The following is a 72089-nucleotide window of genomic DNA, read 5'->3' on the forward strand; positions in this document are numbered from 1 at the left end:
GCAGTGGGGTCACGGTGACGTCTGCGGGAAGACGTCAGCAAAGGAGGGACTTGCGCGGGAGGGAGAGGGAGTCGAGCGGGAGGGTTCTCAGGGCTGCTGCTCCCTCTTTTCTCTCTGTTAAGGTTTCAGTTTTTAGGTTTCGGTGGGGTTGGGCTCTAGCCTGCTCGGCTTGGGCTGGATTTGAGAGAGAGGAGAGGGTCCAGGGTGAGGTCTTGGAGCTAGGGTTGGGCCGGGAGGAGGTGCAATGGTTGGGGCTCAGTTTGCCCCATGGCTCGGCCATGAAACGGAAAAGGCATGTCCTTCATGCAAGGTTCTTGGAGGGAGAGGGAGAGAAAAGAGAGAGGTGAGGGTACTGAAGTTATGTAGGTTGGTCAGAGGGAGGGAGTGTTGCAGGTCCAGGATGCCCACTTTTGAAGCAAGATGAAGAGAGGGGGAGAGAACATGTCACATGCACATATCAAGGCATGACATGGCCGGCTCACATTCTTGCCAAGTTTTCACATGGAATAGGGAGCCAAAAGAGTGGTGAGGATACTAAGCATGGCAAGTTTTGCAAAAAGTTGAAAATTTGGAATTTTTTTTAAGCAAGGTGAGAGGGAGATGGTGATGGCATCCAAAATTTTTTAAAAAAAGAGAAGGAGCAGAGTTGAAGCCAAGGAAGAGTTTAGAAACAGATCAAGCTACTTTTGCTAGGTGAGGTCTAGGGCAATATGATATAGAGGAGGTTATCAAAATGGTTAGGCCAAGTTGAAATTTTCTTGAATAGATATGTATACCAATGGAGATTGATTTGTTAGAAAAAAAGTAATTTTTCCAAAGTCAAGACTATAAGGAGGTGTGATCTTGATTGGTGGATATGTGAGATGTATTAATGGCAAAGGCAATGCCATGGGTATTTGATCACAGATTCAAATACCATTTAATTTGGTGTCTATGGATTTGATTTGATAGGATTACTTGGAAACTTTTCAAATGGTAAAGGGTTTTTAGAAGACTAGAATGATCCATAGTTGAAAAAGGATAAAACATGGGTCATTCTATTTTATTTTAGGAAACCAGAATAGTATTTATAACATTTTAAAAGTTACACATAGAAGTGTAAGCCATTTGGTAAATACTTTGTGCCAAACTAAAACTATGCCTTTTTAGAAATTCTTTTGTGATACCATGATCAGAGGTGATCATAGTCAAATTTTAAAAGAAGGGTTTTTTGACAAAATCCTTTGAATTAAGATTTTGAGTTATAAAACAAAAAGTGGTTTTTGGGGGCTTAGGTCAAAAAGGTTCAATTATTTGAAAAAGAGGAGGTTAAGGTAATGCAAGAGTTACCATAGCTTCACTATTTTTCTGGAGACTAGAAATTGTGTGTTGAGGTACTTATGGGGAAAACACCAAGCATAGGGTTTATGTATTGGTAAAGAAAGGAAAAGAATTTTCCAGGGCCACACATGTGTTTTATTTTGTGAGCTGTTAAGTTGTTTTAACACTTGAGGTGTTGTTCTAAGAGGTAACTCAAGACAAAACTCCACAAGCAAATCAAGACAATTCATATTAACAAGCAGATCAAGACAATTCATCTTAATTAGCATTTTAGAAAAAGTTTTTGTTCCCCCTGATTTTTTTGTACTATGGACAACTAAACATGGTTCCAAAAGTTGGGGTGTGACACCCAGGGTCTTATTTTTCCACGAAGCTTCCAGAAGACCGAGGGAGATATGAAGTGGGGCCACGAGGTGGCGCCACACTAAGGCGGCGCGGCCAAGGAGGGGCCCGCGCCGCCCTGGCGTGTGGGCCCCTCGCGTCGCCCCCTAACCTACCCTTCCGCCTACTTAAAGCCTTCGTCGAGAATACCCCAGTACCGAGAGCCACGATACGGAAAACCTTCCAGAGACGCCACCGCCGCCAATCCCATCTCGGGGGATTCAGGAGATCGCCTCCGGCACCCTGCCAGAGAGGGGAATCATCTCCCGGAGGACTCTTCATCGCCATGATCGCCTCCGGAGTGATGTGTGAGTAGTTCACCCCTGGACTATGGGTCCATAGCAGTAGCTAGATGGTTGTCTTCTCCTCATGTGCTATCATTGTTCGATCTTGTGAGCTGCCTAACATGATCAAGATCATCTATTTGTAATGCTACATGTTGCGTTTGTTGGGATCCGATGAATATGGAATACTATGTTATGTTGATTATCAATCTATCTATGTGTTGTTTATGATCTTGCATGCTCTCCGTTGCTAGTAGAGGCTCTGGCCAAGTTGATACTTGTAACTCCAAGAGGGAGTATTTATGCTCGATAGTGGGTTCATGTCTCCATTAAATCTGGGGGAGTGACAGCAACCCCTAAGGTTGTGGATGTGCTGTTGCCACTAGGGATAAAACATCAATGCTATGTCTAAGGATATTTGTGTTGATTACATTACGCACCATACTGACATAGGCATCCCCAATGGGCTTGCCAAAGATGGTACCCGGGGTTTACTGAAGGCCCACAACCCAAAGGATAAGAAGAATTCGGAAGCCCAACTTGCTTGTTAAGGAAAGCTAGAGTTGTATTAGGAGAGAACACTTGTAATATTACGGGAGGAGTTAGAAACCTTCCCGGACTTTGTAACTTGTACATCACGAATCCCTCGGCTCCACCTCCTATATAAGGGGGAGTCGAGGGACAAATAAAGCATCGATTCATTGTCTCACAAACCCTAGTTTTCATATCGTCGAGTACTTTTCGGCTGAAACCTTCGAGATCTACTTGCCCTCTACTTCTAACTAAAACCCTAGTCTACAACCCGTAGGCATTGACAAGTTAATCCCTTGTCACATACTTAATGCAATTGTCTGTTGTTTGCAACTTAATACTGGAAGGGGTGCGGACGCTAACCTGAAGGTGGACTTTTTAGGCATAGATGCATGCTGGATAGCGGTCTATGTACTTTGTCGTAATGCCCAATTGAATTTCACACTACTCATCATAATATGTATGTGCATTGTTATGCCCTCTTTATTTGTCAATTGCCCAACTGTAATTTGTTCACCCAACATGCTATTTCTTATTGGAGAGACACCACTAGTGAACTGTGGACCCCGGTCCATTCTTTACATCGAATACAATCTACTACAATACTCGTTCTTACTGTTCTTCGCAAACATCATCATCCACACTATACATCTAATCCTTTGTTACAGCAAGCCGGTGAGATTGACAACCTCACTGTTACGTTGGGGCAAAGTACTTTGGTTGTGTTGTGCAGGTTCCACGTTGGCGCCGGAATCCATGGTGTTGCGCCGCAATACACTCCGCCACCATCAACCTTCAACGTGCTTCTTGGCTCCTACTGGTTCGATAAACCTTGGTTTCTTACTGAGGGAAACTTACTGCTGTACGCATCACACCTTCCACTTGGGGTTCCCAACGGACGCGTGCTGTACACGTATCAAGCTAAATTTCTAGCGCCGTTGCCGGGGACGTGAAGTCACATTGGGTGGATGCCCTTGGCTCACCCGGAAGCTGCTGAATGAGCGGTCAGCGTAATGACCTAGCTATGTACATGCCGGAGATTAATGGTGCCACCGCCCTCCTACCTCTGGATAAGCAATAATTAATTGTGCACCACCGCCCCACGCTGCCTCCGGTATGAAACAGGGTGCTCGAGCACCGGCCCCTCCACACACAAACCCTAGCGCCGCCGTCAACCTTATCCCACAAGCGATACATGGAAGATTCTAAGGGCAGTGGTCATGGTCGCGTACGCCGTCGCCGAGGCTGCCGCGGCAGGGCTGGGGTGCAGGATCCCCACCCCCTTAACGCTCGTTGTCATCGGAATGCTTCCACCTCGAGTTTGTCGTCCTCATTAAGGAGGACCCCTTCTTTTCAAAATGACTCCCGGACAATTTCGCAAATATCTCGCTGGCCAGGAGCCGGCTGGTGTGCACTTGCGGGAAGCCAGCCGCGGCGAGTGTCAGTGGCCTGTCGAGGTGTTGTTCGATGGGGAACGCCACACGTTCCTCCACACTATCTCGGAGAAGTTCTCCCGCGCCCATAGCCTGGAGGACGGTTGCTTGGTGAACTTGAAGTGGGAAGGTGATGACGAGCTCAGGGTGAAGGTGTTCGACGACACATCCTACCATAGGCACTACCAAGACGACATCAGCGAAGGCGATGAGCAGAAGCATCGTAGTTTAGGTTTCTGGATGGTCTTTTCTTTGCAGCGAAGATGATGAGAGCCAGCAGAAGCCTCTAGTGTAGGTTTCTGGATGTTCGTCCTTTGCAGCTATCATGTTCTGCTAGAACAAGGGTGGTTTTTTTTCTCGCACTAATACTACTCCCTCCGTTACTTTCTATAGTGCCTATAGATTTTTGGCATTTGTTTCAGAATATAAGGTTCTAGCTTGGTTTTTTTTCAATTGCCCCCTCCCCGCAGCTCCCACACAACATGCGTGAGAAAAAATCCATACAAAATTGTAATTGAGATTCCTAATGCATGGCACAATCATTCCTTAAAATTAGGCAACAATGTTTTACTTAATTGAACTTGGCTGCACATACATGGATAATCAACAAGAGAGATTTGTGGGATTTGTTATGGTAAGCTAGGAAGATATGGATTTCTCAAATTTTACGTTGACCTCAAATTGTTTAGCTACTGGGTCTTGTGTGTAACTCTTGCGCTAATTTTCGTGCCAAAAAACTATAGTCATTATACAATGGAACAGAGGGAGTATTATTTATGCAAAACGGTTTGGGGGGGGGGGGGGGGGGGGGGGTGTGTGTATTTCTGTCTTGATAGATACTCCTACAAATGGGCAGATTCCATTTTTGGGCTTTTTTGATAGCATACCACATGTGGCATTTGGTGATACAAGTACAAATGAAATATTCATGCACAGTTGGCAAAATAAAAAGGACATCTTTTCTAGTTTATGGTTGTAGACTTGTAGAGTCTTGTCAGAGCACAGGAATCCCAACACATTATTATCGAAAAAAAGAGGAATCCCAACAAACGAAATATTCATGTACGGTGAGAAGAGGGATTTCGAACAGATCACAATAATTATCATAATCATCTGCAACCTGATGGATCATTGGTTCACTCATACGACGAACATTCTTCAGTACAGATAATTGCTGCATAGTTGCAGCGGCTTACTCTGCCACGAGCTCCCGCTCCACGTCGTCGTCGCCGTCCTCTTCGTCGCCGGCGCGGGACGGCATCGCGAAGCGGCACATCGGGCAGCGGCGGTTGACGAGGAGCCAGACAAAGATGCAGCGCTGGTGGAAGGAGTGGGAGCAGGGCATGGTCCTGAGCTTCCGGCCGCCGGCCGCGAAGTCCTCGAGGCACACCGCGCAGTCCTGCTCCGGCACCTCCCCCGCCGCCGGCACGCGCAGCGCCACCATGGCCTTCTTGGAAGCCGGCTCCTCTGCCTCGGCGGCAGCGGCGGCGGCGAGTCTGATCCGCTCCCGGTGCCTCCGAATGAAGTCCTGGTTATTGCGCCACCACCCGCCGACCGGCTCGGCGCGGGGGGGATCCCGGTCGCCGCGTCGTGGGACGGCGACGGCGGGATAGCTGTGGTCTGCCCTGGCGGCGGCTCGCCCCCTGGTCCGCTCCTGGTGCCTCAGTATGAAATCTTGGTTATTGCGCCACCACCCGCGGACCGGCTCGGCGCCAGGGGAATCCCGGTCGCCGCGTCGCGCGACGGCGACGGTGGGACCGTCGTGGTCTCCTCCCCTTGCTGGCTCCATTGCTGGATCGATCGGCTGCTCCTGCTTCCTGCAGGGGAAATTTGAAAGCCTAGCGGATCGAGAGACAACTAGGGCAGCTAGATCGATGAGGAGTAGACGGCCCTTCCTCGATTTCTTGTCGGCTCCTGTTCTAATACATTGTGGTTCCGGATTCCGATCCGGCGGCGGGAGAGGCGAGTGCTCTGCAGAAGTACAGAGGAAGGGGATGAGACGGATTGGGGGGAATCGTTTTTTTTTTTCCCTCTCTTCTTTGTTTTCTCTTAAATAACCCACGAACCCGCTCTGGAGCGGGTACCCGTTCCTACGGCTAATCGATGGAAAGTTCGGTTGCAGTTTTGCTCTGGTAGTTTCCATCCTATTTCATGGGAATGCACTTTGGGCTCATAGAAGCATTTCCTTCTATTGTGTGAATCCACATTTTGAAGTGTCAAAAAATTATAAACTAAATTTTTACATTGATATCTAGATATTTTATGTTGATACACAAATTTTCAAAAAAAGAAAAAGATTTATGCGACTCATGTAAAAAAGACAAATTTTGATGCTGTAACGACTACGTACAACGCATTTTTTTTTGTCTTTTTTGTACACACCACATAAAATGTTATTTTTCCACGAAAACTTGTGTACGAACATAGAATGTCCCGATGTACACCAAAAAATTTATGTCAATTTTTTTGATATTTTAAAAATTAATTTTTATTTATTTTGTATAATAGGAGCATTTGCTCCTACGAGCCAAAACGCCACCTCCCTATTTCATCTGCTACCTTTTAGGGAGAGTCATGTTTAACATGAAAAATTTAGAAAATTGCAGACATAGATTTTGAAGTTTGAACCACCTTGACAATGTATACCATCAAATTTGTAAAATACACCTTTTACAGCAACTATAGTAACCCGAGCAGATTGAGGATATCAAAAGCAACAAGTGCAAAGTAAGAATTTAACATTGACGTCAAAAAATAACACCATCGCCCTACCATGCCAGAGTTGTGCTAAACATTCATCAATACTCTTGATCAAACCAGCCAAACCTTGTTATCTAACTGTGACCCTTATCTATGTACTTCATTCTACCTATACGAAAAGCCCCAAATAAGGGATAGTTGCCTTGTTAAAAAAAAGGGATAGTTGCAACACGGGAACTAGAAGATCAAGGACAAATAAAAGGTCCATCCCAATTCGGCTTCACTCTAGCTAGTAACTCGTTTTAATATGCATGACAGTTATGTAGTACCGTCAAGGAGAAGATTAGGAGGACTCTGGCTTTTGTGGACTGACGAGTTGGATATCTCTATTCAGATGGACTCCTTTCATCTCATCCTCGCTTTAGCTAAAGATAAAGCCACTAATATTCCCTTCGGCTTAGTTTGTATTTATGGGGACCCTTATCATATCGATACCAGTACTATTTGGACCCAGGTTGCAGATTTTGCAAATGTTCATAGCAACCTCCCTTTAGTTTGCTTAGGTGATATGAATGACATTATGTATGAAACTGAGAAGAGTAATGATAATGTCAACTTCATGCGTATGGCTCGGTATAGAAATCTTATTAAGCAGGCTGGTTTGTTCGATCTTCGTTTTAATGGCCCTGCTTACACTTGGACTAACAGACGTTTTGCTTCCAATCCTTTATTTCAACGCCTGGATAGATGCTTGGCAAACAATCAATGGTGTGTGAATTATCCTGTAACCAAGGTTTATAACATGCCTTTAATTGTTTCAGTGACCATGCTCCTATCCTGCTTTCTACTAATGGAAAATCCAATAAAACGAAAAACCATTTCAAATTTGAAAATTGGTGGCTAAAAGAGGAAGATTTACAGGCCCATGCTGAAAGCTCTTGGCAACAATCTGTAGGGAAACCATATCACCTTAGATCTAATCAATTAGCTGCCTCTCTAAAAATTTGGTGCAAAAAGAAAAAGCCCCTGCAGGAGGAGCTCAAAGATCTAGAAAGAGAAATTCTTGATTTACAAACTTCTCCTATAAGCTAGCCAGATTTCTCTAAGGAACAACATCTGGTCACAAAACATGAGCAAACAACTACTAAGCTAAATGATTTTTATGTTCAGAGGGCTAAGAAAAGCTGGGCCAAAGATGGGGATAGAAACACAGCTTTTTTCCACAGAGCAGTGGCAAGAAGGAGAAGAAGAAACTCCATTGTTTCTGTTAAAGATGAACAAAATATAACACACTTTATGCCTGATCAAATTGCAAACACTTTTGTTCTGTATTTCAGATCCATCTTTGCCTCTCAATCAACTCATATTGCAGCTTGTAGAATCCCCACTTCTCCTCCACAAACTAGTGACTTCACTGATTCAATTCCAACAAAGGAAGAAATTTGGGAAACCCTCAAAGGTATGAAAAGAAATGCTTCCCCTAGGCCAGATGGTTTCAATGTGGAATTTTATCTTGCCACCTGGGATTGGATAGGAGATGATGTGTTTGCTATTATTGCTAATTTCGTTAATACTGGAATCTTGCCTCCCCAATCAAATAAAACTCACATTGCCCTAATTCCAAAAAAGCTCATTTCTCAGGTTCCAGCAGACTATCGTCCTATTAGCCTCTACAATGTTATTTACAAGATTATTACTAAATGTCTGGCAAATAGGCTTAAACCTCATCTCCCTGATCATATCCACCCATCTCAGCAAGCTTTTATTGAAGGTAGAAGAATCAGTGATAGTATTATTATTGCCTAGGAAATTACTCACTCTTTCCAACTTTCTTCCTGGAAACAAAAAGCTTTTATGTTGAAAATTGATCTAGCTAAGGCTTTTGATAGGCTGGAGTGGAATTTCATTCTCTCTGCTCTTACTCGTAAAGGGCTGCATGGTCATTTCATCAACCTCATTCATGCTTGCATTTCGACCCCTTCTTTCTCTGTTATTATCAATGGTCAAGCTTATGCAAATTTCACCAGCTCTAGAGGAGTAAGGCAAGGTTGTCCCATTTCCCCTTACCTTTTTGTGCTTGCAATAAATGAATTATCTATCCAGCTTCAGCAAGGCCTTTCTCAAGCAACTTTAAATGGCATTACTCTCGGACCAAACTGCCCTCCCATCCACTCTCTTCTGTTTGCTGATGATTTACTTATTTGTGGAAATGCAACTCGACAAGAGGGTGAGGCTATCAGACATATTCTTCAGAACTTTTGCAGGCACTCAGGCCAAATTCCAAACTGGAACAAATCAGGTATTATTTTCAGTAAATCTGTAGACAGCACTACCCAAGCTCAGCTTAAAAATATTTTCCCTATCCCTGATATTGATGATAACTTCATCCACCTGGGTCACCCTTTGATCTTGCCTGCTAAAAATAGATCTGAAGCTTACAATTTTATTCTAGCAAAATTCAAATATAAACTTTCAACTTATAAAGCTAAGTCTTTATCTCATGCTGCCAGGCTAGAGCTTATTAAATCCGTGTTCTCTTCCATACCTGTCTACTACATGTCTAACATCATTTTCTCCAAGAAATTTCTTGCAAAAATCACTGCCCATTATAAGGAATTTCTGGTGGACAGGAATTAATAATGACCCTGATCATAAAACTTTGTGTCTTGCTGCTTGGAAAAACATTTGTACTCCAACAAAAGAAGGAGGCCTAGGAATCAGGAATCTATCTGCAGTCAACCATGCTCTCATTCTCTCAGCTACTTGGAGAATTGCTGAAAACCCTCAGAGCCAAATTCATCTTATTCTCAAATCAAAATATTTTAATGACACTGCTATTTGGAGAGCTAAATCAAACTTACCAAAATCTGCTTTTTGGAGGTCAGTTATGAAAACTCTTCCTCTGCTGCAACAGAACTCCTTCTATCAAATTTCTCAAGGGAATGTTTCCATTTGGAGTACTCCTTGGTGCACCTCCTGGGAATCTATTTATGATGATCTTATCATCCAACATCCCCATTTTGTCTATCCTGCAGTTGTCAAAGATTTATGGATGCCTCACACTAAGCAGTGGAATGTTGAGCTCATAGACAATCTTTTCCAAAGAAACACAGCTGACTCTATAAAAGCTGTTAACATCATTCCTTATGATGATCCTGATATTCTTTGTTGGAAGTTAACCCCTAATGGAAAATGCAGCACCAAAGCTGCATACAAAACTTGTCTGCAGGCTCTTTTTGATGCAGGTACCCCAAAGCCAACTCCTCCTGATAATGCAGCGCTTGGCTTGCTACACAAGGTATGGAACAACAAGGAGTTGCTACCAAGAGTCAAAACTTTTGCATGGAGAATTATAAGAAGAGCTATCCCAACAGCAGAAAGAGCTTCAAGGTATTCTAGGCATATTTCTAATATTTGTTGCAGGTGCGGATTACAGGAAAATGATTCTCATCTTTTCTTTACCTGCACTTTTGCAAGAGCTGCTTGGTTTCATGCTCCTTGGTATCTTAGAATGGATTTAATTGCTCAAAATGCTCAGAACATACATACCACTGTGCTTCAACTTCTTGCTCTGGATCATCCACATGTTAACATTCCAAACATTTTTACTTTCCTCTGATGTCTTTGGAAAATGAGATGTGAAAAGCTTTTCAACAATATTGAGGGGCAGCCCAATCAAGTAATCATAAGAGCAAATGCCTTACTCAACAGCTTGCAAATTCCGAAAAAACCCTACTCCTCCTACCAAGTCTGTTTTAACCCCTGTTGAGCTGTCATACTCTGGTCCACAAAAATTTGTGGATGCAGCTTGGAAAAAAAACGAGCAAATGGACAAGCAGTAAAAGCAGGGGTTGGCATATACCTCACCTGGAAGAATGGCCAACATACCACTGACGTTTTTATTTCAGCGAAGACAATTCCTGTCTCCACTCCAATTTAGGCAGAAGTGGAAGGACTCTTAATTGCAGCAAATGTCGCCTCTTCTCTTATGTTGCAGGAACCCTTCTTCTTTAGAGATAACCTCTGCTTAGCGAAGGTGGTCCAAGCAAATGGAGGAACAAATCCGACTTTTCTATGGGAGATTAGGAGACAAGCTGTGCAGTTTCATGATAATCTTCATCACCTTTGCCCAAGAATTATGCACATCAACAGGACCCTCAATGTCGTCTCTCATACCTATGCTCATCAGGCTAAGACTCTACCCAAAGTCTCACCTTTATGTTCTTGCAATAATCCTACTCATGGCTCCTTTTCTTGTCCTGTATCTGTGGAAATCAACAGATTACCACCTTCTGGAACAATATTTGTATCTGTACAATGCCTATGAGTAATGAAATTAGGGTGCTCTGCACCCTACCCTTGTTCAAAAAAAAACTGGATCAGCAAACATCAGACATACCAACCGCTCCACAAGTGATTGCACATTTCCATACCAAGAAAAAACATTTTTGACCATATGGTTGCCGCTCTTGCAAAAATCCTCCACTCGTCCTCTATGAAAGGAAGCCATGAGGGGGATTAAATCCACCAGTGAGCAAGGAACTTGACACCTGCTAGACAACTTTGAAAAAGGCAAAGACTGTGTCGAGTGGAGACAACAAAAAAATTGAGTGAGCGGGAATAAAGGACCATGTGGTGACAAGGTGAGGATTCGACTCCAAGGAAGAGGCCCTGTCGAGGATGTTAATGGTGGGTCCAGTGTGGGAGAAGGGGACAACCCGATGCATACGGCTAAGATTTTGCAAACGACTATAGTAGATGACCGAAGCCACCTTCAAGCATCTAGGGTTGACAATGATCGGTTGAATGGATAATGGGACAAAGCTTCGTGGGCAAACAAAGAGAAGGGGATGGATGAAAATTGATTTGTCATTTTTCTGATTCTGGTATCAAACAAAAAACATGCTTAATCTGAGAGAAGTAACGAACAAGAATTTAGGAAATCGTCGAATGGTAGCTCTTAGCTTCTGAATAATGATAAGTAATGAATGTAAGTCCGTAAGATCTCCAGTAAGTGTAAGAGACTTTGCTTTACAAGTTAGGGGAGCGGAGTCCACATTTCCCACCTCCGGCACATGCTAAGCGTGTCCATTTCGGCACCAAGTGATGCTTGAATGGCCGTGGCTAACCGATGTTGCCGGCTTACAGCTGTGGGTGTTAGCGGGCACTAGAAGATTGTGTGATTTAATGCCGAGAGAGTGATTGTTGTAATAATATTTTCGGTACATTGCATGATATTGATGTAAAACATCTCCTTAACTAATAGAATAGGGTAAAGCATCTGCCCTCGTTTCAAAATATAAGGGCATCTCCAGCGGCTCGCCGCGCGTCCGCGCGGACCGGAAATGCGTCTGGCACCACCTTCAGCGGGGCGACGCAAAGTGACCGGGCCGTCCGCGGAGACGCAAACCTGGCCCAAATATGCGCCAGGTTTGCGTCTCCGTGGACGCTCGGCGGTCGCGCGGAGCGTCCGCTCGCGTCCCCACGGGCCCTCATGGCAGCGACCTAGGTTCGATTGGCCTCGAATTCACAACGCGCGCCGGTGTGGCAACCGCGGCGACCAACCGCCGCAATGGAGCGCCGAACCGCCGCGGAAGAGCAACCGCCAGCCTCTTCGCTATACGCGCTGCCGTTAATCCACGCACATTATAACCCCTCGCGTCTACGGTGATTCAAGTTCAACCGCCTCCTTCTTCTTCCTCTTCTTCTTCTTCTCCAACACCGGCACGCCATGAGCGACTACACGCTGCCGTCCGACTCGGAGAGCGAGGGCAAGTCGCCCGGATTTCTGCATTGGTGGGAATCCCCTGTGACGCCAAGCGATCATGGCTCCACGCCCAGCGACCCTGCCTCCACGCAGAGTGAGGACGAGGAGGACGGAGGCGGCAATGGCAGCGAAGGCCTGGAGGAGGACGGAGGCGGCGCTGCCAGCGACGCCGAGGAGGAGGAGGAGGACTCCGACAGCAAGTTCGCCCGGTTGGAGGCGCAGGAGGCGGCAGACGACAAGGCGGCGGCAAGGAAGAAGTCCAGGGCGCTGGTGCGGGCGGCGCGTCGTCGTCCGTTCACCGACGACGACGACGAAGACGATGTTTCTTCCAGTTTCAACTCCTCGACGGGCGCGTCGTCCTCCAGTTCCGACGAGGAGGTGACAAGCAAGAGGCGCAGGAGTTTCGACGACGAGACAGGGCCTTCTAACAAGAAGGCCAAAAAATATTTTTAGTTTATATGTTTTTAAATTTCTTCATGTTAAATATGTTTGAATCTAGTCGATTGAAATCCGGTTAATTGTTTAGGCTATAATCTATTCGATTTTACCAACATGATATCATTGAGTACAACTTTTTCTCGTTTAAAACTTGATCATTCAACAAAATTGAAAGAAGTAGCACAAAAAAAAAAAACACTTGCATGTCCAAAATGCGTCGGACCGCTGGAGGTAGCCCCGACGCAAACGGACATTTCGCCCCTCGCGGTCATTTTGGCGTTCGCCAGGCGACGCAAACGGAAGCGAGCGGACAATTTGAACGTCCGAAATGCGTCGCGCCGCTGGAGATGCCCTGATGCTACAACTAACTTGATCAGAGATAGTAAAGTAGAGCTAAGGGTTGTGATACATGCATGTTCCGTTGCTTACTTTTATCGAAAAAAAATGTTCCGTTGCTTACAAGTCTTGAAAACATTGGTAACCCGTTGGATCACTGAAGTAGGCAGTCGATGCATCGGTAAACATTGGTCAGCTGCTAACTTGTTCATCTGAAGCGTGCTACTCACCGACGAGCTCCCGCACGTCATCGCTGTCGTCTTGGGTCCGGGGTGGCATCTCGAAGCGACACATCGGGCAGCGACGGTTGACGAGGAGCCAGTCGAAGATGCATCGCCTGTGGAAGGAGTGGGAGCAGGGCATCGTCCTGAGCTCCCCGCCGCCGCCGGTCACAAAGTCCTCGAGGCACACCGCGCAGCCTTGCTCCCTCGTCTCGCCCGCCGCCGGCACGCGCAGGGCCGCCATGGCCTTCCTCGAGGCCGGGTCGGCGCGGGCACGACCACCACCGTCGTGGTCTCTGCCGGCGCCGTCCCAGTCCTCCCATTCCATGGCGGCCTCGGCCTCGTGGTCAGCCCTCCGCGCCTCCTGGCGCCTCGACACGAACGACTCCCGCTGATTAAGCTCCGCCCACCAATCGCCGAGCCGTTCATGGAGGTGGAGGGAGGAACCTCGGCCGCCGCGACGCGCGGCGTCGAGGAGGGACCCGTACCGATCTCCCCTCGCTGCTGCCTCCATGCTTGATCGATGTGCAGCGACTAAACGATGGAGCGAAAGTGTTCGACGGCGAGCACGTCTTGCCAGATGATAGCCCGTTCGTGACCGTGTCCGTTACCGTGTCGGAAGAGCACGATTGCACCGGCAAATTAATTTACGAAAAATTGAGTAAGTAGGGCCCAGTCGTCGTCTCGGCCCAAGTCCAGCGCGGCCCGTACGTCAGCCGTTGACTTCATGGGCGATATGATGATGTGTCCGTTGACCACCCCGGCTTGGAGCTGGAGCACGACGACGCCTCGCATCACGCTCCTCCGCTACGTCATCCTCGGCCTCGCCTCCGCCACCCCCATGACGACGGAGCCGCAACCGGAGCAGGAGTGGGCGGCGGTGGAGCGGCGAGGCGCGCACCTGGTGACGGCGGGCCGCCCCTTCATCATCCACGGCTTCAACACCTACTGGCTCATGTCCTTCGCCGCCGACGAGGCCACGCGCCCGCGGGTGACCGCGGTTCTTGCTGAGGCGGCCGACGCGGGGCTCAACGTGTGCCGCACCTGGGCGTTCAACGACGGTGGGTACCGCGCGCTGCAGACGGCGCCATTCCGCTACGACGAAGAGGTGTTCCAGGTGAGCTTGCATGAAACACGTACGGCACCTGCTTGAGGAAATGCGTAGCCGGGTAGCGCTTCTCATCAAGAAGTCTGCTGGATCTTGGCATTCTTATGCCGTGGGTTTTATTAAACTGATGTGTCATTCACATGCCCCACTGACCCACTCCCAGCCATGTCCACTCCTTGCCAGAAAAACAAAGAATCAAACTGGACGTCTGGACACACATTGTTCATTTGTTGAAAGAAATTTTATTCTCAGCAAAAAATTCCGATCTCTCCACAGAAGTGCCGTTTCTTCTGGTTTCTGTGTCTGATTTTTTCATCTCATGTTCTCCAGGCACTAGATTTCGTGGTCAGTGAGGCAAGAAGGCATAAGATGCGGTTGATATTTGCACTGTGCAATAACTGGGGGGATTATGGAGGGAAGGCACAGTATGTAAGCTGGGGCAAGGAGGCTGGCGTAGATCTTAATTCTGACGATGACTTCTTCTCTGATCCGACACTTAAGAGTTACTACAAAGCTTTTGTTGAGGTAAGTTTTGGCTTTGCCACGTCAAGTAACCACCAGAACTCGACTGCTGATATTTTATCCTGCTGTTTGAGAGCAGTGGAATTTGTCATATGCCTAGATATATATTAAACGATACCAGCAAAAATTTTCTGCTAATTTTAGCTTCACAGCACTGAGTTCTGTAGTCCTAAAGATTGTGCATATGTTTCCTCTTCGCAGGCTGTTCTGACAAGAATAAACACAATCACAAATGTGTCCTACAAAGACGATCCCACTATTCTTGCCTGGGAGCTGATTAATGAACCGCGCTGCCCTTCAGATCCATCGGGCGATACGCTGCAGGTCTTTATTTTTATTTTTTTGCGGGTAAAAGAAAATGCATTAATTCGGAAACATTACAGAAAGGTCCCCAACGAAAACAAAAATACAACATAGCCCTTCTGCAAGTTGATACGCTGCAGGTCTTTATTGTGGTCTTATTTTTGTAAACTTGTATGTTCCATGTATGTCTAGTTGTCTACCCACTGCTCATTTTCAAGCCACTGGTTTCCTGTAGGCGTGGATAGGAGAGATGGCATCTCACGTGAAGTCTATAGATCCTCTGCACCTCGTGGAGATTGGTGTTGAAGGGTACTACGGTCCATCTACTCCACAACTTTTGCCTGTCAATCCAGATGATTATTCAGGGCGTGTTGGAACAGACTTCATTAGGAACCATCAAGCAATGGGAATTGATTTGGCCTCTGTTCATATTTATTCTGACACTTGGTGAGTTCTCTCGTGTGTAGTTCCAGCTGACACAGAGCTGATTGGTTATAGGAACTGACTAAGTCACCTCACTGAAATATGAAATTTACTATCATGACTGAGCTTATGATCCTTTTGTTAGGTTGCCTGAATCAATAGAGGAGAATCACCTTCAGTTTGTGAACACTTGGATGCAACAGCATATTGATGATGCAGCCAACTTGCTAGGGATGCCCATTGTGATCGGGGAATTTGGACTATCACTTAAGGATGGGAAGTTTGATAGTGAGTTCCGTGAAACTTTTATCAAGACAGTATACAACAATTTCTTGGGCTCTTGGGAGAGAGGAATGATTGGAGGAGGCTGCCTTCTATGGCAGCTCTTCCCTGAAGGGGCAAAGCACATGGATGACGGTTATGCAGTTAGTTTTGCAAAATCACCATCCACATTCAACCTCCTTGCAAATCACTCTAGGAAGCTAGAATGTTAAGAGTATGCTGCTTCCCCTGCCTCGTTGTATGTTGCAGTCCATACTACGAGTTTATTCAAGCCAAGAACTTTACTGTAAAGTTGAATGTTTTATGTTGTATCGTGAAACACAGTAATAGCTGGTCTCTAATCTTACAAAACAGCGTCATATCATGTAAAGTAATGTAGAGATTGAGTTGTTAAGTAAAACTTCATCCCTCCATCCTGCACTTGCTGCATTTCAACAACATGCTTCTGCAAGCATTTTGTATTCATTTTACTGATTTGTTAGTCATAGGCAACTGAGTCTGTCGTCGATTGTACTATTCAACTCCAGAACAATGAGAAAGTGTAATGTTTAATAGTCTGAGTAGTAAAACCGATCCATGGTAGCTATGTTTTTTTTGTTTTACGGGAGATCTATGGTAGCTATGTATCAGTGTTCAAATGTAGTTTGTCCATAAATATCTCAGTCTTACAAATTATTTTTTGTTTTGCAAAAGGTCAGTCTTACAATTTTGACATAACCTATCCAGAATGATATTGGTGTTGCAGTTATGGTGAGTTCAGGACAGGGTGTTTCCATAGATACATTTCTGCAGTTAATTTTTTCCCCTGAGAAGTTACAATGATATTCTGCCAATTTTGTAAGGAAGAAGGAAAGAACAAACTGTTCTGTTGTGCAAATTTTATATGGAAGAAGAAAAGAATTAGCTACCTGCTGTTTTTGTCAGTACTACGAGCCTGCTCTCATGCAATACACCGCAAAGGACATATGGGGCTACAAGTTCTCTTTATATGAGGTACCTCCTGTAGAAATTTCAGTATTGGCATCACACAGTGTAATATTTCTGTAACAATGTCCCTACGATTAGTTTACGGCCTTCTTTGAGTCAAGAACCAGCTAAAATCTATCTTCTATATTCCTTTTTCATAACTGAACACTAGTCCAACGAGTACCATTGTAAGAGTTTAAACTACAATGTGCCTGCACTTGGCGATGATCCAAGTGTAAGTTAACAATTACTTTTCTGAATTAGCAGCAAAGGTCCAAGTGATCAAAATATATGATCTTTTATAGCCCGTGTTCATTACTGTAACTTAACATTACTTCTCATGTGGGAATAGATAAAGAAAACATCTAAAAGGATAAACCTCTTTATTTTGAGGAAAAATTGAAAATCTAAGGATAACTTGAACATAGAAAAATAAAAAATGTTGCTTGCAACACATGACTTCTACAGAATTATCTTACGGATATATTTTGACAGACGCATTCTACAGAATTATTTTGTTGCCATGACTGCATCCAAGCAGTATCCTTAGATATTAGGAAGATAAGTACCATGATCAGCCCACGCAAATCCTGCATCCATATTACCGAGCTGCATCAGGCCATCCCCGGCGCTGGCACTGCCATAGCTCCCGCTCCCACTGCCACTGCCACTGCTCGCCACGGCGTTGAGGTCCCATCCCTGCTGCTGGTGCGGAGCCTCGAGGTTGGTGAGGGTCGCGGCGTAGTGCAGCGGATCAGCCTGCATGCGGGGCTGCTGCTGTCCACTCCGGTACGCGATGCAGTCGTTGATATTCTTGATAAGATTCTCCGTCTTGCAGCCTATGGTGACGAGCTGCTCGACGGGTAGGCCGTCGAGGTTGCGGTTTCCGAACATGGCGCCGTGGAGGAGGAGCGTGGCCTCGCGCTGGCGGTTGTCGCGCTCCGCCTTGCGCAGCTGGTCCTGCATCTTGCCGATGCGCTCCCGGACGTAGTCCTCGCCGTCCAGCTTCTTCTTGCACTGGTCGAGCTCGGGCATGGACCTTAACCGGTCGATCACGCGCATCCCCTCAGCGGGCGACGGCCACACCTGCACCTGCGACGACTCGCCCTCGGGCAGGATGAAGACGCACACGTCGACGCCGCACAGGACGGACAGCTCGCCGGCCTTCTTGATCAGGCCCATGGCGCGTTTCTTGCAGGTCATTTTGCGGGTTGGGTCGTTGGCGATGTACTTCACGACCACCTTCTTGCGAGCCATTGACGCGTGCAGGTCGTTCTACAAGGAAGAAGGTAGCTAGAAAATGTAAGTGAAAGGGGTGGTTTGTTACCAGAGATGAAAAGAAGGGGAATATACGGTGTTCTTATACTAAAGTATCGGATGAACAGATTACCTCCATCGACGTGATTGGAAAGGAATTATTCTGACAGATATGAGGATCGCCTGGATTAGTGATGGTTAATGAATGCTTAGCTAGCATATCTTCTAGACTTTAAATTCGTAATTGTGTCTATTGAAGATCATATCATATAAATCTGAACAGGATGCTTAACATGCAGCCTATGCTTAACATGCAGCCTGTCCTCATGACTCCACGGTTTGGTTTAAGATCAGGGAGTGCCAACTGGTGGTTTTGGCTAACGTGATGTACCTATTTTTCCGTAGCATCATATATTCATATATATCCATATGGAACAATGTCGTTTAGTCGGTTCTTTGGATTCTTTTTACCAATTTTTAGTCATATACCTGTATATGGAAATTAGTTTGTCATAAATGATACTGGTCATTTCCAGACCGATGAGAAACTGTAATGTTTAAAGTGTGAATAGTGTCCTCATAGTTGTGAATTCATAACTTTACTTTTTAAAATATAAAATCCTCAACTTACGTGGATGTATTTTAAAGATTCCCCGATGATAATGTTCCAAAAATATCTGTTTTTGAGTTGTGTCTGCAGATCATGGGACCTAGGTAGGCCCACCAGGCAGGAAGGGGATCACTAGGCAAGACTCGGGAGGTTAGTCAATCCCGCGTTATTGACAATCGACTTATTGATGATTTTTCCATCACCTCCACCTTTTCCGACAATACTACCTTCTCTATTAGCAATGTCTATGGCCCTTGCACCCACGCTCTCAAACCGGGCTTTCTCGCTTCCATTGAGCACATCTATGCCTCTTTGAATGGGTCGGTTGCTATTTTGGGTAATTTCAACTTGATTCGATCCCCCAGGGATAAATCCAATGACAACTTCAATGCCCATGAAGCTTCTCTTTTCGGTGGGTTCATCAACAACCTTGGCCTCCTGGAGATTCCCCTTCTACACAGACAATTCACTTGGTCTAACCAACAGGACCCCCCATTCTCGCCTGCCTAGACCGTGTCCTAGTTAACCCAGATTGGAGCTTCGCTTTACCGGATACCACCCTCACCTCTTCCTCGCGACCCATGTCTGACCATGTCCCTCTTCACCTTGCGGCCTCTTCTAAGGCGCCGCGAGTACCATTTTTTCGTCTGGAAAATACGTGGCTCTCCCACTCCTCCTTCCCCCTATCGTTGATAACAATTGGAATAGTGTCGACACTGACCATTCGCATCTTTCCTCAGTTAGCCGTCTTTGCCTTAGGCTGAAACGCATCCGCTCTGCTGCTCGATCCTGGGCCCGGTCGTCTCCCCTCCATTTACTTGGTGAATTGTAGAGCGGTCATCTCATTCATTGACATACTTGAGGAATTTCACCCCCGTTCCCCTATAGAAAATCGCCTTCGCCAACTCGCAAAATCTCATCTTAGTCAAAAGAACAATGATCGTGCGACTTACTGGCGCCAATGAGCTAAGATAAAAAAACTGCACCCTGGGAGACGAGAACTCCCGCTATTTCCACCTCTGCGCTTCTGGCCGGCTGCGGAAAAACCAAATTAAAAACCTTGAGACTGAGGACAACAATACTGTCTTTGCCCACCAGGCCAAAGCTGACATTCTTCTCCACTTCTTCAAGGATCTGCTAGGCAACCCCCTTACCGCCTCGGACACCCTAGATCTTGCTTCTCTTGTCGCTTCCACTAGGCTTGACCCCTTTCAAGCTGACACGCTCATCAAACCCTTCTCTCTCTCTGAAATTCGGGAGACCCTCTTCTCCATGAATGACAACTCCAGCCCAGGCCCTGATGGGTTAGGCCCTGCTTTCTTCAAGAAAATTTGGGACCTTGTAAAAAATAACCTCTTACGCTGCCTTAATAACTTCCATTCTCTTGCTACTGACCTACACCCCATCAATAAATCCTACATTGTCCTCCTCCCAAAGAAAGAGGGCGCCAATCGCACGGACTCTTTTCGCCCTATCTCCCTCTAGAACTATTGTCTCAAAATCCATTCCAAGTGTCTCACCCTTCGACTTATGGTTTTGATACCTTTCCTTGTCCACATGGACCAAACTGGTTTCATATCCGGGCGCTCTATCGCCGAAAACTTTGTCTATGCTGCTGACATTGTTCAGTGCTGTCATCGCAAAGCCGCTCCTGCTGCTGTTTTCAAATTGGACTTTCGCAAGGCTTTTGATTCCATCAGCTGGGAGGCTCGTGATAGGATCCTCCTGGCCAAAGGATTCCCAGACCTTTGGCGATCCTGGATTAAGATCCTAAATTCAATAAGCCAAACTGGTTCTTCTCAATGGGATTCCTGGTCGTTGGATTCAATGCTGTCGTGGTCTCCGCCAGGGGGACCCACTCTCCCCCTTTCTCTTTAACATTGTCGCTGATGTGTTGCAACAAATGCTCATCCATGCTTCTCGCCAGGGGTTGCTCCTCCACCCCCTAGTTGATGACCTCCCTTGCCCTGTCCTGCAGTACACCGACGATACTCTTATCATCATTCACGCGGTGCCGCAACATGCCGCTAACCTCAAGAAAGTCCTTGACGACTTCTCTGCTGCCACTGGTCTGTGTATTAACTTCCACAAAAGTACTTTCGTTCCAATCAAGACGGATCCCCCTTTGGCCGGCCAAATGGCCGCTTCCTTTGGCTGCGCTATCTCCTCCTTCCCCCAAACCTATCTTGGCCTACCCCTCTCTACTCACAAGCTGCGCATTGCCGATTTCAACCCTATCATGACTAAGAGTGATTTGCGGCTTTCTGGCTAGCGTGGGCGCTCCCTTCCCATTGGCGGTCGCCTGCTTCTTGTCAACTCTGTCCTCACTGCCATGCTTGCTCATGCCATGGCTGCCGGAATCCTTCCAGCAGGCGTGATTGAAGCCATTAACAAACGTAGGCGCGCTTTTCTTTGGACTGGCGAGGAAACTTGCAATGGCGGTCAATGCAAGGTCACTTGGGAGGCTGTCTGCACCCCTAAGCACTACGGGGGAATGGGAGTCCTTTCCATTCGCTACCAGAACTCCGCTCTCCTTTCCAAATTCCTCACCAAACGCCACTCTAACTCTTCCGCCCACTGGGTCTGCTGGTTCCGCCGTATGTACGGATGGTCTACCTCTCGTGACCTGGGTGACCCTCATCATCTTGACTCCCCTGTTTGGAAAGACACCGTTGCTGGTTTGAATTCGCTTCGGGAGGTGTCCAAAGTCTCCGTAGGGAATGGCCTAACCACCGCCTTTTGGCTGGACCTTTGGTTGGGGCCCCTCCCTTTGCATGATCGCTTCTCCTTCCTCTTTTCCCATACCATTAGACCTAATGCTCAAGTTGCTATGGTTCTCTCCCAATGCTTCCAGGGTTTTCTTCAACCTCGTCTCTCCCATGTTGCTCAGGAGGAGCTTGTTGAGCTTACCACTGAGCTTAGTTCCGTTGTCCTTCGCCGTGACACTACGGACAATCGTGTTTGCTGCCTCACTAACAAAATGCTTTCGAACAAGGATTTCTATTCCAATTCTTTCAGGCATCTACATACTCAGGATCTAGCGGCTAAGGTTTGGAGGAGAGCTGCCCCTCTGAAGTAAAAGATTTTCAGCTGGCTTGCTTGGAAGCGCTGTCTCCTAACCAACGAGAGGAGGTTCGGGCATCGGCTTGCGGATTCGGGCCTATTCCCTTCATGCCCGTTTGAGGAGGATGTCGACCACCTGCTCCTGACTTGTCCTCGAGCGGGTAAAATTTGGCACTTCTTCAACTTCGACCTCGATGCACGTGGCATCGCCGGCTTCCCCGGCCTCTTCCTCAACTGCTGATACGTCTCCAACGTATCTATAATTTCTGATGTTCCATGCTTGTTTTATGACAATACCTACATGTTTTGTTCACACTTTATATCGTTTTTATGCGTTTTCCGGAACTAACCTATTGACGAGATGCCGAAGTGCCAGTTCCTGTTTTCTGCTGTTTTTGGTTTCAGAAATCCTAGTAAGGAAATATTCTCGGAATTGGACGAAATCAACGCCCAGAGTCTTAAAATCCCACGAAGCTTCCAGAACACCCGAGAGCCACCAGAGGGGAGCCCTGGGGGCCCCACACCACACACTGGCACGGCCAGAGGGGGGGCGCCCCCCTATGGTGTCACCACCTCGTCAGCCCTCCGACTCCGCCTCTTCGCCTATTTAAAGGTCCCTGACCTAAATCTTCGATACGAAAAAGCCACGGTACGAGAAACCTTCCAGAGCCGCCGCCATCGCGAAGCCAAGATCAGGGGGACATGAGTCTCTGTTCCGGCACGCCGCCGGGACGGGGAAGTGCCCCCGGAAGGCATCTCCATCGACACCACCGCCATCTTCATCACCGCTGCTGTCTCCCATGAGGAGGGAGTAGTTCTCCATCGAGGCTAAGGGGCTGTACCGGCAGCTATGTGGTTAATCTCTCTCCCATGTACTTCAATACAATGATCTCATGAGCTGCCTTACATGATTGAGATCCATATGATGAGTTTGCAATCTAGATGTCGTTATGCTATTCAAGTGGATTTTACTTATGTGATCTCCGGAGACTCCTTGTCCCACGTGTGTAAAGGTGACAGTGTGTGCACCGTGTGGTTCTCTTAGGCGATATTTCACAGAATACTTATTCACTGAGTTATGATTTGAGTTGGATGTTATCTTGCCAGAGAGTAATTCAGAATAGCATAGTGAAGTGCTGATTTATATTCCTTTATGATTGCAATGAGCTTTGTATCACTATTAATCTATGTGCTACTCTAGTGATGTTATTAAAGTACTCTATTCCTCCTTCATGATGTAATGGTGACAGTGTGTGCATCATGTAGTACTTGGCGTAGTTTATGATTGTGATCTCTTGTAGATTATGAAGTTAACTATTACTATGATGGTATTGATGTGATCTATTCCTCCTTTCATAGTGTGATGGTGACAGTGTGCATGCTATGTTAGTACTTGGTATAATTGTGTAGATCTATCATGCACTCTAAGGTTAATTAAAGATGAATATCGAATGTTGTGGAGCTTGTTAACTCCGTCATTGAGGTGCTCTTGTAGCCCTACACAATTAGTGGTGTTCATCATCCAACAAGAGAGTGTAGAGTGGTTTTATTATGTGATCAATGTTGAGAGTGTCCACTAGTGTAAGTATGATCCCTAGGCCTTGTTTCCAAATACTGCCATCATCGCTTATTTACTGTTCTACTGCATCCGTACTGCCTGCAATATTCCAGCCATCAACCACACGCCAGTTGTAGCATCAAGTATTTTCTGGCGCCGTTACTATTGCTCATATTCATTCATACCACCTATATTTCACTATCTCTTCGCCGAACTAGTGCACCTATACATCTGACAAGTGTATTAGGTGTGTTGGGGACACAAGAGACTTCTTGCTTTGTGGTTGCAGGGTTGCATGAGAGGGATATCTTTGACCTCTTCCTCCCTGAGTTCGATAAACCTTGGGTGATCCACTTAAGGGAAAACTTGCTGCTGTTCTACAAACCTCTGCTCTTGGAGGCCCAACACTGTCTACAGGAAAAGAAGCGTGAGTAGACATCAAGCTATTTTCTGGCGCCGTTGCCGGGGAGGAAAGGTAAAAGGAACTCACACTCCGGATCTCGGCTACTAAGCTATTTTCCGGCGCCGTTGTAAGTACTCGAAGCTATTTCCTTTAGATCCTGCAATTGCATCTTTTTGTTTCTTGTTTTACACTAGTTTGGCATAATGGAAAGCAACAGTGAGCTTTTAAAATTATTTCCTGAGTTAAGACACGGATGGTTTGATGCGAAAATTAAAAAACCCATGGAACATATTAGTATGAACACTTTGAACACCATTGTTGCTAATGATATGGAAAATTCTAAGCTTGATGAGCATGATATTTTTAGTCCCCCAAGCATTGAGGAGAAAATTTACTTTGATGATACTTTGCCTCCTATTTATGATGATTATAATGATAGTGGTCTTTTGGTACCGCCTACTATGGAGAGTAAATTTTGTCATGATTATACTATGCCTCCTACACTTGATGAGAATAATAATGATAGCTACTTTGTTGAATTTGCTCCCACTACAATTAATAAGAATGACTATGCTTATGTTGGGAGTAGTAATTATTTTATGCATGAGACTCATGATAAGAATGCTTTATGTGATAGTTATATTGTTGAGTTTGCTCATGATGCTACTGAAAATCTTTATGAGAGAGGAAAATATGGTTGTAGAAATTTTCATGTTACTAAAACACATCTCTATGTGCTGAAATTTTTGAAGCTGCACTTGTTTTATCTTTCTATGCTTGTCACTTTGCTCTTCATGAACTTGCTTATTTACAAGATTCCTATGCATAGGAAGCATGTTAGGCTTAAATTTGTTTTGAATTTGCCTCTTGATGCTCTTTTTTGCTTCAAATACTATTTTTTGCAAGTGCATCATTAAAACTGCTGAGCCCATCTTAATGGCTATAAAAAAAGAACTTCTTGGGAGATAACCCATGTGTTTATTTTGCTACAGTACTTTTGTTTTATATTTATGTCTTGGAAGTTGTTACTACTGTATCAACCTCTCCTTATCTTAGTTTTGTTGCATTGTTGTGCCAAGTAAAGTCTTTGATAGTAAGGTTCATACTAGATTTGGATTACTGCGCAGAAACAGATTTCTTGCTATCACGAATCTGGGCCTAATTCTCTGTAGGTAACTCAGAAAATTATGTCAATTTACGTGAGTGATCCACAGATATGTACGCAAATTTCATTCAATTTGAGCATTTTCATTTGAGCAAGTCTGATGCCTCGTAAAAATTCGTCTTTACGGACTGTTCTGTTTTGACAGATTCTGCCTTTATTTCGCATTGCCTCTTTTGCTATGTTGGATGGATTTCTTTGTTCCATTAACTTTCATAAGCTTTGTGCAATGTCCAGAAGTGTTAAGAATGATTGTGTCACCTCTGAACATGTGAATTTTTATTATGCACTAACCCTCTAATGAGTTTGTTTTGAGTTTGGTGTGGAGGAAGTTTTCAAGGGTCAAGAGAGGAGGATGATACAATATGATCAAGAAGAGTGAAAGCTCTAAGCTTGGGGATGCCCCCGTGGTTCACCCCTGCATATTTCAAGAAGACTCAAGCATCTAAGCTTGGGGATGCCCAAGGCATCCCCTTCTTCATCGACAAATTATCAGGTCACCTCTAGTGAAACTATATTTTTATTCCATCACATCTTATGCACTTTACTTGGAGCGTCTGTTTGTTTTTGTTTTTGTTTTTGTTTGAATAAATTCATGATTGTGTGGGAGAGAGACACGCTCCGCTGGTTCATATGAACACATGTGTTCTTAGCTTTATTCTTAATGTTCATGGCGAAGGTTGAAACTGCTTCGTTAATTGTTATATGGTTGGAAACAGAAAATGCTACATGTGGTAATTGGTATGATGTCTTGAATAATTTGATACTTGACAATTGTTGTGCTCATGTTTAAACTCTTGCATCATATGCTTTGCACTTATTAATGAAGAACTACATAGAGCTGGTTAAAATTTGGTTTGCATGATTGGTCTCTCTAAGGTCTAGATATTTTCTGGTAAAGGTGTTTGAACAACAAGGAAGACAATGTAGAGTCTTATAATGCTTGCAATATGTTCTTATGTAAGTTTTGCTGTACCGGTTCATACTTGTGTTTGTTTCAAACAACCTTGCTAGCCTAAGCCTTGTATTGAGAGGGATTACTTCTCGTGCATCCAAATCCTTGAGCCAATAACTATGCCATTTGTATCCACCATACCTACCTACTACATGGTATTTCTCCGCCATTCCAAAGTAAATTGCTTGAGTGCTACCTTTAAAATTTCTATCCTTTATCTTTGCAATATATAGCTCATGGGACAAATAGCCTAAAAACTATTGTGGTATTGAATATGTACTTATGCATTTTATCTCTTATAAGTTGCTTGTTGAGCGATAACCATGTTCCTGGGGACGCCATCAACACTTTGTTGAATATCATGTGAGTTGCTATGCATGTTCGTCTTGTCTGAAGTAAGGGCGATTTACCATGATTTGAATGGTTTGAGCATGCATATTGTTAGAGAAGAGCATTGGGCCGCTAACTTAAGCCATGATCCATGGTGGAAGTTTCAGTTTTGGACAACTATCCTCAATCTCTTATGAGAATATTATTTGTTGCTGAATGCTTATGCATTAAAGAGGAGTCCATTATCTGTTGTCTATGTTGTCCCGATATGGATGTCTAAGTTGAGAATAATCAAAAGCGAGAAATCCAATGCGAGCTTTCTCCTTAGACCTTTGTACAGGCGGCATAGAGGTACCCCTTTGCGACACTTGGTTAAAACATATGTATTGCGATGATAATCCATGTTAATCCGAGCTAATTAGGACAAGGTGCGGGCACTATTGGTAATCTATGCATGAGGCTTGCAACTTGTAGGATATAATTTACATAATACATATGCTTTATTACTACCGTTGACAAAATTGTTTCTTGTTTTTAAAATAAAAGCTCTAGCACAAATATAGCAATCAATGCTTCCCTCTGCGAAGGGTCTTTCTTCTACTTTTATGTTGAGTCAGTTTACCCATTTCTCTCTATCTTAGAAGCAAACACTTGTGTTAACTGTGCATTGATTCTTACATGCTTGCTTATTGCACTTGTTATATTGATTTGCATTGACAACTATCCATGAGATATACATGTTACAAGTTGAAAGCAACCGCTAAAACTTAATCTTCCTTTGTGTTGCTTCAATGCCTTTACTTTGAATTTATTGCTTTATGAGTTAACTCTTATGCAAGACTTATCGATGCTTGTCTCGAAAGTACTATTCATGAAAAGTCTTTGCTATATGATTCAATTGTTTAACCATTGTATTTACCATTGCTTTGAATCGCTGCATTCATCTTATATGCTTTACAATAGTATGATCAAGATTATGTAAGTAGCATGTCACTTCAGAAATTATCTTTTATCGTTTACCTACTCGAGGACAAGTAGGAACTAAGCTTGGCGATGCTGATACGTCTCCAACGTATCTATAATTTCTGATGGTCCATGCTTGTTTTATGACAATACCTACATGTTTTGTTCACACTTTATATCGTTTTTATGCGTTTTCCGGAACTAACCTATTGACGAGATGCCGAAGTGCCAGTTCCTGTTTTCTGCTGTTTTTGGTTTCAGAAATCCTAGTAAGGAAATATTCTCGGAATTGGACGAAATCAACGCCCAGAGTCTTAAAATCACACGAAGCTTCCAGAACACCCGAGAGCCACCAGAGGGGAGCCCTGGGGGCCCCACACCACACACTGGCGTGGCTAGAGGAGGGGGCGCCCCCCTATGGTGTCACCGCCTCGTCAGCCCTCCGACTCCGCCTCTTCGCCTATTTAAAGGTCCCTGACCTAAATCTTCGATACGAAAAAGCCACGGTACGAGAAACCTTCCAGAGCCGCCGCCATCGCGAAGCCAAGATCTGGGGGACAGGAGTCTCTGTTCCGGCACGCCGTCGGGACGGGGAAGTACCCCCGGATGGCATCTCCATCGACACCACCGCCATCTTCATCACCGCTGCTGTCTCCCATGAGGAGGGAGTAGTTCTCCATCGAGGCTAAGGGGCTGTACCGGTAGCTATGTGGTTAATCTCTCTCCCATGTACTTCAATACAATGATCTCATGAGCTGCCTTACATAATTGAGATCCATATGATGAGTTTGCAATCTAGATATCGTTATGCTATTCAAGTGGATTTTACTTATGTGATCTCCGGAGACTCCTTGTCCCACGTGTGTAAAGGTGACAGTGTGTGCACCGTGTGGGTCTCTTAGGCTATATTTCACAGAATACTTATTCACTGAGTTATGATTTGAGTTGGATGTTATCTTGCCAGAGAGTAATTAAGAATAGCATAGTGAAGTGCTTATTTATATTCCTTTATGATTGCAATGAGCTTTGTATCACTATTAATCTATGTGCTACTCTAGTGATGTTATTAAAGTACTCTATTCCTCCTTCATGATGTAATGGTGACAGTGTGTGCAACATGTAGTACTTGGCGTAGTTTATGATTGTGATCTCTTGTAGATTATGAAGTTAACTATTACTATGATGGTATTGATGTGATCTATTCCTCCTTTCATAGTGTGATGGTGACAGTGTGCATGCTATGTTAGTACTTGGTATAATTGTGTTGATCTATCATGCACTCTAAGGTTAATTAAATATGAATATCGAATGTTGTGGAGCTTGTTAACTCCGGCATTGAGGTGCTCTTGTAGCCCTACACAATTAGTGGTGTTCATCATCCAACAAGAGAGTGTAGAGTGGTTTTATTATGTGATCAATGTTGAGAGTGTCCACTAGTTAAAGTATGATCCCTAGGTCTTGTTTCCAAATACTGCAATCATCGCTTGTTTACTGTTCTACTGCATCCGTACTGCCTGCAATATTCCCACCATCAACCACACGCCAGTTGTAGCATCAAGTATTTTCTGGCGCCATTACTACTGCTCATATTCATTCATACCACCTGTATTTCACTATCTCTTCGCTGAACTAGTGCACCTATACATCTGACAAGTGTATTAGGTGTGTTGGGGACACAAGAGACTTCTTGCTTTGTGGTTGCAGGGTTGCATGAGAGGGATATCTTTGACCTCTTCCTCCCTGAGTTCGATAAACCTTGGGTGATCCACTTAAGGGAAAACTTGCTGCTGTTCTACAAACCTCTGCTCTTGGAGGCCCAACACTGTCTACAGGAAAAGAAGCGTGAGTAGACATCAACTGCTGCCACAACATTGAAGAAACTACAGTTGTCACCGCCATTCTCTGGAACATTTGGAAGCCGAGGAACTCTCTTGTTTTCAGTAATCAATATGAGCCCCTCGTTCTGGTCACCCGACGTTGCCTCACTGATCTTCGGCTGTGGGCTCACCGATGCCCTTCTCCTACTTCTTCCTTTATGATCACTAATTGGTGTTTTAGCTTTGAGTCTCCTTGAGCTCGACGATATGTTCCCCTTCCGCTGTCCTCTATAACCTTGTAATGATTTGGATCCAGATGTAATCCTCGGTGTTTGGTAATAAAGTTGTTCAGGCTGGCGTAAGCCCACCGTAGCCCAGGTAAAAAAAATCGACCTATTCCCTCTGGGCCAAGGTCGGTGGATACAAACCACACCATGATCAAGATAGGATCAAGCTGAGAATACCGGATAATTTAGGATCTCATTTGTAACCGACACATGATTGATATGTAATATTAGGATAGTATTCACTCACCCACATAGCAAGCGACTCAGCACCTGTAGCCCCATGTACTCCCCTATAAAGGACCTGGGGAGCCGCCGAGCATCACAGACACATTACTCTCAAAACTCACTTGAGATCCACCATAGACGAGTTGTAGTCTTCCTTCTTCGAGTCTACAACCAGCTGAAATCTCTCTTCTAGATTCCTTTTCCACCCATGATGTCGCCATAACATAACACTTGTGCAATGAATACCATTGTAAGGAATCGCTCACTTTCCCCTCCCCTCCCACCGCTCTTCCTCTCCCCTTGGTAGCAACACTTTTCTTGTCGGGCCGCCCCCGACTCCAATCCGGCGGCGCTGCCGGCCGGAGATGGAGAAGGGGGGCGCCGGAGTAGTTAGGGTAGCCAGTAGTTTAGGCCATGTGCCAGTAGTGGGCTTTTTGCCCGGTAGTTGGAGACGAGCTGCGGATCTTGGCGCCCAGATCTTGTCGGCTTTAGGAGCTCGCTCGCTTCTCTGGTTGCTCCGATGGATGGAGCTGGGGATGACGAGGGAAATCACCGTCTCTTTAAATAAAGAAGTGGCTGCTGGCCATCTGCTGGCGTTGGAGTGTGGTGTTTCTATGTTCTTCCTGGCCGGCCGAGGTGGCGAGGAGGAGGAGCAGTGGGGCGTCACTGTTTCAGGAGCTTCGGCACCTCTGGCCGGCCGTGGTGGCGAGGAGAGGCGAAGAAGTCCCTGGGTGACTCTGGCGTTCGCCGATGGCCTCTGGTCTCCAGGCGAGATCTTAAGCAATAAATGGATTCTTCTTCAAGCCAATCTTTTCCGCCTGCCTCCTCCCTTCTGTGGCAGGAATGGTGAGTCCGATGGCGGGCTGCTTTGTATCGACGGCGTTGGTGAAGGATTTACTGTTGCTAGGTGCTTCTCCCATTCCAGTCCTATTCCTCTGTTTTGCGCCGTGGTGGTGATGGGTGGAGGAATCGACTGGGTGAGAGAAAGCACCTGCCAGCAATGGAGTTGGGAAGCAATTTTTTTGAGCAGCATCTCGGCGGCGGATGGTAGCCGTCCAACATCCAAGGCCAAACCATGGCCTATTCAAAAGCCGGCGAAGGACTCCGGCGTTTCAACCTCCTTTGCGAGGCCCCTCCCGAGATCTGCAGCCGCATACTACGGCTGCGTCGAGGCAAGTGGTCCCGTCCCCGCCTCCTCGCATGACGGCGGCGTAGCAGACCTCTGGCTCGGCGGTGGAGAAAGAGAAGGACCCGATTGCGTTTCTTCATCTCTCAGTGAGGTCTTTTCTGTAAATGCTGGGGATCTATATGTTCTTTTTAATCTTATGGGGTCCTCTGTAATAATTTGTACCTCTACCGTTTGGATTTAATGAAAGCTTACTGGCCCTTCGGGGCACTCCTTGTTCAAAAAAAAAAAACATTGTAAGAGTTTGAACCACAACGTGCCTCCACTTGTTGATGATCCAAGTGTAAGTTAATATTTACTTTTGTGAATAAGCAGCAAAAGCCCAAGTGACCAAAATATATGATTCTTTTGCATGTAGGTTCCTCTCTTAGGAAAACATAACACCTCCATCTTTACTATTATATGTGAGTTGGTACGTCGTCAAATATGTTTGATGTCAAAGATTGGAGACATCCAGACCATCCGATCTTATCTCGACGTCTCCATGTTTAAGGAAAGCAACCAGATTTTTCAATCAATATAAATTGTCCAATTAAGGAAGTTCTCATAAGTAAACGAAGTTAATATGCTAGCAATTTCTTCCTTCTTTTTCTCAACAATTATCACGTCAATCAATTCTGGAAATCTTAAACAATAATAATCACGTCAATCAATATTGAGCGACGGTTCAGGCCCAACGGATGATTGTCAGCTACCTCTTGCCTTGCTGAATGCCATCGGCTTGCTCGTCCGATTAATTATTCAGAGAAAACAATGGTGCATACCTCGTGGGTAGTTCTCAAAATTCATTCCGGTATGTTAGCTCTAACTTTTACCCAGATCCAATCTATTCATTCCTGTATGTTAATTCTACTACCTCCATACCGGATTAATGGGTAATTACGCATTTCGAGAAACAAGTTTGACTACTAATTTGGTCAATAAAATATAAGATATATGTCACAAAAATTATATTATTGAAATTTTTTTTTGAATACGAATCCAACGGTATAATTTTTGTGGCATATATCTCATTTTTTGTTGACCAAATTTATAGTTAAACTTGTTTCTCGAAATGCGTAATTGCCCATTAATCCGGTATGGAGGTAGTACTACCTATACTAGCTATTCCTACGGCCAATATATTTTAATCTACATGCGGATGGTAAATTGTTGTCTTTAATTTGCACAAACAAATTAAGAAGTGGTGCTGGTGAACAACAAGCACATATCTTTGGTTTCCATCTTTTTTGGGTCTTCTCTTGCAAAGACCAAGTTTTCGTTGCGACATAAATAACAATTACAATGATATATCTATACTATTAAATTGGAGTTGGTCGTTTGACATTCAATGCATTTGATGATCGTCGTTGAAAACACTGAATCCGTCCAATCTAATATCAAAGTCTCCGCCTACAATCCATCTGTCCGATCCACTTTCTTTTAGTCACAATTTACTTTTATGGTAAGTCATGGTAAGTCGCCCCTCATTTCCTTTGTTAGCCCTAATTATGGTATTAAGAGCATCTCCAGCCGCGTCCCCCAAAGCGGCCCCCGAAGAGATTTGGGCGCCGGATAAAAAATCGTTCACAGCCACGCGCCCCAAAGGCCCTTTCCGTTCGGCGCGGCCCAATACGGTGTCCGGCGCCCCGAACCTGTTCCCGACACACAGGGGACGCTCCGGGCACGCCGAACACAACGAAAAGCGAGGCGAGGAGATGCGGGCCCGACGCGTCAGCGACTCGGAAGTCTAAAACCCCGTCGCCTACCTCTGGTCAAACGAGCCGGAGTTCGCGACGCCGCCCGTCAATCCGATGCACGGCAGCAACAACGTTAGCCGGCAGCAGCAAAGGCGCACCGGCGATGCCCTCCTCATCCCGAAGCCGGAGGTGAAGGAGGAGCAGGACGACGAGACAGTCAGGAAGTCGGCGCTGCTGGCGGAGTACGAGCGGCAGCAGCGTCTCATCGCGAGAAGCGATGACCCCGAGGACTACCTAGGGTTGCACACGGTGTTCATTGCTGAACGACACGGATGCCTGGAGGGGCGACCTCGACAGCGCGATCGCCATGTCCATCCGCGACACCAGGAAGCCACTCGTCGACCTCACCGACGACGGCGAGGCTGGACCAAGCGGCGCCGTGAAGGACGAGCCCGATGAGCGTGGCAAGTAGGACGTCGTCGTTGACGACATGTACAACTTCCACCGGTACTACGCCTCTGGCCGCTACAAGTACTACTAGATTAGGGTTTAGTTTAAATTTCATCGAATTTCGTTTGAACCTATGTAATATATAGCAAGTTTGAATGAATTCGCTTAAGTTTTAAATATATGAAATTTCGTTTGGGGACGCGGCTGGGGAGCGACGTCCCCAAACGCGACACGAATGAAACACATCCCACAAACGATATATCTGTTGCCGTTTGTGGGACGATTTGGGAACGCGGCTGGAGATGCTCTAACTGGTAAAAAAAAGAAATCAAGCAATCAGGTGGAACCACGGTCTAGATAATATCAATCACAATTTTATGCCATGATAAATAGGCAAAGTTCTGTATCATCAATCACAATTTTATTCACGAGATATCTTTCCTTGCCCCAAAGAAACAAATGGCCGTGCGACTTCTCCCTTCCTCAAACTTCCTTTGTACGACTCCATTCCACAAGAAGGAAATCCCACGCGTGCCTCTTCTTCTTCTGAAGAAAAGTATCAGGAGCTGTCTAAAAAAAGTATGAGGACACAATCTTCCCTGACAAAAAACCGTGGTGCAATTCCTTATCCCGTCAGTTTCTCGATTCTATGTCGCCTAGATATAGCGGAAGTTCTCACAAGGCGTACCTACTGCTGTCCTACCTTGCGACGCGGCAGGTATGCCATCGGGAATACGCGAGGGCAGGGGGGCGCTCTCCTCGTTTTCGCTCGCAGTCGCAGCAACGGCAAGGAGTGCCGTTGGTGTCGACGAGGTCATGGTCGCCGACCGCTCTACTCGTCATGTCGTAGTGGATACGTCAACACACTGTCTGTGTTCATCGGCGAGGCTACCTGTGTCAATTGCCTCAAGTGCAGCTCCACGCCGACCCACAGCCACACTCGCGTTGTCGCCCACGGGCGTACATCCGAGGACCGCATCGTCCACACCATCTGGTAAAATCTCATTTAGATGCACCTCCGCTACTTTGTACTATCTCCGGTGATCAATTTAGATGGAGTACAACAAGTGTGCTCTGATTTCTTCATACCCACCGTGATCAATTTGGTTTCATCTATACATGTAGGTGTGTCCATCTAGGATGGTGGAAATGTCGGACATGATAGCGCTGGATTTGCCGGACATCTTTGCCAAAGTCAACAAGTTCAAGGCAGTATTCTACGAGGATGAGTATGAATCCGCGATGTAACCCAGTCAAATCCACAGGCCTGATCGCATTTCAAGTGACACTCAACTAAGAGGCTAAGCTGAGCAGGCTGCATGTATCATAGCCGCTGATAATTTTGATTGATCTCTCCCGAGTGGGCCCAACGGCCCACCGGGCCCCTTTGACCTGCGCCCTGATCGGGGGCGCCCAACCCGTTATGGTTGGTGGGCCCCTGTCGCCAGCGCTATAAAGAGAGGTGGGGGCCGGCGGCTCGCAGTACGAGGTTCACCGCGTTTGCCGTACGCCCCACCGACATACCAATCCGATCTAGGGTTAGCGCTGAGCCGACGGGAAGCTCCACCGCCGCCACCGCTCATCCACTCCATCCGTCGCCACCACCATGTCGGCGTCCGACGGTTCGACCTCGAAGGGAGAAGGTTTGTCTCCCATACCCCTCTCGATCTCTCTCCGATCTTGCAGTATACATATAGATATAGTGTCTACCCGCACGGATGCTACTCTAGTTGATCTAGTAAAGTCAACATTGGTATCAGAGCCACTCTAGATGTAGATCTCGTGTTTATTTTTCGGGTAGAAAAGAAAGAAGAGAAATCCTAGATCCTCCCTGATGCAAAGAAAAGTACACCGGCAGAGGCCCTCGGGCTCGCCGGCACAGTTAGCGCCGCCGCAAGGCCGCGCCGCCCCTCTCGATCCCGATGCGCATCGGCATGCCGAGGCATCGGGAAGAAGGGCCACCTCTACTCGCTCTGCGAGCCGGGGGCAAAGAAAAGAAAACCTACCGGCTTACCGTGCTGCGGCTCGTCGCCGGCAAAGAAAGAGCCACCACTGCACCACTTGACGGCGGTGCGCCCACCTCTTGGATGGACGCACTCACCGGCAAGAGGCACAGGGGGGCGCCACAGTTTGCCTCCGTTCCTTGGCCGCCGCGCCGGGATCTGGTGGAGGAAAGAAAGAAAAGGGCGGGCGGCGCCGTCGGCCAGCCGCCAGCAACCACGCGACGAGCGCGCGGGAGGCTGCTGCGGGGCGCGACTGCATGCCGCCGTCGCCGGCAGGAGCGCCGGGCGGGGCGAGCCAACGGCTCTCCGCCGCCGCCGCCGGACCCAACAGAGAAAGAGAGCCCCCGAGGGGCGGGCAGGCCGTAGCGGCGGCCGTCGGGCCGCGTGCTTGGGCGGGAGGTGCAGCCTCCGTCCGCCGCCACGTAGGGTTACGAGACAGCCGGGGGAAAAATGAGGTTAGGGTTAGGTTTTTCGCCGTTTCGGCGTATATAAACCAGCCGAAATGGATGGCCGACCGTCGGATTCGATCCGACGGCCGAGAGGGCCGCCGCGTGGGCACCGTGGGCGGGCCGCGTGGGCTCCGCCGGCCAGGCCGCGGGCAGGCCTCTGGCAGGCCGTGTTGGCAGCCCGCGTGGGCGCCGCGTCCCTGTGCGCCGCTCGGCAGCGTGGGCGCCGCGTCGGCTGCGTGCCGCTCAGTGCGTAGCAGGCCGCGTGGGCCGCGGGCCGCGTGCGCAGTAACAGTAACAGTCTGTTTTTACAGTTTTGCACAGTTTTATTAATTACAGAGGCTTTTTTAGGCAGTTTTGGGTCATTTTTGGCCAAAATTTTGTCTAGTTTTTTCTGAATAAATAGGACCAACGAAATATTTGTTCAGAAATTAAAAAAAGTAAAGGAAATGCCTCTGAAAAGTTCAAAGTTTAAAGTTTAAAGTTCACAGTTTCCGCTGCAAATAGCAATGATATGTGCATTTATCTCTATTTCTGCCCAACGGTGATATAGTTTTATTTGCATTAACAGTTGCATGTTTTAATTCGGACCAACGTTGGATTATAATTTGCAATTGTACTGTTCTCACTTCTTTGTGGTTTTCAGGAGGGTTCTACTTGATGAGCTGCATCAAGGATGTTCCCACCCTTAGAGGGGATAACTACACGGAATGGAGGAAGAAGGTGGATTTCGCCTTCGTCTGTGCTGAGGTGGACTGGGTGGTTGACACACCGCAGCCCATCAAGCCTGCTGACCCCGTCAGAGCTGACGGGGATACTGATGATGCATGGGCTAAAAAGAAAAGAGACCATGCTCCTGTGGAGATGTCCTACACCCTAGAGAACAGAAAGTGGCAGACTGCCAACAAAAAGTGCATGGCTTTCATAAAGAATACAATTGAGAACGCTATAGTGGGCTCAATTACAGAGTGTACTTCCGCTGGGGAGTACCTAGAAAAGATAAAGAGCCAGTTCACTGGTTCTTCAAAGACATATGCAACCCAGCTGTTGAAGCAGCTGGTGACAGAAAAGTATACTGGAGGTGCACATGGCATCAGGGAGCACATCCTCAGGATGAGCAACATGGCTGCAAAGCTGAAGCCCATGGATGCTGACCTGGAGCTGAAGCCTGCACTTCTGGTTCACTTGGTGATGGCTTCATTGCCACAACAGTTTGAAAACTTTGTCATCAATTATAACATGAGCCCTGAGAAATGGGACATTGAAAAGACCATTGCCATGTGTGTGCAAGAGGAGGATAGACTCAAGGCACAGAATGGAGGTACCATCAATTATGTGAAGGACAATAAGAAAAGGCCCTTCACACCAAGCAACAATGGTTCTCCTTCAAAGCAATATGGTAAAGCCCCAATGCAGTATCAGCAGAAGTTCCAGCCCAGGCCATTGCCAGTGAACAAAGATCAGTGTCTTCACTGTCAGAAGACTGGGCACTACAAGAAAGATCGCCTGCTTTTCTGAAAGAACTAATGGCAAAGAAAGGTAACAATTTAGTTTCCTTTGTAAATGAATCCCTGTATACACAGTTTTCGAAATCTACTTGGTGGATTGATTCAGGTGCAACTGTTCATGTTGCAAATTCTTTACAGGGATTCCATTCGACGAGGACTACGAAAAGAGGCGAAGGATGCGTTGAAGTCGCGAATGGAATTCAAGCAGAAGTTGAAGCTGTTGGCGACGTCCTGTTGGAGCTAGCTGATGGCTTGACTATTCTGCTTAGAGATGTCTTATTTGTTCCTTCCATACATAGAAATTTAATAAGTGTATCGCGCTTAGATAAAGACAGTTATCAATGTTATTTTGGACATGGCAAATGTGCCATATGGTGTAATAATTCTTATGTTGGGGTTGCTATACTCCATGATGAGCTTTATTTATTGTCCTTGCGTGAAAAAGTAATGTCTGTGTGTAAAGTGAATGAACAAATATCCTCGTCGGAAACAGAAGGAAAGAAAAGAAAAAGAACTGATGAATCATCGAAATTATGGCACTGTCGCCTAGGCCATATTTCGAGGGGGAGAATAGAAAGACTCGTTAAAAATGATATTCTTCCTCCATTAGAATTCTCAGACATAGAACAGTGCATCGATTGCATTAAAGGAAAATTTGTAAAGCAAATTAAAAAGGGTGCAAATCGAAGCACAGCAACACTAGAAATAATTCACACCGATATATGTGGACCATTTCCGGTGAAAAGTGTGGATGGCTATGATTCGTTCATAACATTCACGGATGATTACTCCCGATATGGTTATATTTATCCAATAAAAGAAAGAACAGAAGCGTTGGATAAATTCAAAATATTCAAAGCTGAAGTTGAAAATCAGCATGATAAAAGAATAAAGATAGTCAGGTCTGATCGTGGAGGGGAGTACTACGGTCGACATACTCCATATGGCCAAGTCCCTGGACCTTTTGCAAGGTTCCTACAGGAGACTGGAATAGTCGCCCAGTACTCGATGCCGGGCGAACCTCAGCAGAATGGAGTAGCTGAAAGGCGCAACCGTACCCTTATGGATATGGTGCGCAGTATGATGAGCTATTCCACCCTACCATTGGGATTGTGGATTGAGGCGTTAAAAACCGCTATTCACATTCTAAACAGAGTACCAAGCAAATCGGTGCCCAAAACGCCGTATGAGCTATGGACAGGGAGAGTGTCTTCTCTAAACCACCTGAAAGTGTGGGGGAGTCCTGCTGAGGCCAAAGTATTCAATCCAAATATCGCAAAGTTAGATACCAAAACAGTCAGTTGCCATTTTATTGGCTATCCTGAAAAGTCAAAAGGTTATCGTTTCTACTGTCCAGACAAATATACAAAGTTTGTGGAAACGAGACATGCTGTCTTCTTAGAGGACGAAATGATGAGGGGGAGCATGGTAGCTCGGAAAATTGATCTTGAGGAGAAGAGGGTGCATGCACCCAATCCGATGACTCAGGAGCCATTTTTTGCGCTACCATGTGCACCTGTACCGACGATCCCTGCGATTGTGGTGCAAGCGCCTGTTGTGACTCCACCCATGACAACGATGAGTGAAAATTCGGAACCTGTCCGTCAGGAGACGAATGAACCATTTGTTGAGCATGAAAGGGAGCAACAACAGCCACCTCCAGAAGCTGAGCCACAAGTTGAGGAACAGAATGCTCAAGAGAATGTGGCCCCTAGAAGGTCTACAAGAGCTAGAAAATCAGCCATTTCGACTGATTACAAAGTTTACAACACAGAAAGAGTTCATATTGAAGGTGTTCATATGAAGAAGCCATGAGAAGCCCAGATTCATCAAAGTGGGTGGAGGCCATGGAAGACGAAATGAGATCGATGAGTACCAACAATGTTTGGGACTTAGAGAATATTCCTAAAGGAGCCAAAACAGTGGGCTGCAAATGGGTCTACAAAATAAAATATGACTCCAATGGGAATGTCGAAAAGTACAAAGCACGACTTGTGGCAAAAGGATTTACACAAAGAGAAGGGATAGATTACAATGAGACATTTTCTCCGGTCTCATGTAAGGATTCCTTCAGGATCATCATGGCACTAGTTGCACATTTTGATTTAGAGTTGCATCAAATGGATGTAAAGACGGCATTTCTAAACGGGGATTTAGAAGAAAATGTCTACATGAAACAACCCAAGGGTTTTATCATGGAAGGCAAGGAAGAAATGGGATGCCGCCTAAAGAAATCCATTTATGGATTAAAGCAAGCCTCCAGACAGTGGTATCTAAAGTTCAATGAGACAATTAAGAGATTTGGATTTAAAGAAAATATTGAGGACAATTGCGTTTATGCAAAGTTTAAAAGTGGGAAATATATTTTCCTAATCTTGTATGTGGATGATATTCTGCTTGCCAGCAGTGATGTTAGTCTACTGCAAGAGACAAAGAAGTTCTTGTCCTCAAATTTTGATATGAAAGATCTTGGTGAAGCGTCATATGTTTTGGGCATAGAAATTCACCGAGATAGAAACAATGGAGTATTAGGACTATCGCAAAAGGCTTATTTAGAAAAGATTCTAAGTAAGTATAATATGCATAAGTGCAGTGCCACACCTGCCCCTATAGTCAAGGGCGACAGTTTTGGGAAACATCAAAGTCCCCAAAATCAATACGAGCTCGATCAAATGAAAGCGGTTCCATATGCTTCGGCTATTGGAAGCCTACAGTATGCACAAGTGTGCACTCGCCCTGACTTAGCATTTATCACCGGAGTACTCGGTAGATATCAAGAAAATCCAGGTTTTGAACACTGGAAAATGGTAAAGAAGGCATTGCGTTATGTGAAAGGCACAAAGAGTTACATGCTAACATACAGAAGATCTGATTCCCTAGAAATAAGAGGGTATTCAGATGCAGATTTTGCGGGGGATAAAGATGATAGAAAATCCACATCTGGATATGTATTCACCCTCGCAGGGGGAGCTATTTCGTGGAGAAGCTCCAAACAGACGATAGTTGCATCATCCATGATGTATGCAGAATTTATAGCATGTTATGAAGCCACGGGGCAGGCATTATGGTTAAAGAAATTTATACCCGACTTGAAAGTGGTAGATTGTATTGACAAACCACTAAAGATGTACTGCGACAATGAGCCTGCAGTATTTTATGCTCACAACAACAAGTCGAGTAATGCTACTAAACCGATTGAGGTTAAGTATTATGTTGTGAAACACAAGGTCCAGGATCAAACTATAAGTCTCGAGCATATAAGGACAAAAGATATGCTTGCGGATCCGCTAACGAAAGGCTTACCACCCAGCGTGTTCAAGGAGCACGTAGCCGGCATGGGTTTAAGGGAAAGTCTTACCTATCCTGGATCATAAGAGGCCCAAAGTAAAAGAATTTGTTTCAAAACAGAGAAGTGTATTGTGGCTGTCTGATTCTATCGGCAATAGAGCTGTGACGATGAAACATGCCCTATGGACTGATCTAAAATGAAACGAATAAAGCGAAAGTATAAAGTTAAAAGTAAAGTTGAGATCAAGGGGGAGAATGTTAGATTGATCTCTCCCGAGTGGGCCCAACGGCCCACCGGGCCCCTTTGACCTGCGCCCTGATCGGGGGCGCCCAACCCGTTATGGTTGGTGGGCCCCTGTCGCCAGCGCTATAAAGAGAGGTGGGGGCCGGCGGCTCGCAGTACGAGGTTCACCGCGTTTGCCGTACGCCCCACCGACATACCAATCCGATCTAGGGTTAGCGCTGAGCCGACGGGAAGCTCCACCGCCGCCACCGCTCATCCACTCCATCCGTCGCCGCCACCATGTCGGCGTCCGACGGTTCGACCTCGAAGGGAGAAGGTTTGTCTCCCATACCCCTCTCGATCTCTCTCCGATCTTGCAGTATACATATAGATATAGTGTCTACCCGCACGGATGCTACTCTAGTTGATCTAGTAAAGTCAACAAATTTTCCTCTTTCACCATCTTCTATGCCAAATTTCATATTGTTTTTGTTTGCTAGACTTCTTAGGTAATTTGTAGCCGGCAGTCAGTCACTTACCGATCGGTATTTTTTCAAGTCTCTGTTGATTTAGTTCACAAAGCATTAGCATAACTAAACTCTATATTCTTCTAAATAGATAGGAACATTGGTCAACAGGTTCAGCAGTGCAAGCCGCTACTTGTGAACAACAAAGTAATTCAAAAAGATTATCGGTTGAATTGTTTTATTCTGGTTTTGGCAACAAAAAATGTGCACAGATTGATATAGTAATGTTTTTAGTTGGACTGAATTGTTGTAGTTCTATCAAAGTTACTATGAATTGTTAGCTCCATCTTTTTCTGTAGATTAAGATGTGAACATATATTATATGCACTATCGACTTACCTAAACATTCTTGAAAACAAAATTACATGAAAACCGTAGTTGTGCCGCGTTCGACTTCTGTGAACTATACTTTGTGACTCTTTGATCAATATTTGTCGACCGTCTATTTGTATCTGCAATGCAAACAGCTGAATAACTTCCGATCTTTTGCAGGTTGGAGATGGACTAATGTGGGTTCATTATTAGACAACTAACCAGTAAGTTGTATATGATTCTGAATCTTGTACTACAAACTGACCTAGCTCGCCTCACTGACTTCGGCTTAGGGAGACCGTTCCATAGCAGATGAGGTCGAGTGCGAGATCGGGATGGACTGGAGCAGCAGGTCGACTAGGCAGTGTCGCATTGCTAGAGAAGAAGACAACCACAACACCGCCTGACCCACTATGCTTCGCCGAGTGCATTTTTTTACCTATTCCCGCCGACGCTAAGTTTCCTGCATGAAGAGAAGCCCCAAGATCCCATCATGTCACCAATCAGACACTGCATCGCTGCCGATCAAAGTCATCTCTTCTCGGGCCCGCTTTAGTTATCCTTTTCTCCTTCACGCATCTCAACCGGCTCTTCCTCCGTTTTCTTTGAATTTTAACTTAAAGGTATATGATTCCAACTTGTTTGAATATCGATGCACAATTTGAATTCCAGCTCTCTTTTCTTTGAATATAAATAGACAAGTTGTAATGATATCATTTGTCAAAATATACTTCAAACGAGATAGAATCTTATGGATTTTTAGAATATATTGTGGCTACTTTTATCATACACGTGAGTTTTTTGCATGTTTTCTACATATTGCGGAAAAAAGGAACCGTAGCAACGCACGGGCATTCAACTAGTGTATCCTAATTTTCCGCTCACTCCGGAGCGGATTGCCCTACACGCACCTATCCATAATGTAGTGGGCCGGCCCAGTAGGGTCTATTCTGGGTGATTTATTCTGCTTTTTTTTTTCCTATTTGGTTTTCTTTTCTTTTTTCCTTTTTTGATTTTTTATTTTTTTATTTTTTATATTATATTATATTATATTATATTTTCTTTCCTTTCCTTTTTATTTTATTTTTATTTTGTTTCCTTTTTGTTTTGTATTGGTTTTTGTTTTACATTGAACAAAGGTTATATTGTGTTCATATTTTACCATTTCTGTTAATACAATAATATAACGTATTTTAGGTTGAGATTTTGTATGTTGGTACATTACATGATTATATCTATGTCTTGAACTTTTTTCAGAATTTTTAAAAACTTGGAAAATGTGTTTTCAATTCCTTTAAAAAGGTTCCATATCACCGGAGCTCTAAAGTAAATTATCGCAACTTATCCTGACAACAACATCACTGAAAAGGATGTGACAGATGCCAAATGGTTCCTCTCTTGTCCTCCATGTTTTGCTATGGCTAACTGCTAGTACATACTCCATATGTTCATACTCAAAAAGTTGATATTTGTTGGGAGCGTGTGGCACGAGGGAAACATATATACAGGACCTTGAACAGCAAGCTACGACTTTTTGGTGTGTGATGATGAAGAACCATGCAAGGCACGTAGCGCGGGGCATGTAGCTTGTCTGTTGGTACACTGTCACTGTCCTTACTCGGACACACGGGCAGCTTGTAACTACTGATTAGGCAAAGCAAAGCTTCACGTCTGGTCAGGAGTCCAGAGTCCAGACTAGTGGACTAGAAAATCTGTGGTTCCTAGCTCGGGTAGTTTCGAGTTGTGCCTATCATCCACCCAATTTATTGTCTCACTTCCTGCGACGAAAATCTAGCGCGCGTAATGTCATTTTCTTCATAGCTTACAGCGACGCCATTTTGGTTCGATATAGGGTACTCATTCATACATATTTTCCGTGTGAACAACCGCGTGACATGATATGGACACGAACGTGAAAGGTGTAACACATGTCGTAGCCAACAATTACTTATCACCAGCGAAAACCACAGAGGATGGACACAACCAGGCGGTAGAATTTGACGCTACCTAAACCTTACTCCGCAAGGCCTGTTTGGAGTGATGTATAGTTTTTGTGTGGCCACCGGTTTTTAGCTCACGTTTGAACTAAAACTTACTTCACAATGGGTTCAAGTTCTAAAACTTACCTAAAGTTTAGAATCTAAAACATGCTTTCCCAAATTTTTATTTTTCTGAAAAGGTGTGGTATATTATTTGAAAATAATTACATAAGTTTCAACTTAATATTATGTGTGTGGTCTTCTTTTCAGATTATATAAAACTCATAAGTGTCCTTTGTTAAGATCTACAAAGTCGTGTGCACTGAGGAGGGGAAGAATGTGCACCGGGGGGCATGTGCACCCGGTTTTTAAAAAACCGGAAAAATCTACTTAAAGTTTTCAAACAAAATAAAAAATAATAATTCATGTACATATTATGTTGATACTTACTTGTGCAAGTTTGCACGAAAACATACGATTGTATGTGGCCTAGAGGAAAATAACAAAATATTCAAATGACATTATAATGGTTGGTGAGGTACTATTGATAGAAATAGGGATTTGCAGTTTCATTTTTTTGTAGATCACATATGGTCATTTCTTTGTCCCAAAATATGCGAAAATCAGTATCAACACAATATCTACATACGTGCATTTTTCCATTTTTTTCAAAATTTTGAAATAGCATTTTTGGAACTTTCAATATAGAGTGCATGTGCCCCGGGTGTAACCGGGAATTTCCCTGTGCATTGAGAGCTATATTGATTACCTGGATTTCTAAAGGAATTGGGCCAAGGTTTTCATACCAGAGGGCAACGAGAGATCTCATAAGAGAACTAATTGGGCCAAGGTTATTTTTTTAATGGAGTGCTACTATAGATCTGGTTACTACTAACATTTATCTTAAATCTCGGCATTTAACCGCATGGGAAACTTTAAGCAAAATTTGTATTCACTTTTAAGATAAACATTAAAATATGTGTAGATAATAAGACGATGTCCAAATGGCCAGTAAAAGAGGTTGATATCCTCTTTCTGTTTTTCCTTTTTCCGCGGGGAGTCAGAGACATAGTAGTAGAAAAAATGGAGAAAATATTTAGAAGAGCGATCCGAAGTCTAATCAACGCTTTGCCACGTCATATATCAGGGTGCCTTTGCAGTACTCATTGCATACTCCATACTTTTGAACTTCTAAATTCAAATTTATCCACAGTTTTTGAATGATCAAAATATTTCATGGGCACTAAACTTGAGCCTGAGCCCGGGGCCATGCCTAGGCCCAAGTGTCCATGTCCAAGCATAATTGCAACTTGCAACCGTTGGACACGAAAGGCGCGAAACAAAAGGAATAATAATTACACGCTGCTAGCTACTCGATCCGATGTTGAGGTTCTTGCTACCCGCCGGCCGCGAGAGGCGAGAACGGACCAGAGCCAAGCTGTGCTTACGTCAATAGCGCGACGTCATCCATGTGGACGTAATTCCTGACCTGTGCAACCAACGCTTGCACAACGCACACTGTAGTCTGGTCCTGGCCCGTACTAGTGGTACAGCTTCATTAGATTCCTAGGTTCACTGAAGTTGGACATCAATTTTAATGACACGTTGACGCAGGACTTGGTGCGTGGAAGAAGTCCTGCCTACTGCCGGTCCGGGAGTTAGAGCATCTTCACTCGTTTGCCCTCTCCACGCCGAAATCTGGGGAAATTTACGTTCGGATTGGACGTAAATTTGGCGTGGGGAGGAGTAGTTTCCCAGCCGCGATCTCAGGCGAAGACGGCGATCTAAATTTGAAAAACGGAAACTTGACAAACTACGGCATAAAACGGTCGAATTTAGACTAAATTTAATGATATTTACTATATAGAGGGCGAAGTTCATACATAGAGACCGAATTCGACTATATTTCGAATTCGGCTAGGAGAATACAACTGTAAATATAAAACACGGCGCTCTACATGCCGAAATGGCGGTAGAACACCGTGTAGTCGCCGCCATCGTCGTCGGAGCCGTCGTCGTCGAACTGCGGCGGCGCCGAAGCCGCCTGGTTGCTGCCTTGGCCGGCGTCTCCCCACCGGCCACTGGTGCGAGGCGGGGACGGCGATGGCTTGTATAGGTCGTCGTCGGAGGCTTCGAGGTCGACGACGGGGACGGTGGCGCCGGATGGGGGAGTCGCAGGCCGCCTGTAGCAAGCGACGTCCTGGAGGAGCCTCGCCTGCCGCTCCGCCTCCTCCTTCTCCCACTGCTCCCTCGACCAGGCGCAGGTCGAGCGGCATGGCGTTGTCGGCGGGGACGAGGTCCTGGAGGGACCTCGCGATGACGGCCTTGAGGATGGCGGCGTCGTCGGCGCTTTCGGCCTCCTCCATCTTCACCTTCGCCGGTTTTCACTTCCGCTCACCGGAGGTGTCATGTTCGCGCTTGGGGCGGCGCCGTCCTTGTGCCGTCGATGGCTCGCGGATGACGATGCCGCCGCCGCGCGCGTGCGGTGGCTCGGCGGGGAATCCGGCTCCTTTTTCACCGGCGCCAAGGATGGCGCCGACCTAAAGATCGACCTCGCCGCCGAACCGGACGACGAGGAACTGGTAGCCATGCGCCGTGGCTGCCAGCTGTTTCCCCGTTGGCGGCTGGTCGATGCCCTCGATGGAGGGGGCATCGTGAGCCTCGGCGAGTTGCCGCCCTCGATGTGCTCGAGGACGTTATGGAGCCTCCTATTCGGGGCGCTCCACCAACGCCGGCGACCCGCGGCGTTGTTGCGCGGAGGCGGAGGTGGCGGGCCGTCGTAGGACGCCAGTTCGCGCTCCCACCGCGGGAGAAAGAAAGAGTTCCACCGAGTGTAGTTCTCGGGGTGGTGGCGCGGGTCGGCGCGTTCTTCCTCCGTCATCTCCATCCGCGCCTCCTCGATGGCGATGTCGAGGGCGTGGCCCTGGGGCGGTGGCGGGATTGGAACGCCGCCAGCGCTTAGCCGCCACCCGCCGCCGGGGGGCCTCGTGTCTGGCGGGCAGGGGTACCCCGCCTGGTGGAGGAGGTGCCCCTCCCACGCGTGGAGCGATCGGCGGGGGAAGCCATTGTTGGCTGCGCCGCCATCGTCGTAGAACGCCATCGGTGGAGGGTGAGCGGAGGGAGAATGGAGGAAGAGTGGAGCAGGGACGGCGCGGTGAGCGGAGTGGCTTATATAGGCGCGGCGGGCGTCGGCGATTAATGCCGCGTGGAAGACAATGCGTGCGCGGAAGACGATGCGACGACATTAACTCGCCGCATGGAAGCTACGTGGCCGGCGAATGCTGAACGGCGGCAGGCTTTTACAGCGCGCGGAAGACGATGCGATGAGGACGACGATCGGTGTCCATCGCCGACAAGTTGGGGCCACCAGACGCGCGGGAAGTTTCCTCGGCGTTTCCCGTATTTTCGTTTCGTCCGGACTCCCCGAGCGCTCCCCGGGGGGGCGGGGATGGCGTGGGATCGCCGAATGAATTTAGGCCCAAATCCGGACGAAATCGAGGAACCGGGGGCGCGACTGGGCCGAATTTCGCCGTCCGGATGGCAAAACGCGGTCCTGGTGGCCTCGTCGGGGAGACGAGTGGAGATGCTCTTAGAGCATCTCTAGCCGTCTCCTCGACGAGGTCCTCGGTAGCTCTTTTTTTATCTGGAAGGCAAAAAATGGTCCAGTCGCGTCCTCGGTTTCTCGTTTTCGCTCGGATTTAGGCTTTCATCCATCCGGCGAGCTCATGTTATCCCCCGCCCCCCGGGAGCGCTCGGGGAGTCCAGAGGAAACAAAAAGCGCGGGAAACGTTGAGGAAACTGCCCGCGCGCCTGGTGGCCCCGACTTGTTGGCGAAGGTACGAGCGAGAGCTCGCCGCCTACGATGGCCCTCCCCCTCCCCCCGCGCGCAACAACGCCACCGACAGGCGCCGCTGGTGGAGCGCGTCGGGCCGCACCCTCGAGAACGTGCTCGCGCACATCGAGGGCGGCAACTACCCCGTACTGGGGATGCCGCCGTCGGTGGCACCTTCCATGTCGCACCAACACGGAAGCTCGTGGATGCCACGACGGATAGCGCCATCATTAATCTTCGTTTGGGTCAGCGTCGAGGTCAGCATCGCGCTCGTGCGGGTCAGCTCCTCCACCAGCGACACTGAGGGCCGTCAAGAAGGAGCCGATGGCGCCACCGCTGACCAGAGGGCGCAGCAGCATCCTCGTCATCCGCGAGGCGGGGGGGGGGGGGGGGCTCTGGTCGTCTTCTCCATTGCGCGGCCACAAGAGGAAGATGGCCAAGAAGGAGGTCGCAGTGGCCGCAGATGCGTCCCAGCTCGCCGAAGAGGAGGCCGCGCGGGCCGAGGACGCGGCGATCCGCGAGGCCATGGTGAGGTCACTGCAAGACCTCGTCCCCGCCGACAACGTCCTCCCGATGGACGCATCGCTCGCCTGGTCCGGGCAGGACTAGGAGAGGGAGGAGGCGGAGCAGCACCATCGTCCACTGGACCTGGTGGCTACGCGGCACCATTCCGCCCGCACCGCACCCACCGCACCCATGCCGCTGATCAAGCTAGAGGAGAGTGATACGTCTCCGACGTATCGATAATTTCTTATGTTCCATGCCACATTATTGATGTTATCTACATGTTTTATGCACACTTTATGTCATATTCGTGCATTTTCTGGAACTAACCTATTAACAAGATGTCGAAGTGCCAGTTCCTGTTTTCTGCTGTTTTTGGTTTCAGAAATCCTAGTAACGAAATATTCTCGGAATCGGACGAGATCAACGCCCAAGTTCCTATTTTCACCGGAAGCATCCAGAACACCCGGGAAGGACCAGAGGGGGGCACTGGGCCCCCAGACCATAGGCCGGTGCGGCCCGGGCCCTGGGCGCGCCGCCTATGGTGTCGTCGCCCCTTCGACCCTCCTGCGCCGCCTCTTCGCCTATATAATGCCCCTGGATCGAAAACCCTGATACGTTCGACGAAAACCACAGAAACCTTCCAGAGCCGCTGCCATCGCGAGGCCAAGATCTGGGGGACAGGAGTCTCTGTTCCGGCACGCTGCCGGAGCAGGGAAGTGCCACCGGAAGGCTTCTCCATCGACACCGCTGCCATCTCCACCGCCATCTTCATCACCGCTGCTGCTCCCATGAGGAGGGAGTAGTTCTCCATCGAGGCTCGGGGCTGTACCGGTAGCTATGTGGTTCATCTCTCCCATGTACCTCAATACAATAATCTCATGAGCTGCTTTACATGATTGAGATTCATATGAGTTTTGTATCACTATTCATCTATGTGCTACTCTAGCAATGTTATTAAAGTAGTTCTATTCCTCCTGCACGTGTGTAAAGGTGACAGTGTGTGCACCGTGTTAGTACTTGGTTTATGCTATGATCATGATCTCTTGTAGATTATGAAGTTAATTATTGCTATGATAGTATTGATGTGATCTATTCCTCCTACATATGCATGAAGGTGACAGTGTGCATGCTATGTTAGTACTTGGTTTAGTCTTTTGATCTATCTTACACTATAAGGTTACTTAAATATGAACAAATTGTGGAGCTTGTTAACTCCGGCATTGAGGGTTCGTGTAATCCTACGCAATGCGTTCATCATCCAACAAAAGTGTAGAGTATGCATTTATCTGTTCTGTTATGTGATCAATGTTGAGAGTGTCCACTAGTGAAAGTGTAATCCCTAGGCCTTGTTCCTAAATACTGCTGCGTTACTACTGCTTGTTTACTGTTTCACTGTGTTACTACTGCTGCAATACTACCACCATCAACTACACGCTTGACAAGCTATTTTCTGGCACCGTTGCTACTGCTCATACTTATTTATACCACCTGTATTTCACTATCTCTTCGCCGAACTAGTGCACCTATTAGGTGTGTTGGGGACACAAGAGACTTCTTGCTTTGTGGTTGCAGGGTTGCATGAGAGGGATATCTTTGACCTCTTCCTCCCTGAGTTCGATAAACCTTGGGTGATCCACTTAAGGGAAAACTTGCTGCTGTTCTACAAACCTCTGCTCTTGGAGGCCCAACACTGTCTACAGGAAAAGGAGGGGGAAGTAGACATCAAGCTATTTTCTGGCGCCGTTGCGGTGGGAGGAAAGGTAAAGGTACTCACACTCCGGACCTCGGCTACTAAGCTATTTTCCGGCGCCGTAAGTACTCAAAGCTATTTCCTTTAGATCCTGCAATTGCATCTTTTTGTTTCTTGTTTACACTAGTTTGGCATAATGGACAAGAATGAGCTTCTATTTCTGTTTCCTGATTTAAAACATGGATTGTTTGATGCGAAAACTAAAAAACCTATGGAATCTTATTTGCATGCTGGTAGTAATATTAGTATGAACGCTTTAAACACCATTGTTGATAATGATATAGAAAGTTCTAAGCTTGGGGAAGCTGGTTTTCATGATCTTTTTAGTCCCCCAAGAATTGAGGAGAAAATTTTCTTTGATGATACTTTGCCTCCTATTTATGATGATTATAATGATAGTAGTCTTTTGGTACCACCTGTTATGGAGGATAAATTTGATTATGATTACAATATACCTCCTATATTTGATGATAGCTACTTTGTTGAATTTGCTCCCACTATTACTAATAAAATTGATTATGCTTATGAGGAGAGTAATTATTTTATGCATGAGACTCATGATAAGTATGCTTTATGTGATAGTTATATTGTTGAGTTTGCTCATGTTGCTACTGAAAGTTATTATGAGAGAGGAAAATATGGTTGTAGAAATTTTCATGTTACTAAAATGCCTCTCTATGTGCTGAAATTTTTGAAGCTACACTTGTTTTATCTTCCTATGCTTGTTACTTTGCTCTTCATGAACTTGTTTATTTACAAGATTCCCATGCATAGGAAGCATGTTAGACTTAAATGTGTTTTGAATTTGCCTCTTGATGCTCTCTTTTGCTTCAAATACTATTTCTTGCGAGTGCATCATTAAAACTGCTGAGCCCATCTTAATGGCTATAAAGAAAAGAACTTCTTGGGAGATAACCCATGTGTTATTTTGCTACAGAACTTTGTTTTATATTTGCGTCTTGGAAGTTGTTTACTACTGTAGCAACCTCTCCTTATCTTAGTTTTGTGTTTTCTTGTGCCAAGTAAAGCCGTTGATAGAAAAGTAAGTACTAGATTTGGATTACTGCGCAGTTCCAGATTTCTTTGCTGTCACGAATCTGGGTCCACCTCCCTGTAGGTAACTCAGAAAATTATGCCAATTTATGTGAGTGATCCTCAGATATGTACGCAACTTTCATTAAATTTGAGCATTTTCATTTAAGCAAGTCTGGTGCCATTTTAAAATTCGTCAATACGAACTGTTCTGTTTTGACAGATTCTGCCTTTTATTTCGCATTGCCTCTTTTGCTATGTTGGATGAATTTCTTTGATCCACTAATGTTCAGTAGCTTTATGCAATGTCCAGAAGTGTTAAGAATGATTGTGTCACCTCTGAATATGTTATTTTTTTATTGTCACTAACCCTCTAATGAGTTGTTCTAAGTTTGGTGTGGAGGAAGTTTTCAAGGGTCAAGAGAGGAGGATGATATACTATGATCAAGAAGAGTGAAAGCTCTAAGCTTGGGGATGCCCCGGTGGTTCACCCCTGCATATATCAAGAAGACTCAAGCGTCTAAGCTTGGGGATGCCCAAGGCATCCCCTTCTTCATCGACAACATTATCAGGTTCCTCCCCTGAAACTATATTTTTATTCCATCACATCTTATGTGCTTTGCTTGGAGCGTCGTTTTGTTTTTGTTTTTGTTTTGTTTGAATAAAATGGATCCTAGCATTCACTTTATGGGAGAGAGACACGCTCCGCTGTAGCATATGGACAAGTATGTCCTTGGTTTCTACTCATAGTATTCATGGCGAAGTTTCTCCTTCGTTAAATTGTTATATGGTTGGAATTGGAAAATGATACATGTAGTAATTGCTATAAATGTCTTGGGTAATGTGATACTTGGCAATTGTTGTGTTCATGATTAAGCTCTTGCATCATATGCTTTGCACCCATTAATGAAGAAATACATAGAGCATGCTAAAATTTGGTTTGCATATTTGGTTTCTCTAAGGTCTAGATAATTTCTAGTATTGAGTTTGAACAACAAGGAAGACGGTGTAGAGTCTTATAATGTTTTCAATATGTCTTTTATGTGAGTTTTGCTGCACCGGTTCATCCTTGTGTTTGTTTCAAATAAGCCTTGCTAGCCTAAACCTTGTATCGAGAGGGAATACTTCTCATGCATCCAAATACTTGAGCCAACCACTATGCCATTTGTGTCCACCATACCTACCTACTACATGGTATTTTCCGCCATTCCAAAGTAAATTGCTTGAGTGCTACCTTTAAAATTCCATCATTCACCTTTGCAATATATAGCTCATGGGACAAATAGCTTAAAAACTATTGTGGTATTGAATATGTACTTATGCACTTTATCTCTTATTAAGTTGCTTGTTGTGCGATAACCATGTTCACTGGGGACGCCATCAACTACTCTTTGTTGAATTTCATGTGAGTTGCTATGCATGTTCGTCTTGTCTGAAGTAAGAGAGATCTACCACCTTATGGTTAAGCATGCATATTGTTAGAAAAGAGCATTGGGCCGCTAACTAAAGCCATGATCCATGGTGGAAGTTTCAGTTTTGGACATATATCCTCAATCTCAAATGAGAAAATTATTAATTGTTGTTACATGCTTATGCATAAAAGAGGAGTCCATTATCTGTTGTCTATGTTGTCCCGGTATGGATGTCTAAGTTGAAGAATAATCAATAGCGAGAAATCCAATGCGAGCTTTCTCCTTAGACCTTTGTACAGGCGGCATAGAGGTACCCCTTTGTGACACTTGGTAAAAACATGTGCATTGTGATGATCCGGTAGTCCAAGCTAATTAGGACAAGGTGCGGGCACTATTAGTACACTATGCATGAGGCTTGCAACTTGTAAGATATAATTTACATGATACATATGCTTTATTACTACCGTTGACAAAATTGTTTCATGTTTTCAAAATCAAAGCTCTAGCACAAATATAGCAATCGATGCTTTTCCTCTTTGAATGACCATTCTTTTACTTTTATTGTTGAGTCAGTTCACCTATCTCTCTCTACCTCAAGAAGCAAACACTTGTGTGAACTGTGCATTGATTCCTACATATTTGCTTATTGCACTTATTATATTACTCTATGTTGACAATATCCATGAGATATACATGTTACAAGTTGAAAGCAACCGCTGAAACTTAATCTTCCTTTGTGTTGCTTCAATGCCTTTACTTTGAATTATTGCTTTATGAGCTAACTCTTATGCAAGACTTATTGATGCTTGTCTTGAAGTACTATTCATGAAAAGTCTTTGCTTTATGATTCACTTATTTACTCATGTCATATACATTGTTTTGATCGCTGCATTCACTACATATGCTTTACAAATAGTATGATCAAGATTATGATGGCATGTCACTCCAGAAATTATCTGTGTTATCGTTTTACCTGCTCGGGACGAGCAGAACTAAGCTTGGGGATGCTGATACGTCTCCGACGTATCGATAATTTCTTATGTTCCATGCCACATTATTGATGTTATCTACATGTTTTATGCACACTTTATGTCATATTCGTGCATTTTCTGGAACTAACCTATTAACAAGATGCCGAAGTGCCAGTTCCTGTTTTCTGCTGTTTTTGGTTTCAGAAATCCTAGTAACGAAATATTCTCGGAATCGGACGAAATCAACGCCCAAGTTCCTATTTTCACCTGAAGCATCCAGAACACCCGGGAAGGACCAGAGGGGGGGCACTGGGCCCCCAGACCATAGGTCGGCGTGGCCCAGGCCCTGGCCGCGCCGCCCTATGGTGTCGTCGCCCCTTCGACCCTCCTGCGCCGCCTCTTCGCCTATATAATGCCCCTGGATCGAAAACCCTGATACGTTCGACGAAAACCACAGAAACCTTCCAGAGCCGCCGCCATCGCGAGGCCAAGATCTGGGGGACAGGAGTCTCTGTTCCGGCACGCTGCCGGGGCAGGGAAGTGCCCCCGGAAGGCTTCTCCATCGACACCGCTGCCATCTCCACCGCCATCTTCATCACCGCTGCTGCTCCCATGAGGAGGGAGTAGTTCTCCATCGAGGCTCGGGGCTGTACCGGTAGCTATGTGGTTCATCTCTCCCATGTACCTCAATACAATAATCTCATGAGCTGCTTTACATGATTGAGATTCATATGAGTTTTGTATCACTATTCATCTATGTGCTACTCTAGCAATGTTATTAAAGTAGTTCTATTCCTCCTGCACGTGTGTAAAGGTGACAGTGTGTGCACCGTGTTAGTACTTGGTTTATGCTATGATCATGATCTCTTGTAGATTATGAAGTTAATTATTGCTATGATAGTATTGATGTGATCTATTCCTCCTACATATGCATGAAGGTGACAGTGTGCATGCTATGTTAGTACTTGGTTTAGTCTTTTGATCTATCTTACACTATAAGGTTACTTAAATATGAACAAATTGTGGAGCTTGTTAACTCCGGCATTGAGGGTTCGTGTAATCCTACGCAATGCGTTCATCATCCAACAAAAGTGTAGAGTATGCATTTATCTATTCTGTTATGTGATCAATGTTGAGAGTGTCCACTAGTGAAAGTGTAATCCCTAGGCCTTGTTCCTAAATACTGCTGCGTTACTACTGCTTGTTTACTGTTTCACTGTGTTACTACTGCTGCAATACTACCACCATCAACTACACGCCAGCAAGCTATTTTCTGGCACCGTTGCTACTGCTCATACTTATTTATACCACCTGTATTTCACTATCTCTTCGCCGAACTAGTGCACCTATTAGGTGTGTTGGGGACACAAGAGACTTCTTGCTTTGTGGTTGCAGGGTTGCATGAGAGGGATATCTTTGACCTCTTCCTCCCTGAGTTCGATAAACCTTGGGTGATCCACTTAAGGGAAAACTTGCTGCTGTTCTACAAACATCTGCTCTTGGAGGCCCAACACTGTCTACAGGAAAAGGAGGGGGAAGTAGACATCAGAGAGCAGCGATGATGAGTGGTATCGGCCGACGCCGCCACACGGCGATCCTGGGCAGGGTTCCAGCCGCTGGTACGGAGACACCGGCCAGAGCAGCCAGCAGGTGCAGCCGCCCAAGGACGCTAGCGACTCCAGTGACGATGATGGCAACGACTACACTGCGTTCTACCGCCATTTCGGCATGTAGAACGTCGTCCTTTTAATTAGTTTATATTCCCTCTCGCCGAATTCAAATATACTACAAATTCGGCCTATATATGTACGAACTCGCCTATATATATTAAATATCTCTAAATTTCGCCTATGTTTGAACATATTTCGTCTGGTTATGTTTGAATTCGCCTATATTTCTTCATTCCTCTGCTCGCCGCTGGAAAAATGGGCCTCCCCATGCCAAAAGTTTCATCCATCCGGCGCTAAATAGCGCCGGATTTCGGCTTGGGGAGTCCCAACGGCTGGAGATGCTCTTACATAGGGTTTTCATAAATACTACTACCTCTACCTCCGTTTCAGTGAATAAGGCCCCGTACACACATTTTAAGATAAACTTTAATAAAAATTGAGCAACCAAAATTTGATTATATTGTATGTAATTAGTACCATTTGATTCGTATTGAAAAACACTTTCTAATGATGCTTATTTTATATCAACAATCTTTCTATAGTTTCAGTACTTTCTCCGTCCGTGAACAACTGTATGTTATCCTTTTTGGAAGTCAAACATTTTTAAGTTTAACCAAATTTTTACACAAAAATAACAATATATGTGACATCAAACTACTTTATTATTAAACTACATGTCAAGAATAATCTAGCCATATTAATTTAGTATCATAAATATTACTACTTTTTTCTAAAAAAATAGCAAAGTTAATAGAGAGTTTGATTTAAGACATGTCCTAATGTACACTTATTTACGGACCGAGGAAGTAATTCTTAGTCTAAGAAAAAACACGCAAAACAAAGACGCCTTATTCATTGGAATGGAGGAAGTACTAGTAAAGACTTATAACCAGAGGTGCTGCATAGGTTTGAATCTTACACATGTACTCTCTTCATATAGTAATATGAAATGTTTTAGATATTTTTGAAATAGACTAGATAGAAATTAAAAGGAGTGAATCTACACACTAAAAATAGATTAGATATGAACACAAAAATTAAAAGGAGTGAACCTTCAAAAGAGCTTAAACGTATTACAAAACCAAACGAAAGGAGTATATAGAGAAAAGAGTTCTGCTAATTCCCGTGCTAATTCTCAGTTAGGCTTAAATTCTTAGTCGATTCATAGAATGTTCGATTGCTTTATGAGTTGTGGTAGCCATGAGTTGCGACCAAGGTCTTGCCCTCCAAATATCTTCAAGAGGGGTCTCGGGATTCCCTATTGCTACTCTTACCGAGAAATCCCGAGTTGCTAACGGACAAATTCAAAAACTGGATTTTTGAATTTATGTTTTTCGAATTTTGTAACTTTGACAAAAACGGTGGATGGCTAGAGAAATATCAAATTTTAATTCCAATAATCTCAAATAAAATTGCCCGGTAGGCCCAATTGCCGAGGTGCTCGAGAAATCTAGTTACCGACAGATAACCGAATTCCCCGACCAGTAATCAAATCCTCGGTTGCAACTAAGATTATACTAATTACTCATGAGTTGCAAGTAGAAAAATAACTTCGGGCCGTTTAATTGCTTCATGATTTGTTCGATTAATGAGTTGCAAGTTGCAACCTAGAGAAAAGAGAAAAATGACCCTGATCGTTAAATTGTTTTATGATTTGTGCTAGTTACGAATTGTACTAACTAAGATTCCATTGCATCAATTGACTCGGAATTATGTTCAACCGTAGAGAATCAGTCACGTCCGAAAGAAAATGGTAATGAGTGTACGCTAGTGTTGGTTTCTGGAAATAAAAACCCAACAATGACATGCGACTTAATTACTATATTAATTTGGTACACTACATATTGGACGTGACACTGTTGAGCTAGACGTCGACGTGCTGCTTTTGCTCTGTGTGGACTGATTGGCTTGTACCCTGAAAAGCCGCAAAGAAATTACTCATGTACCCATCTGCCGGCGAAATGTACACCCGGTATTTCCGACATGGAAATTGCATTGTGTAACACAACTACACGTGCATCACGCAAGTACGCAACCATGCTAGTGCGACAGGAGTAGCAGCTACAGCTCCAGGGGGGACTCATAGAAATCAACTGTCCCATTGTACAGCTCGATGGCCATGTACTTTATTACCTTCTTAACCTGTCACGGCTGAGACATGTCCGACATACGTTTGAGCGTGTTGTGTATTGTAGTAGAGTGAGGACGAACGCTCCATGTTTGCATGCCTACATTCCATAATTGTGTGACTATGCTAAGAGCATCTCCACTAGCAACTTCAAGGATGTTCGGTATTAAATTATCAGGAAATCTATTTGAGTGCCGACAACCGTGCCACATAAATTAGAGAGGCTACCAACAATAGTGTCTGTCAAACACAACCTCAATAGAGGAGAGAGAGAGAGGTAGGAGGGGAAGAGAGAGACGGGCAGCCTGACGCAAATATGGTTGCATGTCCTTTGCGTACGTGGAGCTTTTACCGGCGCTCCCCCGTGTACAATAGGTGGGACGGTAGTGCCGGCTTATTTATTTGAAGTGCGATGATATGGACTTGCTATGGATGTCATCCATGTGAGCACTTTACACGCATAAAATAGCCGGACAGAGAAGCCTTAGCTTCTCTCCAGCATGGTTAGAGTGCTTTATTTTTGCTATAACCACATTTACAAATAATTCCTAACCACTTCACTGAGATTCTTGAAAGGGAAAACTTCCAACGTTGAAATTGTGTAGAACGATGTGACGAAGCTAACTTAACCGAAGATAGAAAAGCTAACCAGCTGTGTATGTAATGAATTTTGCAACGTCAGCCTTGATGAACATGAAATGAAGACACAAAATTTAAGAGTTACCGTTGACGAAAGATGGAACCATTCACAAAAACCTGGAATCATCTCTTCATTGTAGACCTTTCTCGTGTAGAGACCATCGTAAACAAAACTATACAATGAAAAGTAAGAGGAGACAAGAGAGAACAAACAAGCACAAAGATACAATTCACCCACTTCGTAAAAGAAACTCATAACTGAAAGGACGAGATATCGCGTAGAGGGGGGTGAATAGGCGTTTGAAAAACTCTTATGGGTTTGGCTTGTAAGAATGCGGAATTAAACGACATTTATTTTACAAGCCCAAAACCTAAATATGCTAGGTTCAACTAAGTGCAACAACAACTAGAGCTAATCAAGATAGACACAAGATATATAAGAACAACAAGTGATAGCAAGATATTTGAACTTCAATCTCGATGGCTATCACAAAGAAAAGTAAACTCGGGTATAAAATAACCGAGTCACGCGCAAACGAAGATGTATTCCCGTGTTCCCTTCCTTGGGAGGAAGGTACGTCACGTTGAAGAGGTGTGGGATCCCACGAAGGATTTCCCGAGCGCCACGAAGGCTCATCTTCTTCTTCGAGCCAATTTCACGAAGGATAACGACACTTTCCTTATGGCTACCTTTTCCTGCACTACGAAGATGGCAAGCTCCAAATCACTTCACAAGCTCCACGAAGGAAAAGCCCGGGTCTGTTCACAATCTTCCATGAAGAGGTCACCGGCAGGGACACCAACCAAGCCACCTAGGAGGTAACCCTCCAAGAGTAACAAGTTCACGGTCTCTCACTCGAACAAATCATGGTGGAGAGCTCAAACACTATGAAATGATGCAAAACAAAAACACCAAACATGTTCAAATCCTTCACACTCAAATCTCACAAAAACAACAAATGCTAGGATAAAATTAGAGAGGAAGAACAAAGGAGGAAATCAACAACTAAGTCCAAGATCTAGATCCCAAGAGTTCCCCTCACTTAGAGGAGGAATGGATTGGAGGAGGTTGTAGATCTAGATCTCCTCTTTCAAATTCCCCTTAGATAGGAAAGTATCATTGGAGGGAAGGGAGAGGAAGCAAGCTCAAGAGGTTCAACAATGGTGTAAAAACATGCTCAAGAACCCTAGAAAATTGTTGGGGAAGAAGCCCTTTTATAGCCAAAAGAAATATGACCGTTTGGGGCAAATCTGAGAGTTTTAGAAATCCTGGCGGAAGGGCTGGCACGCCGGCCGTGGCGCTAGGCAGTGTAGTGGGAGAGCTGGTCACCCTGGGCGTGGAGCCGGGCTAGCTCGGCAGATACCGGGATAGACGCCTCTGGGTACCGGGGCTCTTCATGTTTTGCCCCGGTTGGCACAAGAACCAGGGCTGGTCTGTGCCGAGCAAGCCGGTGAGCCAGCCGGCGCCACCGAGCGTGGTGCCGGTTGGTCCGGTGGGGCGGCCGGTCGACCAGGAGCCTCGCTAAAAGGAAAATATGTTTACAAAAGTAGTGATATATTTTGCGTCCGGACTTCGATTTCGATGATCTTGGGCTTGTTAGAATTATAACAACAAGCACTACAACTTTATGCATAGAAACATCATTGTCCACTCACGGAGTAAAAACCACAAGATGAATGTTTTGACATATCTATAAAAGTATCACCGGTAAAACCTCCAAACTCGAAAATGCAATAGAAGATGCATATGGATTCCGTTTTCGATGAACTTGGCTTGTTGTAAAGCTAGCAACAAGATCAAGAACCTCACACAGAGAAACACCAAGAAGCAACAAGAATAGGGATATGCAAAGCATGTAAAGTATTGATCTCCCTAAGACGATGCGATCAACTTACCTAACCAAAAACCCCTCTTCATAGTGCATCTATCTATCCTATAACCCGGTCACCCAACAACCACCTTGAGACGGGTAGAAGGAAAACCTAGAAACACCATATCTTTTCCTTGCGCATCCCGCTTGATCTTGATGATGATGATGCTTTATGCTTGATTCAAGCCGGAAAGCCTCACTAAATCATTATTACTTTGTGAAGACACATAATTTGCCCCCATACGGCACTATGGGATAGCTTCATTAAGCACATCTTCATATGTCCATTATCACCAAATGGATGGCAAAGCTTCAAGCATATGATCCTTTTGAGATAATCATTTTGAACTTGCCCAACTCAACCTTGATGATGATCACCACTTGATCTCATCCTCTCATGGGCTATAGTAAATATCACTTTTGATACACGCCCATGGAAAGATATCTAACCCACATAGACAACACAAAGGAACACATATGATGGGTTAGTTCATAAAGCATAATTGACAAAACTTACCATACCACATGACTTCACGTGGCACATTCTTTATGCTTCATGTGTTGACCAAACTTGAATCTATTCCTCACTCTTCGTATTAGTCAACCTCGTATCTTCTCATGCTCTATCATATTATATTGACGTGTATACATAACTCTTTATTTGATTGCATGCTCTAAATATCAATCAACCATAGCTCAACTCATGAGACTATCATGACGCCGAATTAGAGCCATATCCTGCACTCAAGATCATAATCGTTTATTGCTTAACACATAAGATAGAGCATGGCTAATGTTAAGTTACACATAAGAACTCCATCTTCATTTCTTCTTCTTGATCATATCACATATATGTCTTCAAATTGATGATCTCGATGCCAATACTCAAGGTATATCTCTATCTTCATATGGCATCCATACTTGAATCCACCACATGGACTACAAGTAGTACCTATGGAATATTCCTTCATATAAACTCAATGAAAACATTAGTCCATAGGGGTTTTCATTAATTACCAAAACCACACATAGGGGCAATGTACACTTACAATCTTCCTCATTTTGGTAATTGATGACAACCACAACAAGAGGGTTTATATAATGAATATTAGAAACAAGTATGCAACTTATCTGAGAATAAGTTGTATACAACATGTTGTATTTGATATGGTCAAGTAAAACGAGGCTACTAGCTCATATCAAAACCAGATCTACACACACAACTACAACTAATTCAAGGTATGTGAGTAGAAACAACATAAATAGAGAAAACTCCCCCACAATGTATGCACGTGTGATGAACTTGAATTTCATTGCATACATTGTGAAGCTTAACCTTGAGGAGAGTTTCCACTATATATTCAACCATGCAAAGCATAATAAATATGAAATACATGAGAGGCAAAACACTTAAGCACAAACCAAACTTAAGTACAAAATCATTTCCCTTAAACCCTCTAAACTTCTCCCCCATTGTCAACAAGTGACAAAATGGATGAACAAATTTAGAAGGCTAATATAGAGTGAGTTCCTCCCCAAGGTGTGCATTTCTCATAATATGAGTGGAATCAAATGCATGTATCCAATAACGAATACATGGAGGAAAAAATATATTGAGAACGGAAGATTGCAAAAGGTAACAAGGTAAAGAAACTTCAACGAATGAAGCAAGCAATCAAAAGATCCAAAGAACCAATTGGACAACCACAAGATGTCGTGATAAAAAGAGATAGTGCTCTAAATGAAATAAGGAAGCTCCCCAAGGTTCACGCAAAAAATAGGATTATTGCATTTGAGTACAATATGCACAAACATGGAATCCTAACTCCCTCTAAAACATTTAAAACACAAACAAGAAATAGAGTATTGACAATAATCAATACGCTTATCAAGAAAAACTTGAGCCCAAAAACATTCATGAGGTATGAGTGCATGAAGATGCAATCAATGTAGACCAAGTACTCATAAATCAAGTTCTTACCACGACCACCAAAACCAAATGGATAAGAAAGATGGTCGGCAAAGAACGAGGATATCAAGGCTAGAGATTAACACTTTTATGTATATAAGTTTCTAAGTGGACAAAAAATCATGATGGAAATCCACAAAGAAACATGCATACACAAAAGGTTAGTTGAAATAAATTAGGCATGATATCCAAGAGGAAGTCAAAACATATGACAAAAGGATTCTTGCTAAAAAACATATATAGCCAATGACTCCTTTTTGTATTAGGGTATATCAATGAACTTCAACCAACAAAATCTCAAAAACATCACAACTGACAATAAGGGAACTAAAGATAGTTGAGATATTTTGAGAAAGGCAACAAGTATCACAATAAAATATTCAAATTGTAATTTCAACAATATTTCACATTGGAGCAACGTGAGGAATTGATATGAAATAAATTGCTAACAAGCATATTTGGGATTGGTGAATCATGAACATGATTTTATATACTCCCAATTATATGCGCATCATCTCAACTTACTCATAGAAGCAATAAAGAGTTTTATTTTAAAAGATCTTTGCAAGAAACACAATATTTGCAAATAAAGAATTTCATGCCAAGATGCAACCTACAGGAGGCTGGATGCCATAAGATTATGCATGAATACATACTTGTTACCGAGATAGCAATGGGATGAATGATGCAATGGATAACAGTTCGTCGATCATCCTAGCTTGGCTCCAATCATCATATGGTGAAAACACCTTCCTTATAAATGAGACAAGCATCCATTGAATCACCAATATACCTAAAGCACAATTAAGTACATTTTGGTCCCCAAACTTATTGGGTCCAAAGTGGTTAGACTAACCACAATACATAGGACAAACTCCATATAAATATGAGCAGAAATTGGAAATTCATGCACATCTTATCCATTTAGGATTTGATGGAGTCTATACTATATATTAGATCAAACAAAGCAAGCATGACATAAATATAAAAATATTACATATGCGCATGCACAAAGACTTTTAAGATACAAATAAGATATAATTTGGAGAAAACACGAATAAAATGAAGAAGACATAAAAGGTGTGACTAACACATTTGTTGTCCAAATTATATTCAAGAATAAAATCCACAAAAGATTTGTTCAACAAAGTTCAACAAATGAACTAAGTAGAAACCATTGAGCATAAAGGATGGAATAAAATAAAAAAAATGCTCAAAGATTTATCTCATTCAAGCAAATAAAACATAGAAGAAGGAATGAGGTAGAAAACTCCCAAAATAGCAAGGTTCTAACAAATAAACCAAACCCTCTACACTTTTCAAAATGGCACAATGTACCAAAAAGAAAATGTTTGTCTTCTAAAAAACAAACAGTTGATATGGATCAAGATTTTTTTAATAAAATGATTTTCAAAGGGAAAGAAGACACATGGGAGCAAAAAATATTTCTTCGGGAGAAGATAAGGCAATAAGAAGAAATCCATGGTGAAGATGATCTACAAGATCTACCACATACAAGCGTATCAACTGGCAAAGACACGGGATTTATTGGAATTATTTCCGGTGGCATAAATTACAAGTATTCAAGATAAACTTCACAAAGGCATAGGATAAAAGATATGAAATAAGAACCATGCACAAATAGAGATCCTTGATATACCCAATCATGGAAACACAATGATTGCAATAACTTGAACCAAACGGTTTCCCCAATAAGATATAACTATATGTATTTGACCAACCCGCACCAAGAATCTCATACGCAAACCAAGACCAAAAGATAAGCAATACGAGATTTTAATAAAAGAGGATATTATTTGAGAAAACATGCCACCTAGGAATAAGATAATTAACAGTATCAACTCTAAGTGGCAAAACCTCATATATTCACATTTTCTAGGCTTGTGGTATGAACAAAGCATATTACTCCACCAAAACGTGATAAAAAATTCTTATAATCAAGAGGCAAATAAAATTCAAGTAGATATAATTAATGGTCATTTAGAATTTGAATTTCTCATAAGTATGACATACCACATAGTGACTAGATAATCTTGCAATATCAACACTATAAGTGGTATTACTCATGTTCACACATTTTAAGGGAAGAGAGATGCACAAAGCATAACACTCCCCTAAAGTGGGATGTTCCATTAATCACTCAAAGAGAGCCAAATAAGATATCATCAAGATGCATTAGGTTCAAAAAAATACACAAGTAAATGATGATTTAAACAAACATACTTTAATACACAAGATAGGCAACTAAGACACAACACATACAAACACATATTTGGTACAAAACCAAACATGCGAAGGGCAAGTACTTACAATTAATATGAAGAGTTGAAGTACAAGTTACCGCAAAGAGGCACATTGGTTATAATATAGGGAGATGATAATCCATACAATTTGGCTTGGTCAAAATATAATATATGAAGATCTCTTAATTCTTTACGAAGTAGCCAAGTCTCCAATGCCCTCCAAATACACCTATTGATGAACTTTGATCTTGTTGGTCCCCAACAAGGTTGGGTCCTAAGAGAATCTATAGCAGATCCCGCATCCGACCCCCATCCGGATAATAACCGCCAATTTCCAGTTTGGAGGCGTAAAAAGGGACCGTTCACATCCCGCATCGGACCCCCATTTCCAAAAAAAAACCAGTCCGCCCCGATTCAAGTCGCGTAAAACTCAAATAACCAGTTCCGCGAGCCCTTCCGAGAGCGAACCCCACCCCAACTCCCGTGTTGGCGCCAAGGAAATTTCAGCCCGTACAAGCGCTGAAGTCTACCAAACTTTGCCGAAGTCGTCAGAATCGAGCCAAAGTTCGCTGGAAATCGGAGCGGGAGGCCAGCGGAAGCGAGCGGCAAGGCTGCAGGGAGGAGGCAGGGGCAGGTGCGGGCGGCGGCGGGCGTGGCCGGGGCAAGCTCAGCTGGCGGCGGGCGCGGACGGGGCAAGCGCGGCCGACGGCGGGTGGGGGCGGGGGAGGCAGGACTGGACGGCTGCGGGAGGGGCAACAACATGGGCATAGGTTGGGGAAGAAGAAGGGGAAAAAAGGAAAAAATAGACTGACCGTGGGCCCATGACGGAATATGCTGTTTTGGGGTTTGTTTTGCGGTGTGATACGTCTCAAACGTATCTATAATTTCTTATGTTCCATGCTAGTTTTATGAAAATACTCACATGTTTTATATACACTTTATATCATTATTATGCATTTTCCGGCACTAACCTATTAACAAGATGCCGAAGTGCCGGTTCCTGTTTTCTGCTGTTTTTGGTTTCAGAAATCCTACACAGGAAATATTCTCGGAATTGGACGAAACAAAATCCCAGGGTCTTATTTTCCACGGAGCCTTCCAGAAGTCCGAAGAGGAGACGAAGAGGAGCCGAGGTGGCCCCACACCACCTGGCGGCGCGGCCAGGAAGGGGGGCGCGCCGCCCTATGGCGTGGGCCCCTCGAGCGTCCCCCGACTCTGCCCCTTCGCCTATATATTCTCTCCGTCGCGAAAACCCTATGACCGAGAGCCACGATACGAGAAAAGTTTCAGAGATGCCGCCGCCAATCCCATCTCGGGGGATTCAGGAGATCGCCTCCAGCACCCTGCCGGAGAGGGGAATCATCACCCGGAGGACTCTACATCACCATGATCACCTCCGGACTGATGTGTGAGTAGTTCATCCTTGGACTATGGGTCCATAGCAGTAGCTAGATGGTTGTCTTCTCCTCTTGTGCTATCATGTTTAGATCTTGTGAACTGCCTACCATGATCAAGATCATCTATTTGTAATGCTACATGTTGTGTTTGTTGGGATCCGATGAATATGGAATACTATGTCAAGTTGATTATTGTTCTATCATATATGTGTTGTTTATGATCTTGCATGCTCTCCGTTACTAGTAGAGGCTCTGGCCAAGTTGATACTTGTGACTCCAAGAGGGAGTATTTATGCTCGATAGTGGGTTCATACCTCCATTGAATCTGGGACAGTGACAGAAAGTTCTAAGGTTATGGATGTGCTGTTGCCACTAGGGATAAAACAACGATGCTTTGTCTAAGGATATTTGTATTTTTTACATTACGCACAGTACTTAATGCAATTGTCTGTTGTTTGCAACTTAATACTGAAAGGGGTGCGGATGCTAACCCGAAGGTGGACTTTTTAGGCATAGATGCATGCTGGATAGCCGTCTATGTTCTTTGTCGTAATTCCCTAAGTAAATCTCATAGTAGTCATCATGATATGTATGTGCATTGTTATGCCCTCTCTATTTGTCAATTGCCCAACTGTAATTTGTTCACCCAACATGCTATTTATCTTATTGGAGAGACACCACTAGTGAACTGTGGACCCCGGTACATTCTTTTACATCTGAATACAATCTACTGCAATCATTGTTCTCTGCTGTTCTTTGCAAACAAACATCATTCTCCACACCATACATTTAATCCTTTGTTTACAGCAAGCCGGTGAGATTGACAACCTCACTATTAAGTTGGGGCAAAGTATTTTGATTGTGTTGTGCAGGTTCCACATTGGTGCCGGAATCCCTGGTGTTGCGCCGCACTACACTCCTTCACCAACAACCTTCACGTGGCCTTCATCTCCTACTGGTTCGATGACCTTGGTTTCTTTCTAAGGGAAAACTTACTGCTGTGCGCATCACACCTTCCTCTTGGGGTTCCCAACGGACGTGTGCATCACGCGCCATCAAGACTATTTTCTGGCGCCGTTGCCGGGGAGATCAAGACACGCTGCAAGGGGAGTCTCCCACATCCAATCTCTTTACTTTGTTTATTGTCCTGTTTTACTTTATTTTATTTTCTGTTTTGTTTGCTTTCTTTATATCAAAAACACAAAAAAATTAGTTACTTGTTTTACTTTATTTAATTCAGTTTGCTTTACTTATTTTTATTATTGCTAAAATGAATACTCCTGAGAACACTAAGTTGTGTGACTTCACTAGCACAAATAATAATGATTTCATATGCACACCTATTGCTCCACCTGCTACTACAGCAGAATTTTATGAAATTAAACCTGCTTTACTAAATCTTGTTATGAGAGAGCAATTTTCTGGTGTTAGTACTGATGATGCTGCTGCCCATCTTAATAATTTTGTTGAACTTTGTGAAATGCAAAAGTATAAGGATGTATGGGTACATTATAAACCTGAAATTATTTCCTTTCTCCTTAAGAGGAAGAGCTAAAGATTGGTTGCTATCTTTGCCTAAGAATAGTATTGATTCATGGACTAAATGTAAAGATGCTTTCATTGGTAGATATTATCCTCCTGCTAAAATTATATCTTTGAGAATTAGCATAATGAATTTTAAGCAATTGGATAATGAACATGTTGCCCAAGCATGGGAAAGAATGAAATCTTTGGTAAAGAATTGCCCTACCCATGGACTAACTACGTGGATGATCATCCAAACCTGAATTTTTCTTCGAGGAACCTATTGGATTCAGCTGCTGGAGGTACTTTTATGTCCATCACTTTGGGTGCCGCAACAAAGCTTCTTGATAATATGATGATCAACTACTCTGAATGGCACACTGAAGGACTCCACAAGGTAAGAAGGTAAATTCTGTTGAAGAAACCTCCTCCTTGAGTGATAAGATTGATGTTATTATGTCTATGCTTGTTAATGGTAGATCTAATGTTGATCCTAATAATGTTCCTTTAGCTTCATTGGTTGCTCAAGAAGAGCATGTTGACGTGAACTTCATTAAAAATAATAATTTCAACAACAATGCTTATAGGAATAATTTTGGTAACAACTATAGGCCATATCCTTCTAATAATGGTAATGATTATGGTAATTCTTATGGTAATTCTTACAACAATAGTAGGAGTGTACCCTCTGGTCTTGAAGACATGCTTAAATAATTTATTAGTACACAAACCGCTTTTAACAAATCTATTGAAGAAAAGCTTGGTAAAATCGATGTTCTTGCTTCTAAGGTTGATAGTCTTGCTGCTGATGTTGATCTTTTAAAATTGAAAGTTATGCCTAATGAAGATAAAGATATTAAGTCATTTGCTACAGCAAACGCTCTCCAAGTTCGAATTCATGAAAATATTAGATTGATGGCCGAATTGCATGCTAGGTGGGAAAGAGAAGAAAAACTTGCTAAAGAGAATAATGCAGCTAAATTTGGACTATTACCACCACTAGTAATGTTGATGCTTCACATGTTGCTAAACCTCCTACTATCAATGGTAAAATAATTGGTGTTGGCAATGTTTCTACTCCTAATACAAAGCGTGCAAAAACTGCTGAAACTGCTGAAACTGTTTGTGATAAGAACACTGAAATTTTTCAGAATATTGGGGACAATGATCCCATTGCTTTAGATCATAACGGTTTAGATTTTGATAATTTTCATATCTCTGAAGTTATTAAGTTCTTGCAAAAACTTGCTAGAAGTCCTAACGCTAGTGCTATAAATTTGGCCTTTACAAATATATTACAAATGCTCTCATTAAAGCTAGAGAAGAGAAATTAAAACTTGAAACTTCTATTCCTAGTAAGTTGGAAGATGGTTGGGAGCCCATCATTAAAATGAAGGTCAATGATTTTGATTGTAATGCTTTATGTGATCTTGGTGCAAGTATTTATGTTATGCCTAAGAAACTCTATGATATGCTTGACTTGCCACCATTGAAAAATTGTTATTTGGATGTTAATCTTGCTGATAATTCTATAAACAAATCTTTGGGGAGGATTGATAATGTTCACATTACGGTTAACAATAACCTTGTCCCCGTTGATTTTATTGTCTTGGATATTGAATGCAATGCATCTTGTCCTATTATTTTGGGAAGATCCTTTCTTCGAACTGTTGGTGCTATTATTGTTATGAAGGAAGGGAATATTAAGTATCAATTCCCTCTTAAGAAAGGTATGGAACACTTCCCTATAAAGAGAATGAAGATACCTTTTGATTCTATTATTAGAACAAATTATGATGTTGATGCTTCATCTCTTGATAATACTTGATTTACACTTTCTGCGTCTAGCTGAAAGGCGTTAAAGAAAAGCGCTTATGGGAGACAACCCATTATTTTATTTCTGCAATTTTTGTTTTATATTTGTGTCTTGGAAGTTGTTACTACTGTATCAATCCCTCCTTATCTTTATTTTATTGCATTGTTGTGCCAAGTAAAGTCTATGATAATAAGGTTGATAATAGATTTGGATTACTGCGCAGAAACATATTTCTTGCTGTCACGAATTTGAGTAGGTCTCTCTGTAGGAAACTCAGAAAATTCTGCGAAAATTCATGAGTGATCCCCAGATATGTACGCAACTTTCATTCAATTTGAGCTTCTTCATCTGAGCATGTTAAGTGCCTCGAAAAAATTCATCTTTAAGGACTGTTCTGTTTTGACAGAATCTGCCTTTTATTTCACATTGCGTCCTTTACTGTGTTGAATGGATTTCTTTACTCCATTAACTTTCAGTAGCTTTGGGAAATGTCCAGAAGTGTTAGGAATGATTGTGTCCTCTCTGAACATGTGAATTTTTGATTATGCACTAACCCTCTAATAAGATTGTTTTGAGTTTGGTGTGGAGGAAGTTTTCAAGGGTCAAGAGAGGAGGATGATATAATATGATCAAGAAGAGTGAAAAGTTTAAGCTTGGGGATGCCCCCGTGGTTCATCCCTGCATATTTCACTAAGACTCGAGCATCTAAGCTTGGGGATGCCCAAGGCATCCCCTTCTTCATCGACAACTTATCAGGTCACCTCTAGTGAAACTATATTTTTATTCCGTCACATCTTATGTGCTTTACTTGGAGCGTCTGTATGTTTTTATTTTTTTGTGTTTGAATAAAATCGGATCTTAGCATTCCTTGTGTGGGAGAAAGACACGCTCCGCTTGTTCATATGAACACTGATGTTCTTAGCTTTACTTTTAATATTCATGGCGAAGGTTGAAAACCGCTTCGATCATTGCTATTTGGTTGGAAACAGAAAATGCTTCATGTGGTAATTGGTATATTATCTTGAATAATTTGATACTTGGCAATTGTTTTGAGCTCTAAAATAGATCATGTTTAAGCTCTTGCATCATGTAGTTTAAACCTATTAGTGGAGAACTACCATAGAGCTTGTTGAAATTTGGTTTGCATGATTGGTCTCTCTAAAAAGTCTAGATATTTTCTGGTAAGTGTTTGAACAATAAGGAAGACAGTGTAGAGTCTTATAATGCTTGCAATATGTTCTTATGTAAGTTTTGTTGTACTGGTTCATACTTGTGTTTGATTCAAACAACCTTGCTAGCCAAAGCCTTGTACTGAGAGGGAATGCTTCTCGTGCATCCAAAACCTTGAGCCAAAACATACGCCATTTGTGTCCACCATAACTACCTACTATGTTGTATTTCTCTGCCATTCCAAGTAAATTGCTTACGTGCTACCTTTAAAAACTTCATTCCTTGTCTTTGCAATATATAGCTCATGGGAAAGTAGCCTAAAAACTATTGTGGTGATGAATATGTAGCTTATGTATCTTATTTCTTATAAGGTGCTTGTTGAGCGGTAACCATGTTTCTGGGGACGCCATCAACTATTACACTTTTGTTGAATATCATGTGAGTTGCTATGCATGTTCGTCTTGTCTGAAGTAAGGGTGATTTGTCATGATTAAATGGTTTGAGTATGCATATTGTTAGAGAAGAACATTGGGCCGCCAACTAAAACCATGTATCATGGTGGAAGTTTCAGTTTGGACATTAATCCTCAATCTCTTATGAGAATATTATCTGTTGTTGAATGCTTAAGCATTAAAGAGGAGTCCATTATCTGTTTTCTATGTTGTCCCGGTATGGATGTCCTCGAGTTGAGATCTATCAAAAACGAGAAATTAAATGCGATCTATCTCCTTGGACCTTTGTACAGGCGGCATAGAGGTACCCCTTTGTGACACTTGGTTGAAACATATGTAATGCAATGATAATCGATGGAAATCCGAGCTAATTAGGACAAGGTGCGAGCACTATTGGTATTCGATGCATGAGGCTTGCAACTTATAGGATGTTTTATGCATAACACATATGAATTATTACTACCGTTGACAAAATTGTTTCCATGTTTTCAAAATAAAAAGCTATAGCACATAAGTAATCCCTGCTTCCCTCTGCGAAGGGCCTTTCTTTTACTTTATGTTGAGTCAGTTTACCTACTTCTTTCCATCTTAGAAGCAAACACTTGTGTCAACTGTGTGCATTGATTCCTACATACTTTCTTATTTGCATTCATCATATTACTTTGTGTTGACAATTATCCATGAGATATACATGTTGAAGTTGAAAGCAACTGCTGAAACTTATATCTTCCTTTGTATTGTTTCAAAACCTTCTTATTGATGCTTGTCTTGAAAGTACTATTCATGAAAAGTCTTTGCTATATGATTCAGTTGTTTAGTCATTGTCTTTACCATTGCTTTGAATCGCTTAATTCATCTCATATGCTTTACAATAGTATTGATCAAGATTATGATAGTAGCATGTCACTTCAGAAATTATCCTTGTTATCGTTTACCTACTCGAGGGCGAGTTGGAACTAAGCTTGGTGATGCTTGATACGTCTCAAATGTATCTATAATTTCTTATGTTCCATGCTAGTTTTATGGCAATACTCACATGTTTTATATACACTTTATATCATTATTATGTATTTTCTGGCACTAACCTATTAACAAGATGCCGAAGCGCCAGTTCCTGTTTTCTGCTGTTTTTGGTTTCAGAAATCCTAAACAGGAAATATTCTCGGAATTGGACGAAACAAAAGCCCAGGGTCTTATTTTGCACGGAGCCTTCCAGAAGTCCGAAGAGGAGACGAAGAGGAGCCGAGGTGTCCCCACACCACCTAGCGGCGTGGCCAGGAAGGTGGGCGCGCCGCCCTATGGGTGGGCCCCTCGAGCGTCCCCCGACTCTGCCCCTTCGCCTATATATTCTCTGTCGCGAAAACCCTATGACCGAGAGCCACGATACGAGAAAAGTTCCAGAGACGCCGCCGCCGCCAATCCCATCTCGGGGGATTCAGGAGATCGCCTCCGGCACCATGCCGGAGAGGGGAATCATCACCCGGAGGACTCTACATCACCATGATCGCCTCCGGACTGATGTGTGAGTAGTTCATCCTTGGACTATGGGTCCATAGCAGTAGCTAGATGGTTGTCTTCTCCTCTTGTGCTATCATGTTTAGATCTTGTGAGCTGCCTATCATGATCAAGATCATCTATTTGTAATGCTACATGTTGTGTTTGTTGGGATCCGATGAATATGGAATACTATGTCAAGTTGATTATTGATCTATCATATATGTGTTGTTTATGATCTTGCATGCTCTCCGTTGCTAGTAGAGGCTCTGGCCAAGTTGATACTTGTGACTCCAAGAGGGAGTATTTATGCTCGATAGTGAGTTCATGCCTCCATTGAATCTGGGACAGTGACAGAAAGTTCTAAGGTTATGGATGTGCTGTTGCCACTAGGGATAAAACAACGATGCTTTGTCTAAGGATATCTGTATTGTTTACATTACGCACAGTACTTAATGCAATTGTCTGTTGTTTGCAACTTAATACTGGAAGGGGTGCGGATGCTAACCCGAAGGTGGACTTTTTAGGCATAGATGCATGCTGGATAGCGGTCTATGTTCTTTGTCGTAATGCCCTAAGTAAATCTCATAGTAGTCATCATTCTAGTGAACTGTGGATCCCGGTCCATTCGTTTACATCTGAAATACAAGCTACTGCAATCATTATTCTCTGTTGTTCTTTGCAAGCAAACATCAGTCTCCACACCATACGTTTAATCCTTTGTTTACAGCAAGCCGGTGAGATTGAAAACCTCACTGTTAAGTTGGGGCAAAGTATTTTGATTGTGTTGTGCAGGTTCCACGTTGGTGCCAGAATCCCTGGTGTTGCGCCGCACTACACTCCTTCACCAACAACCTTCACGTGGCCTTCATCTCCTACTGGTTCGATAAACTTGGTTTCTTTCTGAGGGAAAACTTATTGTTGTGCGCATCACACCTTCCTCTT

General features: G+C 44.2%; 5 protein-coding genes across 6 annotated transcripts; 2 read left to right on the forward strand and 3 right to left on the reverse strand.

The window, feature by feature from the left end:
- Positions 1-4979: 4979 nt before the first annotated feature.
- LOC127300056 (uncharacterized) lies at positions 4980-5983 on the reverse strand. Its single transcript, XM_051330134.2, has one exon. It carries the CDS (start codon positions 5736-5738, stop codon positions 5142-5144), a length of 597 nt encoding a protein of 198 aa, XP_051186094.1. The 5' UTR covers positions 5739-5983; the 3' UTR covers positions 4980-5141.
- Positions 5984-13412: 7429 nt separating this feature from the next.
- LOC127303610 (E3 ubiquitin-protein ligase RDUF1-like) lies at positions 13413-13925 on the reverse strand. The gene has a single exon (XM_051334322.1). It carries the CDS (start codon positions 13923-13925, stop codon positions 13413-13415), a length of 513 nt encoding a protein of 170 aa, XP_051190282.1.
- Positions 13926-14148: 223 nt separating this feature from the next.
- LOC127300057 (mannan endo-1,4-beta-mannosidase 8) lies at positions 14149-17634 on the forward strand. 2 transcript variants are annotated; one of them, XR_007850900.2, is made up of 7 exons: positions 14149-14528; positions 14850-15044; positions 15243-15365; positions 15580-15791; positions 15913-16263; positions 16974-17042; positions 17511-17634. XR_007850900.2 is itself a non-coding variant. In XM_051330135.2 (5 exons), exons 1-5 carry the CDS (start codon positions 14151-14153, stop codon positions 16259-16261), a joined length of 1257 nt encoding a protein of 418 aa, XP_051186095.2. In that variant the 5' UTR covers positions 14149-14150; the 3' UTR covers positions 16262-16618. The 2 variants fall into 2 exon arrangements, 1 of the variants encoding a protein (XP_051186095.2); XM_051330135.2 differs by lacking the exons at positions 16974-17042; positions 17511-17634 and having other exon boundaries at positions 15913-16618.
- Positions 17562-18272, reverse strand: LOC127300058 (agamous-like MADS-box protein AGL80). The gene has a single exon (XM_051330136.2). It carries the CDS (start codon positions 18270-18272, stop codon positions 17562-17564), a length of 711 nt encoding a protein of 236 aa, XP_051186096.1.
- A 17725-nt stretch (positions 18273-35997) lies between these two features.
- On the forward strand, positions 35998-36927 carry LOC139831298 (uncharacterized). Its single transcript, XM_071820603.1, has one exon. The coding sequence runs from the start codon at positions 36070-36072 to the stop codon at positions 36925-36927; it is 858 nt and encodes a 285-aa protein (XP_071676704.1). The 5' UTR covers positions 35998-36069.
- Positions 36928-72089: the final 35162 nt, after the last annotated feature.

The sequence above is a fragment of the Lolium perenne genome, chromosome 5 (assembly GCF_019359855.2).
Source record: "Lolium perenne isolate Kyuss_39 chromosome 5, Kyuss_2.0, whole genome shotgun sequence".
NCBI classification, from domain to species: Eukaryota; Viridiplantae; Streptophyta; class Magnoliopsida; order Poales; family Poaceae; genus Lolium; species Lolium perenne.

Coding starts and splice junctions, on each gene's coding strand:
- LOC127300056 (XM_051330134.2), bottom strand. CDS start 5,738: ATGGAGCCAGCAAGGGGAGGAGACCACGACGGTCCCACCGTCGCCGTC.
- LOC127303610 (XM_051334322.1), bottom strand. CDS start 13,925: ATGGAGGCAGCAGCGAGGGGAGATCGGTACGGGTCCCTCCTCGACGCC.
- LOC127300057 (XM_051330135.2), top strand. CDS start 14,151: ATGATGTGTCCGTTGACCACCCCGGCTTGGAGCTGGAGCACGACGACG. Junction 14,529..14,849: donor ACGACGAAGAGGTGTTCCAG/GTGAGCTTGCAT, acceptor CATGTTCTCCAG/GCACTAGATTTCGTGGTCAG. Junction 15,045..15,242: donor ACTACAAAGCTTTTGTTGAG/GTAAGTTTTGGC, acceptor TCCTCTTCGCAG/GCTGTTCTGACAAGAATAAA.
- LOC127300058 (XM_051330136.2), bottom strand. CDS start 18,272: ATGGCTCGCAAGAAGGTGGTCGTGAAGTACATCGCCAACGACCCAACC.
- LOC139831298 (XM_071820603.1), top strand. CDS start 36,070: ATGAGCTGCATCAAGGATGTTCCCACCCTTAGAGGGGATAACTACACG.